General features: G+C 34.2%; 4 protein-coding genes and 1 non-coding gene across 10 annotated transcripts; 3 read left to right on the top strand and 2 right to left on the bottom strand.

Moving 5' to 3' along the window:
- The first annotated feature begins 3038 nt into the window (after positions 1 to 3038).
- On the top strand, positions 3039 to 13557 carry LOC108205583 (probable uridine nucleosidase 2). The gene is made up of 9 exons (XM_017375537.2): positions 3039 to 3182; positions 3506 to 3621; positions 4588 to 4647; positions 5044 to 5229; positions 5340 to 5444; positions 6503 to 6599; positions 7828 to 7935; positions 8010 to 8145; positions 13176 to 13557. Exons 1-9 carry the CDS (start codon positions 3137 to 3139, stop codon positions 13282 to 13284), a joined length of 963 nt encoding a protein of 320 aa, XP_017231026.1. The 5' UTR covers positions 3039 to 3136; the 3' UTR covers positions 13285 to 13557.
- Positions 13558 to 16767: 3210 nt separating this feature from the next.
- Positions 16768 to 21145, bottom strand: LOC108208782 (uncharacterized). Of its 3 annotated transcripts, XM_017379311.2 has the most exons (8): positions 21062 to 21145; positions 20893 to 20957; positions 19829 to 19978; positions 19633 to 19706; positions 19382 to 19500; positions 17335 to 17418; positions 17051 to 17163; positions 16768 to 16915 (listed from the first exon to the last, which is right to left on the bottom strand). In XM_017379311.2, the coding sequence occupies exons 2-7, from the start codon at positions 20897 to 20899 to the stop codon at positions 17073 to 17075; spliced, it is 525 nt and encodes a 174-aa protein (XP_017234800.1). In that variant the 5' UTR covers positions 20900 to 20957; positions 21062 to 21145; the 3' UTR covers positions 16768 to 16915; positions 17051 to 17072. The 3 variants fall into 3 exon arrangements, with proteins under 3 accessions (XP_017234800.1, XP_017234808.1, XP_063948149.1); XM_017379319.2 differs by having other exon boundaries at positions 16792 to 17199; XM_064092079.1 differs by having other exon boundaries at positions 16792 to 17163.
- A 56-nt stretch (positions 21146 to 21201) lies between these two features.
- On the top strand, positions 21202 to 30043 carry LOC108205118 (tubulin-folding cofactor B). 3 transcript variants are annotated; one of them, XM_017374917.2, is made up of 9 exons: positions 21202 to 21349; positions 21808 to 21947; positions 22796 to 22947; positions 25986 to 26104; positions 26490 to 26551; positions 27437 to 27478; positions 28482 to 28615; positions 28807 to 28876; positions 29680 to 29875. In XM_017374917.2, the coding sequence occupies exons 2-9, from the start codon at positions 21849 to 21851 to the stop codon at positions 29725 to 29727; spliced, it is 726 nt and encodes a 241-aa protein (XP_017230406.1). In that variant the 5' UTR covers positions 21202 to 21349; positions 21808 to 21848; the 3' UTR covers positions 29728 to 29875. The 3 variants fall into 3 exon arrangements, 2 of the variants coding, with proteins under 2 accessions (XP_017230406.1, XP_017230405.1); XM_017374916.2 differs by having other exon boundaries at positions 21213 to 21345; positions 29680 to 30043; XR_010291326.1 differs by having other exon boundaries at positions 21219 to 21349; positions 28482 to 28693; positions 29680 to 29726.
- A 1812-nt stretch (positions 30044 to 31855) lies between these two features.
- TRNAW-CCA (transfer RNA tryptophan (anticodon CCA)) lies at positions 31856 to 31927 on the top strand. The gene has a single exon. It is a non-coding gene; the product is annotated as a tRNA-Trp (tRNA).
- Positions 31928 to 34312: 2385 nt separating this feature from the next.
- Positions 34313 to 39328, bottom strand: LOC108203999 (probable methyltransferase PMT24). 2 transcript variants are annotated; one of them, XM_017373240.2, is made up of 9 exons: positions 39117 to 39328; positions 37002 to 37989; positions 36775 to 36924; positions 36306 to 36576; positions 36118 to 36228; positions 35767 to 35941; positions 35215 to 35487; positions 34904 to 35098; positions 34313 to 34796 (listed from the first exon to the last, which is right to left on the bottom strand). In XM_017373240.2, exons 2-9 carry the CDS (start codon positions 37956 to 37958, stop codon positions 34568 to 34570), a joined length of 2361 nt encoding a protein of 786 aa, XP_017228729.1. In that variant the 5' UTR covers positions 37959 to 37989; positions 39117 to 39328; the 3' UTR covers positions 34313 to 34567. The 2 variants fall into 2 exon arrangements, with proteins under 2 accessions (XP_017228729.1, XP_017228735.1); XM_017373246.2 differs by having other exon boundaries at positions 37002 to 37976; positions 39117 to 39255.
- Positions 39329 to 60119: the final 20791 nt, after the last annotated feature.

Here is a 60119-nt window from a genome sequence, read left to right as displayed (position 1 = left end):
CAACAAGAAGACTGTCACGCCAAACACAGCCTTTCATTGTAAAGTATGAATACATGTTAATTATGGCTCGTTGAGGAGATTTCTGAACTTTATTGCTGTAGTTGCAGTTGTAGAGGGCTCCTTTTTACATATAGTGTGCATCTAAGTGTAAAGCATAGATGAGGTGTATGGTAACAATATCAAGATAAGTTAGTTTAATCGCCGAAGAGTATACATCGTTGAATGAGTTGTTACAATATAAATTAAGAAAAAGTGGGAATGTATATAAATTTTTTGATCAAGAATCAGTTGTATTGTCATTAACAGTTTTTCTTTAAATAATTTGTCTACAATGCATGTTTTCCAAGATGATATATGTTGTGTTTAGTAGGTATCACTTTGGTTTTATCTACAATCAGAGCTCTGAACAGGTAATTAAATCACCAAATTTACATAAGCTAAAAATAAAATACAAAGCATTATAATATATATACAAAGCACCAAAACATATACACACAAAACACTAAATAATGTACACAAATAACTAAAATAAAAAATATCTGCTGAATTAAAAACAACGACGAAATCTTGGCATCATCATCAAAATATTATCTTTACATAGTCTTAGAAAACCACACTATAATTTCTTAATGATATTACAGAGTTTTCTTTTAAAAAATTGAGAAAAGTAATAAAGTATTTCAACTTAATCTTCATCACTTCCATTACTTTGATAATCCTCTCCGGCAGATGATTTTTTTTGTTACTCCTGCTCTTGTGAGCCTCCGTGGCCTTGTTGTCATTGGCCCTCCTGAAAGCCACCACGGTCTTGTTGTCATTGGCCCTGCTGCTCCCGTGCCAAGTGCGGACATGCCATCTCAAGTTGTACAGCTCCATTCGTCACCACAAAGATCTTAATTGTCTTGGAATCGAAGAAGATAGTTGACATGCCTCCCTGAACAAACACATCGATCAAGATCAACCAAATGTGTGATGTTAGCAAAGGAAACAATAACACCTAAAGTCACTAGTTTTAACCTCACAGAGCTCACCAACCTCATTTAAGATATTAATCTTGTTATCTGATTCACCACCATTGAAAGGCAAAGGCCACCAAAAAGACACAAAGCCCTAAATAAGTACACAAAGCATTTATTCTATTGTTATGTTGAATTAAAGCCTTTATTAAATGCACAAAGCACTCACTAGTACACACAAAGCACTTAAGTATATCTGGAGCTTGGGTGCGTGCTGCGTTGAAGTTGGATCGATGATGGGGAACAACATCGGATCGTCGACGATGGCAGCGGGACATCGGCGGTTCTGAGTGTGTTTGTGGCAGAGCCACTGCCACAGTGGCGGCGGCGACAATAAAACGGGAGAGAGAGCGGGGCTGGAGATGTGAGAGAGAGAGAGATAGAGAGGATACATGTGATGTGTTGCTGCAGTGGTAGCCGGGGGACTGCCGGTGCAGAGACGTCGGCCGCAGTCGCGACATGGCAGAGAGGTCGGCGGCAGTCGTGAAGTGTCAGAGGTCGGCGGCAGATCGCGCTACTGTAGTGCTAGAGAGAGATGAGTAGATCTGATGTTCGGAGTGGAGCTGGTGCGTGGCGTTGGTGCGTCGGGGTGGTGATGGTGGTGGTGGTGGTGGGTGGGGGTGTGGTGGGTAGAGAGATGGATGAAAGACATGAAGGATAAAATGGAAATTTAAAATATGTGGCTGAGATTTAATTTAGGGGGATAAAAATATGTTGCTGAGATTAGATTTCACATCTCACATTAGTTGGAGTTCTCATTTGAGCAACAGGCTATATATATATATATATATATTGAATAAAATAATTAAATCATTTGAATTCAGTTTTTTCACGTAATCTCAAACTCAATTTTGAGTACAAAATTTAATATTATGACTAATATTAATACTCAAAATAAATATTTTTTTCGTGAACTATTTCATTTTCATGTATTTAAAAAAAATACAAGAATTGAATTCTCATATCCTCAATATAGAATACTATCTACAAATATTAATTTGGAGAGTTTATAATTGCTCTGGTCAATTATTTATACACGAATTACTTATAAGTGAAAAACTATTTATAAGTAAAAGTAACTTTTAAATTATGTTTTTAGATAATTCTTCTGATTTTTACAACTTTTCGGATATAAAAAATGATTAATTATTATAAGGTATCATAAATTATCTTTTAAAATGATCCTATACATATCATTAAGAAATAAGGTGTTCCCAAGTGTTTGCTTATGGGATTGGACAAAAAAAATTTGATAACTCATTAAGAAAAGTCAAGGTTTTCAAAATTTAAGATTCTGACTTATAAATCAGAAATTAATTTTTAAGTGTTTCACATAATATGAATAAGGTGTTCCCAAGTGTTTACTTATGGGATTGGACAAAAAAAATTTGATAAACCCTAAGTGGTGCAGGTTTTTTTAAAGAAATTATAAGAACTATATTGCCACCATCTCTTTTTACATGTCTATTTTGAAAAAATTACACATTTTAAAAAAAAATTAGTTGAATATTTGATTTTCTTGTCTATCCTTAATAAATGTACCACATTAAATTGATTTATGTATGGTAATCAAACATTAAAAAGAGTATTCTTTGGGGAGACATTCGAAAACTTGCTTTGAAAAGAGAAATGAGACAAGTATTTTAAGACAATTTTTTTTTTCAAAAATGACATGTAAATGAGATTGGAAGGAGTACAATATAACCTTACAAAACAATATTTGGGATCATATTTTCTAAATTTGATATTTGAGATAATATTATTTTTTAATCCGATATTTAAAATATTATTATTTGTAATTATGACATCCAATATTTTTTTGTTATAAAATAACATAATTTTATTAACGGTTTTTCCGGTGTGTGCCCATGGGCACACAATAAGCACAAAATTTGATAGTATTTTTATGTTTTGATTGGCTTACACTCGTTTTAAGTTTTAATGATGGCGCTCTGCATTCACACCAAACACGTCAATAAACACACCAAATTTATGAGTTTCCCTGCTCATGTGCACGTGGACACGGTAGACAAACCCTTTTATGAGATGTACTTATAACCAACTAAAAGATTGTTGTTAACAGCAGTGGTGGGTCAACAAGATCTTGTAAAGGCAAGACAATGGCTGGACCCAAGAAGATGATCATCGATACAGATCCAGGCATCGGTAATATACAACTCTCTACGCTATTTTAATACTGTATCATCATATATATATACTTACATGTTTGTGTCTTTCAGCTTTTATTTTACTACTTGTAATAGGAGTTTCCAAGAAAGGTGCCACTTCACAAGAAATTGCTATAAAATCTGCAGCGGGTTTTTTGTTTTGATCAGTTTAATTAGAACCCCATGTTAAAGATCAAAATCTTTAGCTGGAGAAATGCAACCCTTTTGTGATTTTTTGTTTTAGACTCAAGTTGAATGAAGTAGAAGGATATGGTAATGTTAGTTATATAGCTTCTGCAACATTTTGTTTTAATTATGCAGATGATGCTATGGCAATCTTTGTGGCGTTGAATTCACCCGAAGTGACAGTGATTGGACTCACAACTATATATGGGAATGTGTACACTACTCTTGCCACTCGAAATGCTTTGCATTTGGTAATGACCTTAGGTGTATACTGTGTGCTTGAATTTTTTGCATAGCTCCTTGTACGTGCATAATTAAGTCGGATTGGTTATATATACATATGAGATAAAAGTGCCGAGTTATAAAAATATATGATCCAATTTAGGCGCTTATAAGTTCTAACGGTTGCTGGTCGTGGGGGAGTTAGTGGCTTATTGTAGTGATGATGCCAGGGGTCTCAATTTAATCCCACTACCCCCAAAATATTAAAAATAAAAATTCATTTCTGACTTAGGCTAATTATTGTCCTGAAAAGATGAGTACCTAGTAATCCGCTCCTTAATCTTGAAAGATAAATTGTTAAGAGAGAGTAAAGTGCAGAGTAAAGGAGGTTCCATGTACTTGCACTTTGACCAAAATACCACTTGCAAATACTACGATTTCAGAACTATCATTCTTATTACCAAAGTTCCCAATTTGTTTTCATTTTTTTTGTTCTATTTATGCACATTTTGTCTATTTTAGCTAAGTGTGGTTTCTTCGGGTCTCATTTAAAAACCTATATTACTGGCTCTAGGCAAACATATGCAATATACATTTAGTTGTTGGAATGTGAATTAGATGAAAAAGTCCTTACAAAATTAGCTGAAATAGACAATATGTGAACTTCGATATTGCTAGTGGTAGTGCCAGACATGCAGTATTGCAAGTGGTATGCTGGCAAAGTGCATGTATAAATCCTGCACTTTTGCTGTTAAATTACCATTATGCACTTTTCTATCGAAGACAAATATGATCAAATAATGTATCGACATCCTAGAGTTTTGGGAGAGTTGGTAGTTCATCACAACGACATCTATTCAGATCTGGTGCTCATTTGTGAGGAAATGTGAGACATCCATGTTAATGCTATGTTGGTCTAACTTTATTTTTTACTAATGTGAAATTGTGATGGATATTCTTTTGTTAATCATAGTTTTTCTCATTCTGCTATATAGTTGGAGGTTGCAGGAAGGTCTGATATCCCAGTGGCTGAAGGATCTCATGTCACGATCACAGTATAACACTCTTTAACTTGACCTGAATTGATATACATTATTTTATTCGATACTATGTATCTACTTCTCTTATATTATATTTCTATTAAGCTTATTGTATACTCCCTCCGTCCCACCAGATTCTTTACGTTACTTTTTGGCACGCATTTTAAGGCTCCTATAAAATATACTTACATCATATATATATATATATATATATATATATATATATTTTTTAAAAATTCTTGAAAAAAAGTTTGACGTTTAAACTTTTATTCGAAAAAAACAAAAATTAAAAATATGTCATAGAACTATACTTTACGAAAGCCTCAAAATGCGTGCAAACAGTGTACGTAAACAATCTGGCGGCACGGAGGGAGTATATCATTTCTTTTAACGATTTATTTTCATATTTAGCAAGGTACAAAACTGCGTATTGCTGATTTTGTGCATGGCACGGATGGACTTGGAAACCAAAACTTTCCTCCACCAAAAGGAAAGCCAATCAAACAGTCAGCTGCCGAATTTCTTGTTGAGCAAGCTAATTTATACCCCGGAGAAGTCAGTGTTGTTGCCTTAGGCCCCCTTACAAATATTGCATTGGTCAGACTCTCTGAGTTTTTCCGTCTTTTTGATAAGCTAACCATATACATGTTACCTGGCTATAAACCAAGTTGAATTTTATTATTGTGTAAAATTTCAATATTTAACAGGCTATTCAGTTGGATTCCAATTTCACCAAAAATGTCGGGGAGATAGTTATTCTTGGTGGTGCCTTTTCAGTGAATGGAAATGTTAATCCAGCAGCTGAAGCAAATGTAAGTTGTTCATTCTGCACACTTGGTGTATCTTTTCATGTAACTAACATGGAATGAACCTACAATTTAATCAAGTGTGTAATTAACTAATTATTTGTGTAGGGTATAGTAATTAACTAAACTTTCTTTTCTGCATTTCTCAATGAAATAACCACAAAATTGGTACCTGTTTTCATACTTATTTTTGGATACGAGCACTTATAGTTTTCATATATGCGGAACCAAACTGGCTTTATGCCTCAAAGTTAAAATCTTACACTAAATATTGGTGTACGACATGGGTCTATTGCTATTTTCAATATATATATGTGTGCAGTTACTATTACTTGGCAGGTAAATGTGTGAGATATGTCTTATCTTGGAAGCTGGGGACTTTTTTTGTGCTACTGATCTACTAAATGTTTGTTACCTTTGACAAGTTAATTGAGTCATTTGTTAACAAAATGTATTTGGTACACAAATTTAAATCATGAACTAGTTGTAAAATGATTCATTTTCCGCTTAGATATTTTAATTGTTCAGAGATTTTGTTTGTCTTATTACTAACCACCTCCTTTAATGAACGACTATCCTGTTGATTAAAGATTTTAATTAATACTATTTGAGTCAAACATAATTAGTGCTCTTGATTAAAGATTTAAATGAAGAATATGCTGAATTAGAATCTCTGGGAGGATATGGAGTTAATTCTGCATTGTGTTAGTTACAAATCTCAAAGAAACTATTTGTAGGGAAAAATTATATCTTAGTACGAGTATAGATAGAAAATTGTTTGCAGGATGTGGTAGGCATGAATTGGATATCAATGTGTGTGGGGAGTTTGTGATCTCTCAAATATTACCTAGTGATGTGTGCATGAGTTTATTAGTATAAATACCATTACCCATTCTGATTGCACAATCTCGTGGAAGCTTACATAACAACTATATTTATATTATATAAAGAGGAGGCTCTAACAGGTCCCTACATATACATCCTGCCTGGTTTGATATACTTGATTCACTTATTCCGTTGGGCATGATTATTCATTTCTTTTTGGTTATGCATTGGACTGGCAGATTTTTGGTGATCCAGATGCTGCAGATATTGTTTTCACAAGTGGAGCTAACATCTTAGCTGTCGGGATAAATGTGACCCACCAAGTTGTTATGACAGGTAATGCTTTATTATATCTAGTCACTTACCAATTACAAGTCTTCTTCAATAACATCCCCAACTTTAGTATGGTCGATTTTTTTATCTAGCCAATAATAAAGGTCCAAGTCAATGTATGTGTTTTTAAGATTAAAGATACATCATACATATTTCTTTGTTACAAAGTTAGAGATACATTTATTGTTTAGGCTATAAAATAACATGATGGAGTAGACTAAGTAGTGTCATTGCACAGTATTCTGTTCAAGAACGCGAATTATTTTAAATCTATATCGAATTTTGAAGTAGTAGGGTTGCAGTATTTTTCTGCTCATCCTGTTGCACTTCTGGATCCATCATCTATTGTGCACATTATTAGCTGATAGCCATACTTCTTCATTATACAACTAACAGTTTGTACCTTAATGATTTCATCATGAGAAAGAGATTACATTTTAGATTCTGAGAGCTGGTTTTAAAAAATAGGTTCCTCTTCCTGGATGGCATATGTCATATGCATTCCAGTTCAACCCCAAAGCAAAAGAGCTAAAGAATAACATCAGATGGACCGGATATCTCCAACAGTTTGTTTGAATAATGATACATGAAAGGTTGATGATTTTTGGAACATTAATACCAAAATTAGGATATAACAGAGCAGTGTCCAGATAACCCCCTAGGCTTTTAGGAAGAGATAGATAAAAAGTGCTAGTGCCAAAGAGGTTCTATCAAGAATTTGTTAAATTCCCTTGTAATAGAACCCACCATTTTTCCTTTCCGCCAGCCTCTAGGTGTGGAAGGATCACTTGCTATTTAAACAGCCATGGGATTTAGCCTCTTCTGGAAGCAATTTCCTCTACCTCTCAATTTGAACCGACCTGCCAGATTAGTAGGGATAGGTCAAGTAGCATTATCAAATTCATCTTCGTCACTTGTTGCAGCCTTGCGGGAGCAGCAAAATTATTAGAACAAATAGGTTATCTGGTAGAAGCCAGCAGTCTTACTGATCTCATTATTGGTACCCTTTTCTGCACCCTTAATAGCAGTCGATTTAAAATTGAGTTGACCAACACAGAGGTCTGAACAAACTTTTGCCGCGTAAGTCTTATTTTTAATGTGGAGAGACTCATTTCTGTTACTTTGGCCAGAGACGCGTATACAAATAAAATGCATATTATAATTAAACTATGTAAAAGTTTTCCGGTGATGCTCTCATCATTGGTTTATTGTTTTCTTTGGTGTATTATAGATGGGGATCGAGATAAACTGGCCAAGGCCAGCGGGAAATTTGCTGAGTACCTCTGCAAAATTTTAGAAGTCTATTTTTCTTATCATCGTGAAGCGTACTGCACAAAAGGTCTGTCAATTGGAATATTTAGAAAGTTGCATATTTAAATATCTGATTCCCATGCTGATTTGCGATTGTCGCAGGTGTTTACCTTCATGATCCAACTGCCCTTCTCGCAGCGGTGCATCCTTCATTACTAACGTACACAGAAGGTGCTGTCAGAGTTCAGACGAATGGCATAACAAGAGGCCTGACTTTATTTGACAACAAACAAAAGAGGTAAAAGTGTTTTTCAGGACCATTATATAATTTATATCTAGACTCTAGAGGTAACACGAGTCAACTGATATGGTCTTATCATGGTATTGCTTCATTCACTATATTCTAATCCAAGGCCTAGACCCTAGTATGTATTATTCTTTTAATTACCCACCGATGTACCTCCATCCAAAAAGATAGACTTGTTAGAATGTACGTTACGGGAACATCATACATATAATTAAAACAAAAAACAGCTTGTTGATGTGTCAAGCTCTCATTCAATTTCTTGCATCATTAATGATGATGTGTCGTGCTCTCATGTTATTGCTGACATCACCTGCCACCAACTTAATTTATCACTTTATTTTATTTATTCTCTCACTCTCTTTAAATATTACCTCCACTGATTTCCTCCCATCATAACTTTCACTTTTTATTATAATTCCCACCAATTCTCTCTCACCTCCAATTCTAACTAAAAATTTATTTATTTTAAATATTATTCATTATTACTTTTTATTATATCCGCAAGTATTATTATATACATAAATATATATTAACTACTTACATATTTTCATATATAGTAAATAATTATGACAAAAATATATGAGATATTTATAATACTATTTTTAAAAAAGTAATAATAATTTGGGTTTTTTTCAAAAATACCAAAGTTGCAATAATTTATTTCAAAAATGCAGTGCAACCTCATTTGCAACGCCACTAACCTGAAAATCAACCGTAAATCACTGTGTTGCAACCTCAGTTGCAACTTCGACCATGTTTTTGAAAATAAGTTTGAAAACATGAGTATTTTTGCAAACTATCCTAATAATTTTTAATATACTTATCATAATTATATATGATATATATTAGTAAAATAATATTAAATAATTTTATATGATATATATATAGTTAATATTATGGGGCCGTTTGGATGAGTTTAAAATAAGTGCTTCTTGCTTAAAGTAAAGAAGTGAAGTAGAAGTTAGAAGCAAGTTAAGACTTATAAGTGATTAAAGTGTTTGGGAAATAAGTAGAAGCCATGAAACAAAAGCTAGTATTCTCAGCTTCTTATAAGTACTTGACTTTTTACACAAACGGTACGAATAAGTGCTTCTAACTTATAAACCCAGAAGCCGGGCTTTTAAATCCGGCCAAACACCCACTATATATCTAAAACAATATTTTTTAATGAATTAAATATATTTTGACTAGGCATCCGCCCGGGTACTAATCTAGTTGCCTATGTATTTGTAATATGCATACTAAGTTTATAATTATAAAAAGTTTAATTTACTAGCATAGTTTTCCTATTTTTTGTACTTCTGCTAATTTGAATATGCGGATGACTATAAGACCCATCTACGATAAAAAATTGTACAAGCAAATCTTTTTTTCCAAAAGCTGGATGTTCTTATGCTACCCAAGTCCACAAAAATACATTTATTTAAAATTGTTTTATAGCTAGCAAAATAACTTAGTTTAATCGATTAATCTTAATTCTCTCTGGGTGTAGAATCAACAATCTATCATAGCATTAGTGAATTGAAACTAAATGTTTGATTAGCAAACGGTCGGGAGCATCAAATGTTTTTCCACATTTACATTTTTTTTGTGTTATTGAGCTTTTAGGTGGTCTAGTACTGGAATGAAGTATATGTGATACTAAAGTATAGATGCTTTTTTAAAGAATTCGCTTTATGAAATGAAAATTATTGCATATATCTCTAACGACTAACATAATGTAAGCTATTGATAATTTTTAAAGATATTTTGCGTCGAAAGATAGAAAAGAATTTAAAAAGCACTTAAAATATGACTAATGAGATGTAAATCTCAAAATCAACATCATCAAATCAAGTGTATTAAACAATCATAAATAAAATAAGTTTCAAACAGACAGAGATGCAAATCACAATATTTATTAAACATAAAAGAGCTTTTCAAAGATCTCCCACAAAAAAACTTACTTAAATTTGAATTACTTATACAAACCTCAAGGACCTACAAAGATTTAAAATAGTGAGAATGTCGAGCAGCTTACTAACTACTAGTTGGGACATGTACATTTATAGCTTATAAATTAAAAGCAATATATTTACAAAATAAATATAATTTCTATGTCAAAACTTAAATAAATTTCAAGTGCCCACAATGATCATATATAAAAAACAACTAGCTTAGAAGCCCGTGCGAGGCATGGGCCCGTCATTTATAAATTATTTTTTATATTATTTATTTTGATTAATAGTTTGATTTGGATTTTTTATAATATATTAATTTTTATTAAATTTTTAAATATAATTTTCTTCTGAAATAAACTAATAATCTATACTATACTATAATAAGCCAACATGGGTATAATTTGTAGTTGTACAAAATTTTGGTATGGTCATGTCTTAGTTATGTTTTTTTCGTTTGGTACTCTTCCTCGAGAACTAGAATTCGATAACATGTGCAACTCTATTCTTATATTGTTAAACAATTTCAAATACTAAAAACACTCACGATAATACACCATCATATAATATTTTATAAAAAAAAATTAATGATCTTAAAAATAAAGTTATAAATATATAATTTTATATTTTGGTTTGGTACTCTCCCTCCAGAACTAGAATTCTATAACATGTGCAACTCTATTACTCTTATATTGTTAAACAGTTTCAAATACTAAAAACACTCACGATAATACACCACCATATAATATTTTATAATAAAAAAATTAATGATCTTAAAAATAAAGTTATAAATATTATTTTGGTTTGGTACTCTCCCTCCAGAACTAGAATTCTATAACATGTGCAACTCTATTACTCTTATATTGTTAAACAGTTTCAAATACTAAAAACACTCATGATAATTACATCATCATATAATATTTTATAAAAAATTATAATGATCTTAAAAATAAAGTTATAAATATACAATTTTGAATATCTTTTTTTAAACAAGATCCTTCGTATAACTCTTTTTAACTCTAATTCGTTACACGACAAATATCAACATATTAATAACAACAAAAAATTTATAAATAGATAATAAATTATAAAAGTTGAACTTTTGTGAGAAAATATAATTAGTTAGTTAATATAATTCAATTAAAATTCAATTTATTAATACTAAAATACTAATAAAATGATATTAAGATTTCAATTATAAATAATAAGTTACAAATTATATATGCGCCCGTGCTTCGCACGGGTTAAAGGCTATATCCATAATAAGTGGACAAATTTTCATATAACTCAATTTGACACAGTAGAATTCGCAATACAACTAGTAATTTGCATGCAAGCCATAACTTAAACCCAAATCACTAAAACCAGTAACATAGTCTGGTTTTCTAGGTGCTGCTATAAATCAGTGATGCGATCCAAATGTTAATATCGTGTCCCTCACCAAGGTATCAGAAATTGCCCATTGGTGCATTTTCGGGAGGTATTTGATACCTTCCTAGGGAGCGCTGAAGTGCATTTTGCATTTTGAGATATGTTAGTGAGGGAAGATATTAACTTTTGGACCGTGTTATCGTTTGTAGCATCTTCTAGATTTCTGGACTGTGTCACATGCAATGACCTTAGATAGGCTAAGCTTTTGGGTTAAAAAATTGGATATTAAAATTATTGTTTTAAACTATGTTACTAGGGCTGGGGTACAGAGTGTCGGAAACGACACATATCTGAGTGTTGGACTTGAGAACTTTGAATGTTGGGGCATGGGGACACTGTTCTATTTTTGGACACGGGTACGGGAAATATTGTAGTATACTGATAAACAAGTATGGTGAGTTAGACATCTTTACATAAAGTAATAATGAAACTCAAATTAGACGTGATTTTGCAAATTAGGCGTCTTCTGTACTTAAATCCCATTCTTGCTTCTTTCTTTTTCTCATATATTTCTTTTGAATTGTAAGTTCTACTTATATTTGATATTTGAATTGGTCCAAGTGTCCACATTTTAGTCAAAGGATCCGACGAAATAAGCGTCGTGTCCGACACAGGTACGGCAACCTAAATAGAAGAGTCGGAGTAACATAGGTTTTAAACATGATTGTACGGTTGACACTGAAAATTTCGGTACCCTTCGATGTAGCATTTATATTTTGTAAAAATATACTGCTTTTAATTTACAAGATTGTATGACCAGACTAGCTAGTAAGGTAAGTAGCTTGATGGGCTTTGCGTCTCACCATTCTAAAATTTTCAGATGCTCAAGGTTCGTATAAGTTACTTGGATCAGATATTTGAAATGCACTTTATATTTAAATAAATTTGGAAGCCGTGTCTTTGTTTATTTGAATCCTATTTTATTCATGATTCTGAGTTTTGTTTGAGAAACTTGATTTGTTAATGTTGATTTATTGATTTACAGCCCAAATATTCGTATTTTGATTGGTGTGCTTATTGTCCCAAATTGTAACAGTTATACTATTGTTGTAAAATTTTGAGATAAAAATGTAATTGTATTTTGGATGCTCAAAGTAACAGTCGGTAAAGGTGCTTACTCTTTCTGTATAGGAGGGGACAGGGTTGTCCTGCCTAAAGGCTAAAGTATAAGGAAAAGAAAGTGAAAATTACCTGGTGCTCTAAAATCCGTGAGTAGGCTTTAACCTGCACCAAAATTTGGTGCTGCAGTTCCGAATCGTCTGAAACCGTTGTTCATGAGCTCTTAAATTTTATTTCTGAATGCATTATAAAAATGCTCAAAAACAGAACAAGGAATTCATTCCAAAGATGAGTAGGTGCAGTTGTGATTGCTCAAGGAATAAGTTCCCCACTTAAAATCATATTACGTCCTGTGACCTGGGAAGCCCACTGTATTCAGCCGGGGGGGGGGGGGGGGGGGGGGGGGGGGGGGGGGGGCTTGTAGCTATGAATGGGAAAGAGTTGGAAATTTTATGTTGCATTGCTCCTTGTCCGGATTCTTATTTTCAAATATCATATTATTATTTGTAATTAGGCTTATTATAGATTAAATGTCTTACACATGTCATCACTATGACTAACTTATTTGTTTCCTTCTTTTTCTCGTCAAACAAGGTTTGGTGAAGTGACTGAGTGGTCTGGTAAACCCTCTGTAAAGGTAGCTGTTACTGTTGATGCACCCAAGATTGTCAAATTGGTAATGGATCGACTAATGTTTTCGTAGAAGATTCTCACTAGACTCTGATTCATATACACTGTTAGCGTTCATCTGCCGGTTACTCTTGTAATCAAATGAACGTACATGAATGGAAGTGGTTGCAGCCATGTTTACAGCCAACTTAGAAGATGAGATGCCACAGTCTTTGGGGAAGTGATAATTGAGATCCATCTGTTGTACTAATTGTTAACTCTGCTATTTCCTCTTTTCCTTCTGTTGTATCAATAAAAGTTATATTAATTATTGGTTCATGCTATGCATCTCGAACTAAATGCGGAATTAAGGTTGGGTTCACATTGATGGAATGGGACGAAAAAGAATGGAATGAAACTTTATTCTAAATTGGGGTGATTAGAGAAATGTATATAATTTTCATTCCTTTCTGAACTATTTGAACTAAAAATTTAAGCAGATACTCCATTGTAAGCTCATTCCATTTTTTCATTATACTTTTTTATGGTTCGTCAGAATATTTGGACTAACTAATATTTACTTATTTAGTTACTATTTTTTCATACATTCTTCTTTCATAAAATTTCTTTATAATTTTTTTTTATTTTATAAATCTGTATTCCATTTCATCAAAATAAACACAAACAGTATTTGTAGTTGAATATTTCGCAGAAGGCTAGAATCCGAGAACGTGTTTAGCCATTTCAAACCCTTACTTAAAATTCTAGTCGTTTTATTAAGAATAAGATTTACTTAAAATAAAATTTGTTGCTTGCTTCTAAATCTGTAACCACTCTCACAGCATACTGTGATAGTGATTGGGCTGGGTGTTTGGCTACATGCAAATCAACCTCAGGATATTGCATCTTTCTTGGAGAGGCACCGGATTCGTGGAAGACCAAGAAGCAAACGGTTGTTGCTCGCTCATCTACAGAAGCAGAATATCGAGCAATGGCCCTGACTGCCCGCGAGGTGACTTGGTTACACTCCTTGTTGAAGGATCTCGGCCAAAAACATGCCTCCATCTCTGCTTAAGTGTGACAACCAAGCTGCTCTAGCCATAGCAACCAATTCTGTTATGCATGAAAGAACTAAACATTTTGACATTAACTGTCATTGTTAAAGATCAACTCAAGTCTGGGAGTATTATCTCTGAACATGTGTCCTCTGCTAATCAGGTTGCTGATATTATGGCTAAGATTCTCCCAGTCAAGCTGCACCAATCCCATGTTTGACAAGCTGGGAACGTCACAAAAGCCATGCTGGCTCACCAGCTTGAAGGGGAATATTATCAGCTTTAATATCTATGTTTATCCATTATCAAATAATCTGGTACTCCCTCCGTCCCAGTCAATAGTATACATTGGGGGACGGGGGCGCGGCACGGACTTTAATGCTTCAATATAGTATAGTTCTGTAAATTATTTTTAAGATTTTCTTTTTTTGTATAAAAGTATAACATTTATATTTTTATACAAAAAAAGAAAATCTTAAAAATAAGTTGTGGAACTATGTTTTATAAGAGCCTTAAAAAGCGTGTCGAGCAGTGAAAAAGAAACGTATACAATTGACTGGGACAGAGGGAGTAGTTAGTTATGCAGTATACAGTATATTTTGTTTTATTCCCTCGTACATTGAGGTGATAGCTGGTTTGTTATTTTGTCTGTTAGTATCACTTATATGGCCCTTTCTTAGGTGAAGGAAGGCAGACTGGAATAGTATTGTCTCAATTTTATTTGAATTTACATCGTGTTGCTCTCAAGTCCATCTGCAGTGTGATCTTTGTAACTAATTATTCATTAGTCTTCACTTATTTGTGTCGATGGAATAAAATTTTTGTTTATAATTTTGGTCCAACTCTCTGGTTATGCTGAACCTTTAGAGAGTAAAATTTCATGTCATTTATTATTGTATTATCATAGCAGTTTTATTTGTAATAATTTGAAATAATGATAAATTATTAATATTAAAATATATTTAATGATTAATCAGTTATTTGAAAACATCTTATAAGAATAGAAATTCATTTCAATATAACTAATCAATTTAGGCGGTTGCTTCTATTTTTTAGAGTAATTTAGACTTTAGCAAATCCATCGCTAATAAATAGAAGTTCTCAGGAATTGCTTTCCGATTCTCATTAAGACATTTGCATAGGATCAAGACGCACAAAAAGAGGGCACAGTGTTTTGCATTCTTTGATAAATGAAAAAAAGGCCAAGAAGTTAAATTTTGCTTCATTTAAAATACTATTTTTTAAAAATCATTTTTTTTTGGACTAGATATAAATAGGCTTAGTATAATAATATTCGATCACTCGAGGTTTAAAAGGATAGGATCCTTTCTGTCCTAGAAACAAAGATGAAGATGCACTTCGACATGAAGTTCCATATCTTAGTGCAATTAGAGTTCTTATGTATCTTGCAAATAATATAACACCTTATATTGCATTTGGTGTGAATCTGTTGGCGACATTCTATTTTGACCCAACTAAAAGACAATGGATGAGATCAAACATATATTGATCCTCAACTATTTTTCCCAAACAATTCAAAATGACAGCTAGTTGAATATGCAGCTGCGGGATACAAGTCAGATCCTCACTTTGCATTATCACAAACAGATTACCTAGTTACATATGTGGTACTGCTATCTCTTGAAAGTATACAAAACAGCGTATGGCCGCAGCTTCATGAAGTAAGCGTATCGTCTATAATCCAACATGTTCGAGAATCATGTCGATTATCAAGTATTTCAGAGAATCATACAGTTTTATTTGAGGATAACTCGGCCCGCATCAGACAAATTAAGGAAGGATATATCAAAGGAGATCGAACAAAATACATATTATCAAAATTCTTCAACACCCATGAACTGCAAGAAAATGGTGACATTGATGTACAATAAATCCGTTCATGTGATAATCTTACAGATTTACTTACAAAGCCACTGCATATATAAATATTTGAAAAGCTGCAAAATAATATTGGAATGCGGAGACTGAAATCACTGGGACAACTAGATGTCAATTTGTAAGACATTTTATTCTGGAGGAGGCTGTACTCTTTTTTTCAAGATTTTTATTAAAATTGAATTTTTTTTCTTGTAATGTTTTTAACGAGGTAATTAATCTTTGTAATAACTCGCATTTGACAATCAAAGATGAGTGTTATGTGATATATATGATTATAAAAAAAGTTATGCAGATACTTCAAGAATACTTAAATATTAAATTATACACGTACTATGAAAATACTTAAATATTAAGTTTTGTACTTACTTCGAAAAAACTTAGAGACTTCTTGCAATTTTACTTGATGCTTAAACGGTAAAACTACAGCTTTGCAAATAGAGGAGTTGTACTAATTATCAAAATTACTATCAATAGAACAATTCACTTTCTCTATTCTCTCTCTTACTCTTTTATCTAATATCTTTTACTCTTTTACGTAAAGTACAATCAAGATTTACATCGATCTTTTTATATCAATTTATTGTCATTAATTTACTAAAATCTAAATTCATCGCACTTCTGGATTTGAAACATAAAAACCCGGAAAATTGAAGAATAAAACAATATCATCCAAACACAAACGGTGTGGATGATAAGAGTATTCATAGCTTCCAGTAATATAGCTTCCGCGTTCCAGTAATATGAAAAGTGAGCTCTCTTGTATCAAATTCCCTGAAATTTTAAGTCGGTTGAGAGAATTGAAATATGTATCTGAATTATTTCTCTACCCAGATAATCAGGTCGAAATGTCATGACTAAAAATAGTCCACAAGTCGATACATCTAGACATTGTACTCTCAAACTAACCTATATTAAACGAAGGGCTCATTCACCAAAAGGACCACTTCTTCGGGGTTTCAGATTTAACAGGCTCTTCCTTCCTCTTCTCTATTCCCTGCTTCAAGCCCTCAAGCCTTCTCCTGCAATGTGCTCGATTCAGTACAAGTCATGACCCCCTTCAAATCGCAAAAGTGGTATTCCCAAAATCCCAACGATGGTTGGAAGAGTAAGAGAGTAAAGAGAAGACAGATATTATAGAGTTGCTGAAGGAAATAATTTATTACAATTGAAGGGCTGAGAGCAAACATTACTTGATATCTATTGAGCGGGATTGTAGGCTCCATCTTAAACGATGAGCTATAAAGCTTTTATCGGCACTTAACAGAATCAGGCGTCTACAATGTACAAATCAACAAGTTAGCTACAAGTGTTAATAGTAATCTGTGCAAATCTAATCTACGAACAAGAACAAAAAAGTACACACTTACATGAACTACTCTAAGATTAAAGTGAATAGATAAGCTTGTATTCAAACAAAAAACACTTCATATGTATCACAAATGGTCCAACCTCCGAAATTTTCTTTCTTTTTTTTTAAGATATCAAGCCAATAGTGTACGTAAAAAAATTCTATTTTTACTTGCACATAAGCCAACACAATAAAACAAACCGACAAAATTTTAAACTACTTTAACAAAACAGAAAGGACTGACAGTGCATATGCGAACAAGAAAAATCTCAAAAGGAAAATGAAACTGTTTTCTAAGAGGCAGCACTGCAACAGACAAAACAAAGTGCACTGCTCTCTGTTTTGGCTATGTCAGGGATAAAATTGTATAATGTAGTATTACCGACTCTTTAGGATACATATCCTCGTTCCACAGGTGGGTGTAAGTGATAATAGTAAACCAGCAACATTAGTATGTAATGATATTTTTTGACCATGCAAGACCTTATGCTGTGGTTTTAAATGGCATATAAGAATATCAGGTCATGGCTTCACCTCCTCAAGTGACTAGCAAACTAAAACAAATTTTAATGTACCAATATGCGTAAAGTGAAAATTTTAAAATCGAAGACAAAGCGTAAACAATGTTATAACTTGTACCTACGGCAATACTGATACTGTATTTGCATTAATTTTTTAATCCAAAAGCTATAAGTTGCCAGAATTCTAAGATTCACCTAAAGATGAATAAATGTTATAAAAGCAAGATACAACCCATAAAACAAAAATTGCAAAATGACAAGTAATAGAAAATCATAATGTACTGGACCATCGACAGCAACTTGCCAAGTTCAGGAATTACAGCCCAAACCCAAAAAGATGAGTAGTTTGTTTGTCAAAATTTGACTGAAAATATGTTGATACTATGTAAAATGCAGCAATGAAAGTGTTTATCCAACAGAACATGGCTTATCATTTAAGTCGTCTAAGCTAAAAGAGAATTTGGAGTGTGTTGGACAATGTGGTATCAGCCAATTCAATATACATGTTAAAGAGGAAATTTAAATAGCTACAGTAGAAGTAATATGAAGACTCTACAAGTTTACGTCAGAGATGATTAGTGATCACAACTCTAAAAAGAAACGATCTCGACAGGAATTGGGGATAATTCTTATTCAATACAATTAAAAAAAAAGAGTTAAAAGGGCAGGGTGAACAGCGTGATCATTTCATGTGATGTCGCCTTCCTAAGATAATTTAGTATTCAATATTTCAAATTAAGAGAAACTGATAGTTCTTGGCTAATTATTTCTATTTACTTCATAAAGGAAGCTTCTTAAAATAAGAATAAATAAATTAATCCGAGTATATTCAAACAGATCACAGGAACACAGACTTCATGAACTTCATAGGAAACAAAAATAAAATATAAAATAAAACGAGATGTAATACGAATAGGCTACTTGTGATGGTGCCGAAATTCCCTAGTCATTGTCACTATTGTTTCATTTATAAAAACCCAAATCTTATCTTTGCACTAGTAAAAGAACAAGCATTCCGATTCTTTCATGACCTATGCTTAAATTGTATCTTTAGGCTATACCTAAGATGTCTCCAAGAGTAAATAGTGATATGTATTTGGCATATGGAGAGCATGTATAGGACAATGTAACCAAAGCTCTAGTTTATGGGACAATACGAATCTTTCATTATTTGGGAATCAAGTAAAGTATTATGCCATCACTTTCAGTAAGATTACACACATTAACCCATAAAAAGTGGGAAATAAACAGTAGAATCCACTTTTTAGTGAACAAATACGAAAGTCACAGTTAAATGTCTGATATCATTTTTTTAAACAAGTATTCTTTGAACAAATTTCACATTAAACAAGTTGAAGTACCACATACCTATCTAATAATGTCGCTTCAGATTCTAGTTGAGAGGCTCGCTCTCTTGCTTCATCAATGGGCATTGACATTCCTAATTTATGCTCACTATCTCGGAGCCTTTGTCTTAGTTCCATATCCTAGAACATAACATGCAAATTAAGTAAGCTTAACCAATTAGAAAAAGAACTTCATAGTTTCAAGTTCCCATTCTGTCTGTAATCAATCTCCAGGTTCTCTATCGTCTAATACTTAGCACTAAATTAGCTCACCCTTTTCTGTGAACACTGCTTGTAAAGAGCAATTTCATCTTGACAAAATGGCTCTATATCATTAATTTGCAAGCCTGAAAAATCATAAAATTTGAAGAGGGCGATACATCTCATGCAAATTGGAGCAACCATGAAAAATGAAAGACAAAATTAGCTAAAAAAGAACAGCAAAAATTTAGGGCCAAAAGATCTTTACATAGAAACAAATTCCTCAATTTTCCATCGCATATATCAACACCTTCAAGCACATGCGATGCAATTTCTGGTGGAATGACTGGCGATGCTGGACCAGTCATCAGATCATCACCAACTAATATAGTTTCCTCCATCGTAGGTTGTGAATCAACTAAAACCAAAAAAAGATATAATCTCAGCAGAATCATAAAAAGAAAAGCATTCATTAGCTTTCCTGTCATTGTTGCTTTTTGTTTAGTGTAAATTAAACTTAGTCGAGCAAAAAATGTACCCTAATTTTTCTTGTAATCATGGATTAGTGAACCATGTGATAAATGTTATCTTAGTTAATAATTAATCTGACAAATAACTATCAGACATATTGCGGATATATTATTATATTTTGAGAGAAGAACCAAACATTTTTAAAACAAAGCAAGGCGACAAAGGCTGAAATCTCCATTGTCAATCAACTTCATTTTAAAACAATTGACACTCCAGAGTCAAAGCAAACAACACTCAGTCAGCCTATTGCATAAGACATTTTCTTGTAATTCAACTATCAACGTACACCAAAAAAGCAGATACCTATACCTAATCTCAACATGACACTGAGACCTTGGATGGGAGACGAGCATAATGAATTAATTCCAGAGTTAAAAAAAATTCAGTTAAGATTCAACACATTGCTCTGCATCCTCAATAACACCAAAGGGAACAACAAAACCGTGCCCTTGTGCTTTAGCTCATGACATTTAAAAAGGCAGTAAATTTTAGTAGCAATGGCAATACCACCCACTGAAAGCTATCGAACAATGTGAGATCACAAGATACACCCTAATTTATTTTCCTCATAAAGGAACCAGCGATTTGCTTGAAAATAACAAACTACAAGCAAACTAAATGCCCAGAATTGACAAGATTGATTTATTAAAAAAACTTCAAATTACATAACAAAAAACAATTAAACAGTAAACACACACACAACAGACATTTATCAGTTAGTTTCGAGTAAAATTCTGAACCAAACACCAAAAAAGCAAGAAATGAAGGAACAACTGAGATAAATACAAGCGATAAACATACCATCCATGATTATATATTAATATACACTTCCGCAGAGACTTTTTCAGTTCTTGATGTAATATTATCTGTAAAAACAAAATATAATAAATCTTTGATTAACACAGAGAGAGAGAGAGAGAGAGAGAGAGAGAGAGAGAGAGAGAGAGAGAGAGAGAGAGAGAGAGACTACCTGAAACGCAAAACACTGATTTTTTTAGGTTTTTGGATTTGGGTTTAGCGAAGAAGTGATATAAATCACAAAGGTATATATGTACTATATGTTTACATATTTTTTACTGTAATGCCCTTTATTTGAGTCCCTCTGTACAGAAACAATGTGGGCTTTATAGACTTTTCATATCCAGACTCAAACACTTGTTGAACCTTAATTACTCTCCTTCATCTCTTTGCAATCTTTTTCAAATCTGTATCTATTGTAATACATATATACAAGCAGCATTACTCAGTGATTTTGTAAGTGAATTCCCGGCTTGAACTAGAGATATTTATTACAAAGCTATGATCTTTATTACATGTAATACTCTTTTGCATCTATCAGTTGACACTCATTATGTTACAGTGATTAGGGTTTTTCAATTTTTCAAGATTTGTGAATACCCTTTTGTATTTTGCTTACATTTTAATGGTTTTGATCATTACCCTTTTGTACAATTAGATTAATTTTGAGAACTGATCATTTATTGGTGTATAGGAGATCATAATGTTTATATAGTGTACTCTTGTACATCTTTGGGTTTCGATTTATGTCATCTGTTCACCTATAAAGCTGTAAACTTTACTAATTTGTAACAAAATGAAAGTTGAATTTGAGGTGTTTTACGTCTAAATGTAGCACAACTTGGTTTGCTATTTTTATGGGCCACGTGATTCAAGACTTTTATTCTCACTTGTGATTTTTGTTTATCTGCTATATAGAACCATTAGAATACGATACAATATTAGTTGACTTGCCGTCCATGGCTAGCTTACAAGTTCATGGAGATGAATCGGTTCTTTTGCTCATTTCGCACTCTAACATGAAGAGCTTTGCTCCAGAAGTTCGTTTCTCACTTCAGGTATTTGTACTATAACCTTGATGTGATATTTTTAACCGGGATTCTTAAGCTTAAACTTGGGGTGTTATCTTTTCACTTAATTCAAAGACGGCGCCTTGATACAAAACTAAGTTCTTTTATACTAAAATCCCCATCCATTTGTTGTGTATTTAAAGAAGTTGGATTTGCAACAAACACAGTGCAACAACAGTTATTTTAGTTTTCATGTGCTTCTAACTTAATTAGCTGTAATTATAATTGTTATGTATTAATAGATGAAAATGCTGAAAATGCTTTTTTATCTTTAGTATAGGTAGATAAAAGTTCAATAATTATCTTTTGCTCTGGAAATATTCTTCAGTTTGTACTTTCAGACCATTGGTAGAAAGTGTTAAGAAATGTGATGGATTCAGTTTAAAGCATATAAATCTCAAATCAGTTGTGCTATCCAAATGTTTATTTTCTTGTTTATTGTTGGAACTATAAGGATCTTTGTCAATGAAGATGCCCATGTTTAGTGACTCATAAAAACATTTTTTCAATATATTATAGGCCTCTGTATTGTGTTCTTCCACTTCACTGAATGCTTCCCAAAATGTTCTTGTAGATTTTAATTGAAATCATGAGTAGTAAAAGATAAAAACACTTTTTCAATATATTATAGACCTCAATATTGTGTTCTTCCACTCCACTGAACGCTTCCCAAAATGCTCTTGTAGATTTTAATTGATATCATGAGTAGCAAAAGATAACCACATACATCTGGGTATTCCTAGTTTTTAGAATTGTTGATACACGAAGCACTAGTTCTTGACCGATAAGGTCAGAGGGTTATGCTTTGACCAAAACTTTCTTCATCATGTTTTCAGATGACAATAGAAGCTGTAAAAGACAAGCTATGGAGAAAATGTGGTACCTCTGTGGATTCAATGTGCCTTGAACTAAATGATCATAATGGCACTAAAATTTCGAATCTAAGTGAAAACATGAGACCCCTTGGCTTCTATTCTCCACAAGACGGGTAATTGATATATGTTTCCTGTCTTTGTAACATTATTACCTCTATCAGAATTTCTTAAATGTACTATCTTATATAATATAAGATATATTTTTTTGGAAGAAATTTAACATGCATGATTGTTCAACAAATTATTTACTTCTTCTGATTAATAAGCTGTTCACTGAAAAACATGGATCCAGTTACACAGAATTAATTAAGTAAAAACAACGTCACTGACAAATGACCATGGCGCCGAGGAAATCTTATAGGTGCTAGGTAGGACTCTACCGCCTAAGTTTCAATGTAATCCTGTTTTCTATCAACCATCATATTAAATATTAAAGAATCCAATAGAGGTTTACTGTAATTTTTCCATCAAATATTAAAAGATTCTGTAGAAGTTCACCAAAGTTGGCTAATACATTTGTAGGCAACTTGCGTGAAATTTGAGTACCTCTGAGTGATCCGCCAACATAACATGATAACAGAACACAGGAACATGGGTATCCTCCGTTACCAGACAATTAAGAGTGTGTAGGACATAAAAAATTAATTCTGCATCCGGCATCTTCTTGGAACAAATCAAACACACAAGCTGACACGCACGCACACACACATACACATACACTCACACACACTAGATTTATTATTTTGAAATTTAATATACAATATACCTCTGAAGCTACTATATGTGATACTACTAAAAAAAACTAGTGTGACCAAGGCGATTATACTGAGAAAAAGATGTTCATTCGTCATTGTGCCCACATATCCAAAAGCTAGATCTAATTAATATCAGTAATAGCTTATATAATACGAAGATACAAACATGAAGGCAAAGCAAAGGCTTTACCCTCTCTCAACATCACCACCCATTTAACGCCAACTAATCTCAGAAGAGCCTCACAGGCATCTACTTCTATCACCAGCTCTTCCATTACACTATAGGCATTTAGCATTTGTTGGATGACAAAAGCAGGGGCAGATGCCCTCAAGACCCCTCACTGGATCCAGTATCCACCCTCTGGGAGTTCTAATGATAGACAAGACATGCACCCACTTTGGCCCTATTTGGAAGTTAGAGGGTTGTGAAAAATTAGGGGTTTGGCCCATATTAGAGGTCTGACATTTGAATCATCTAATATTGGTGTTTGGTAGTTTGCGGATTAAAATAGTGGTTTAGACTTAAAAAGCTAATTTTGGAAAAACTACTTAGAGGAGCTTTTTCAATTAGATGTTTGCTATGTGTGTACACAAAATACAAGAAGCTAATCAAACTGCTATTTACCAAACAATTTTGTACAAAATAGCTTATTCAATCCGTTAGTCAAAGCAACTAGTTCAATCAGCTAGTCAAATCAACTAATTATCCGCTACAGCCAACCATTAATGGCTAATTGCCAAACAGGGCCTTTGTGAGAACTTCATCCTTGCTAGTTGTCATGGCTTCTATTCTAGTATCACAAGCTGACATGTGTGTTTCAAATTCCAAAGTTCTTGGAAATAGTTGGCTAAATGTCATGAAAAGATATGTAGCATTTTTCTTTCTTCCTTTGGTGCAACTAGAGGTAATATCATTTGAGATGGACCTTGGGTGTCTAAAACTTGTTTACCTATTTATTAAAATTATTACGGAAATATCATTTAGGAAAATGAATATCCTTGAAAAAAAAATGTTTATATATCGAAATTCTACGACAAGAATAAATGGAAACATGTATCTAATGAGTTTCCTTCTCTACTAGTCATTGTCCTCTGAGTGTAGTCAGATAAACTGTCCAATCTTATTGACCTGTGGCATAGGCAAATCTTCTTGCAGAAATCATGTTTGCTTAGTATTAACATCTTTAAAAATGTCAGCTATATACTGGAACTTCTGATTGATTGTGTCTCAGACATGACACACATTTGTTATAGATGTAGGCTAATTATTAATGAAGACTTCCAAAGTTGACAGACCATGTCAACATGAATGTGATTGTGTGATGTCACAGAATAATTACATTTCTGCTTACAATTGTAAGACAAAACCAAAAGATATCCATTGCTTTGTCGAGAATCTGGAAAAAAGTTCTGTTCAACATAGACTTGTAAAATGAGTAGGATTGGCGGTCGTAACTGTTGAGATTGAGAGAAGGGAGAGTAGTCCAGATAAATTTCCATCGTATGGAGAGAAGGCTGGTGTGAATGGCTGTTTCATCTGGTGAAAATGAGAGAATGTGATGGATTAGGTCGTCTGATAAACTACTGAACCTGTCTTCACCGCTAGCTTTCTTGATCGTCTATTGCCCTGGAGAACTTTCTTCTTCAGTGTTACTCTGCTAAAACTCTAACAGTTTTCAGTCTTTTACAACTCCACAAGTAACCGTTAATCAATTTTTTTAATTTTTTCTAATAAATTAAACTTTCTGTCTTCCCTCCTTTAAACTACAGTTGATATGATTATAAAAATTTCAGCAGCATTCATTTTGGTTTATCTGTTTTTCAGATGTTGTTTACATAGTGAATTTTTTTGTTCTTAATAAAATGTGGACTTTTATTTGAACTTGTGAGTTTGTCTATTAATTACTACGGTATATTATAAGTTCCTCCTAAAGTGGAAGAAAATGTTTAAAACAAGTGCAAATTTTGAAATTACAGTGACTATGCATAACAAAATAGATAATGAAACTTGTTGTCTTCCTATGATTGTGTGTATGCGTTTGTGAATTAGAATTTAGTCACTGGTTTCCCGATTAAGCTCTTGAGCAACTGAAGCCACACTTTTGATTACTAACCATTCATATGTTGTGATCTAGACTAAGTGGCCCCAGGTCCCAGTTCTATTCATTCACTTAATGTTTGTTCATATTCACAACTAGGATAACTTTTCCTCTTTACTCTCTTAGTTTAGCATTAGGATCATTGGTTCTTAAAGTTAAAACACTATTTGTGTACATCGAATTTAAGATCATTATCATTTTTTGAAATTGACAATTTGCTTTCCACTTGTTTGGAGCTTGTGTTCTATAATTTTTCTGTTTGGTGTTCAATGTTTCATATCATGTTTTCCGTTCTAGACATCGGCTGCATATTATAGATCTTGATCCATCATCTGTGACCTCTGGAGGTTGGCTGGATGACACTTCACAGGTCGAAAAATACACAATATCAGAAGAAGCTTATGATAAACTTGATGGTATGCGCTGTTGTGATATCATTTATATGCAGAGGCTGTACTTGCATACAATGTAATCTATCAGCTTATTGGGAAGTTGTTTATCTTGCTTTCTGCATATTTTTCAATTTTTCTATAGCTTGCTCAGCTTGTTGTGGCTGTTATTTGGGGTTGGTAATATTGAAACTAAAAGTTCGAGCTTTGGAATATATGTTTTGGGACCGAACTTTTATTTTATTTTTTTAAAAACCATATACTAATTTACATGCTTAGAATTCATCACTTTTTTGATGCACCCTAGAGTTACTAATGTAATGGTAACATTTCTTTCTCAAAAATGAGCCAACTTTAGCTCTGGGCCTGTGGCAGATGACAAATATGTTTTATTTGTCTTATCCTTTCCCAGGCACATATAGGAAATACAAGGAAAAATTTGCTCACCAAAAGCCTACAACTCAAGTTCCCAAGGTAAATTTTTCTCTCGAATATTGTCCATAAGAGCTTCCAGTTTTGAATGCCCTCCCTTGTCTGAAAATTATTGTGACTTGTTAGGCTTTCCGTGAGTCACAAATCCAAGTGCTTATAATGCAAAGGTTAGTGATTTGATAAGGGATTGAGTAAAAGGCTTAATAGCAAAGACGATAAACTCAAAACCGTAACTGTGAGGTGTCCATCATGTTACATATGGCAAATGCACTTGGTAATTATCAAGGGATGGTGGTAGAGGGTTCTGGTTTGCATTCCAGATTGGAAGGTTATGGAGTGACACTTTGTATTCTGAGTTGTGCAGTGATAAGAATATGAAATGATCGATGAACTTTTGCTTATTATACGCAGTTCCCTGTCGATGCATAATTAACTTGGTTGCAACTATTGTTTCAGTGTGTGCATAGAGTGTACATATATGAGCCATCTGTATGCTACAGTATTAGGGGTTTTTGAAGCAACCAAACTTGATTCTGTAGCATTGTTGCCTAACAAAAATTTAGGTCATTATAATCGAGATTAGTTACACGTATATATGGTATTATACGAGGTACACGTATATATGGTATTATACGAGGTACACGTATATATGGTATTACTCTAGATGAGGTGCACATGTATATGGTGCTAATCTGAATGACGTATTTGTATGGGCTCTTAACCCAGCTTAGCTGTCTAACAAATTAAGATTAGAACCCTAGATAAAGTTAATGTATGGGATCATTTATTTTGTTGACCACCCAGCTATTCTTCTTCGCTAAAATATATAGAATTCATTAACAACATTAGCTATATTGAAGTAGGTTTGCTTATAGTGAAGTTGTGATTCCCGTGAGTTTTGACATTCTTTTATATATTCCATTACAGATTCCAGAAAATTATATGGAAGATCTTTGTACAAATATGAAGGTTTGTTTCCTTTCTCCTTTTTTTGATTTTTCCATATATTTAAGTTTGCTTCCTGAACTTGTGACAAAAAAAATAAAAAGTTTGCTTCCTGAACTCTGAAAAAAAAATCAGCCCACTTTAGTGTTATAATATCGATTTGACTCACTTCCAAGTTTATAATTATATATGTAATATGTTAATTAATACATAAGCAAGGATGACACTACTAATTTGTACTTGTGTTATTTCAGAAATCAAGAATTGCATCAATCGAATTTAGAATCTGATTTGTTAATTTATTGGCTCAAAGACCAATTAGCTGTTTCTGGAATTGTTTAATAGTGGACGCAAATATATTCTTACCAAGTTGAATTGTAGACGAAACTTTAGGAATCTTGCTTAATAAAATTTTATGAAGTTTGTTGAATTGTTGTGCATTTGATGCAGGATATCAATTCAGCATGTAAAATTTGAAAATAATTGGTGCAAGTAGTGGAATTGGAACTCAAGATAAAACTAGGACAAGGGTAGTAGGCTTAACACCTGGATCTCTAGGCCATTGCACGCGCACATGATAGACTTGCTCTCAATATAATAATTTTTAAAAATAAGCATTATGTTCCCAAAGATAATACCTATATTTATATTACTGGATGAAATGTCGATACATTATACTGATTAAGACAGTTAAATTCTAAGGAACTGCTGATATATCATCAAACTTCTTGACTTATTTAAGATGATACTGATACTAGAATCATCCTAAAGCTGCTGAAAAATTATTATAAATTACTAATAATCCTCAGTCTTCCAAAATCTGAAATACTCTGGAACTTGCAGCCAAATCTGGAATTTATTAGTTAAGTCATTTATATTTTCCTTATCCCTTCTTGCAATTATTTTCTCTTTCGAGTTTATGTGTGTATTAAAATTTGTGTCAATCCAATTGATAGACTTGTTAACTTTTATTTCAGCAGTGTATAAATATTATTTAGTAACGACCTTGTTCAATTTGACATTATAGATAGGAGATAGGTGTCAAGTTGAACCTGGGGACAAAAGAGGGGTCATCAAATTTGTTGGCCAAGCAGAAGCACTTGGACCAGGATTCTGGGTTGGAATTCAATATGATGAGCCCCTGGGAAAACACGATGGCGTGTGAGTGTGCTCTATTTTATCTTCACGCATCCCTTGGAGAAATTGAAATCTTTTTCTGATTTGCACTTGCAAATTAATGTGTGTAAGCTAGAAGAAGTTTTCTCCGATCTCTGCTGTTGCTAGTGATACTCAAGTTAAATGTTTATCTGTTTACTGTATGTGTGTTTAAACAAGGAATTTCATATTTTCAGGGTGAAAGGAAAACGCTACTTCAGCTGTCCTCCACGTCATGGAGCTATAATGAGGCCTGACAAAGTCAAGGTCTGTATGTAATTAAATGTTCTGACATGAAAGGATCGTCTCTTTTTTTTTCATTTCTTCTTTGTTTCCTTGACATAAAGCTTGCTTGTTCCTTGTCAAACAATGTTTGCACTATATGAAGTTTATAAGTACAATGGGAGTTGAGTTCTACAATTTAGAAGTAGAATAATTTCTAGATGGCAGATAAGAAATCAACAAATATTTTGGAGAGAGAACTTAAAATATTTCAATCTGGGGGGGGGGCATAATAGGACTTATTTGCTTGACCATCTGAGCAATTAATAGAGGCAAGAACACTTACTATCCAAGTCCCATTGGTGGGCATTTCGATTCCAATTCTTCGAGGACGTTAGCTTTTAAAAATTGGGAAAGAAACTTATCGGTATCTTAGAGATGAGCCAAGACACAGATGATGATATCTAAGATGGTAAGCTCGTTATAGTTGACATTGAACAGGGCATTTCATATTTATGTTCTGTCTTGAGAAAGCAATTTTGTGGTGAACAGTGATCACTTTCAGCTTTTATATTCTCAACAACGCCTGTCAAGATTAGATGTTTCAACTCTTGAGCATATATTTCTTTATTGCTGATATTACGTAAGTGTCTGTATTATTGTGTCTTCTCCTTTACAGTTGGCACTAAACATGGTGTTTCACAGGCTTCCATCTTAATTAAGAAACTTCATGGCTAATAATAACTGCCTTTAAGCTTAATTTTTTTCTTTGAACCACATTCCCCAATTGTTTTACATTATTGTCAGTATATATGTGTATATGACAATGATTTTGTGTCGTCTGTTAGGTTGGTGACTACCCAGAGCAGGACCCGTTCGATGAAGATGAAATATAACCAAGGGACGTTGTGCAACTTGTTCTTCACTCAAGTCCTGCAAAAAGTTTGAACATGTTTTATCAGCAACTTAAAAGTATGACGTGTGGGTACCTAGTTCTAAGTTTTCATATATAGCGAAGTCCAGAACAGTTCCAAGTAGCAACTGTGTGACCCCTATGTCACCCTTGAATTTAAGGGTTAGTATTTCGCAATTTGTGTATTTACCATCTTGTTTTATGCAAGCTAGGGAATTGTTTTCCCTTGACTAATTTTGTGAATGAATAATATGATGAACAATGAACATGAAAGTAATCCTAAGCTATTATTTTCAGAAGATATACATTTGTACTCTTTTCGGTGTAAGTTATCGGTGGTTATCGCATGATACTAGCTTTCTATCTCACTGCAAATTGAAGTTACTTGATCGAAATTAATCAGCGCTTAATGTTTTAGGCTGGTGTACTTTATGGTTGTAAAAATATCTGCATAGCTTTGATGGTGATAAATTTAGCGATCCCAAAAGTGCAGTTAAACAACAAAAAACTTAAATGCGACAACTCTGAATTGAGTTTTAAAACTTACATATGACGAGGTTATGTGATAATATGATGTTATATGTGATAAATTGGCACTTAGATCATAGAGTGTTTTTGATAGACTTGTGAGTTATTAAAAATATAATAACAAAAATATATGACAGTATTTATTTGACTAATGAAATTAAATTTTATTAAAAAAATTATAATATAAATTTGAAGTTAGTTTCTGAGTTACTATACAAAGATATTTTTAGTTGAAATTGACTTAAACCCCTAATTTTAAAATGATACCAAACAAGCTCTTAGAAATGATTCAAGCTAGGTGGAGGCCAATAGTGGGTAGGGCTGAACAAAATCAACCCAAACCGCATTCCCGACCCAAACTAACCCTTTTTTAGGCCGATTAAACCGAACCGTTCGAAACCGAAAATTAAACGAGTTAATTTTCAAAAAACCCGAATAAGTTGGGTTGGGTCAGGGTTTAACATATTATAACCCTGAACCAACCCAATCCAACCCGTTTATATACATTATTGTTTGTGGCTGTTGTATTGGACCCTCGATACAAAATGAGATATTTGAAGTATTGCTTTGAAGCTGTGTATCTCTGGAAACTCTTTAGGACATTATTCAATCTCCAGAACACTAAAACTAATTATTTTGATTCTTCTGGCAAAAAAAAAAAAAAAATTATTTTGATTCTTGTTCAGAGAAATTGATGAGGAATTGAGTTTGATACGGCAAACATGCACAATAAGAGAAAGTATGGCCAAACTAGCTCACACTCTCACAGGATTATCCAGTGCCATAACACAGTAGTCATGAGTGTCTTTAATTTTGGCCGTAATGTTATCATTGTCTTGTACAATTTGTCTTTTGTGGAAGTTATATTTCATTTCCTGACTTCCTGTCTTCCTGATGCTTTACTTTAACAAACTGATATACAAGTTTATCTCCTTTCTTTTAATCTCAGCAGATGTAACTAGCAAATTAAGCGCACTGAGGACATGCATATTGATTTGAACATTAGCTTCTGCATGTTAGTTACAGTTTCAGAACAGGGCAGATTGGCAATGACAGTTTATTTTACCACCTTTTTTTATTTTTGCTTTTGAAACTCGACCCAAACCGAACCAACCCAACCCAAATTTTAATTAGCAAGGTTGGGTTGTGTATATTCTTTTATAATTAATGGGTTGATTTTTTACAAACCGAACTAATTGGGTTGGGTATTTTTTTTTCCCCTAACCCGACCAACCCAACCCGTGTTCACCCTAATAGTGGGTCAATATTCACAAGGAAACGAAACTTTGCATGATCATCAGAGAGATGAATTGGCATGATCATCAGAGAGATGAAGAAGCTAATGACTAAGATGCCATAATTTTTAATTTTTTTAATAATTAGACTTGTACGCCTTCTAAATGAGGATCCTCCTATATACTAATATTTCTTGGGGTGAGCAAAAGTCGAACATAATTTAGACATATGAATGTTCAGTATAAGGTAAACTCATGATTACACTTCATCTTGCATAACATGGGTATACATTTCTCTTGATATATATCTTGACGTTGTGGCTCTAATTTTTCACAAGCTTCAGACATGGATCTGTGGCGCAATGGTAGCGCGTCTGACTCCAGATCAGAAGGTTGCGTGTTCGATTCACGTCAGGTTCAAGTGCACATCTTTTTCATTTAAGCCACGGAGGGGATTAATTACAGAATTGTTGATTTCCTCATAAACTGTCCTCCACCTAGATAATATAGATGGATGTCACCAAGATTCGCATTGTGCGAACAACTAACTGCTACTTCATTTGTTCATTCTACAGCAGGAACAGACTTGTCTCGGATTGTCTTTACACATAACATCTAAGCATATACTCCTATACAACAATAATGGTTATTCAACTTGCTCAAATTCCTAACCACGTCCAAATCTATACTATAATATAATAAGCCAACATAGGTTTAATTTGTAGTCGTACACAATTTTGGTTTGGTCATCTTCTTTATAACTACAAGTCGATCACATGTAGACTTCTCTTGCTCTTACAATATTAAAGAGTTTTATACTGTTCAAATTACAAACACTTGTGATGTAATACAAGATAAAAAAAAACTCCTCCATTATTCGTTTAAATATAATTTATATATTATTTATATACTATATTATAATAAACTGATATTGGTATAATTTGTAATGTAATCAGTTGGTAAATATAATCTGGTTAAAATCTAATTCATTAATACTAAAATATTAATAAAATGATGTTAAAATTTAAATTATAATTAATAAATTACGAATTCTATACCCGCCCGTGCTTCGCACGGGTTAAAGGCTAGTATATGATAATAAGTGTCTTCGAGAATCTAAAATTCAACAGTAATGGTTTTACTTATATAAAAGAGAAGCGAGGGGCGTGTAGGTGGCGCCTCTCACATCGCTCCGTTCTATTTTTCTAATTTTCTGGAATTTTTGGATGAAAATTGTCAAAAATTAGAACTACCTTTTTTAGTTTCGGGTATATTAGAAGCAAGTTTCAGATTCTGATTTTGTTTCAGATTATTTATGGAATATAGTAGTTTGAAAGTTTTAATCTGATTTTGTTTCGGATTATTTAATTATGGGAAAAAGTAGCACACAAGTCTCTCTGCACTATAAATACCCATATAGATGGTACGGTTTTGGATCATCTAAACACAACCTCCTCTCTCTCAATACCATAACCCTACCCCTCTCTCGTGATAGTCTTCTTGCTCGATTTCTAACTCGGTGGTGCCGTTTTTCTGCAACGATAAGTGAAAGCTGTTAATACAGTATAAAAAAAATAAAGGTTGTTGCAAGCAAAGGTAATTATAGACAGCTATGTTGGATTCGACAAATCCAAACACATGAAAAGAATATAGTCTTGACATGATATTGATGGATGATATCAATAAATTAACTGTTGGTGATATATGTTTGTTGGTTATTATTTTGTAATATTTGTTTTGTTCTTCGGACATGTTTGTTGTTGTTAATTTTTATATGATTTAATCTGTATAGATGAAAAAAAATTATTCATGCATTATCTGTTTGCTCCGTTCAAGCAACTTTTAAGTGAAGGCTGTTTATACAGTATTATGTTGTTACAAGCAAGAGTAGTTATAGACCGCCATCTCACGGATTTAAGTTAGATGTTTTTGTGCACAATCAATCCAAAAAAATTGGAGTAAGGTGGCAATGTAAGAACATGATTACTTTTTTAAAAAAACACAAATAAAATTAAGATTCGTCGTGCTTTAAAATGTTAATTTCGTGTATAAATTTATTTTCATTTTTTCACCATGAATTATAGTCCAATTTTAGAGTTTTATATATTAGTATTGGTATTACATCAAGATTTTTATAATATAAAATTTATTTTATCCTACATATATTAATTTTGAAACATTAATATATTTTTCATAGACAACTACAAAATTATTTTATTTTAAAAATATTAATATTGAATCATTAATATAAATTTTATAGATCGCCGTAACGCGCTGCTTCTCAACTAGTTCCTAACAATGTCCAAATATATGCTACTCCCTCTGGTCCATTATATAGGGCGTGTCAGGTATTTTTAGGAGGCTTGACTACATGTTTAAAATTAGTATTTTAAAAAAAAAAATTTTGAATAAAAATATTTTTATTAATAATGAAAATTACAAAAATATTAATATTTGCTATATAGTCAAAGTGCTTAGAGTTATGCGTAAAAAATCAAACGTTCGTATAATGGATAAGTGTGTTCGAGAATCTAAAATTCCAAACCACATCGAAATATACAACAAGAAAAATGGTCATGCAACTTAGGTCCACAAAAGGTTCTCCTTTTCATAATAGAATTGCGTTCTCCTTTTCATAATAGAATTGCTCTTTTAGGTTCGAGATGATTGCACAACTTAGTCTGCAAAAGCAACCCATTCCTAGTAAAAGAGTTGCTTTTTTAGGTTCGAACTAGTGAATTCTGTATAAACAACCGGATGTGTCAAAATTGAAAAAATAAATTTGGCAAATTAAAAGTGATCATATATGTAAATACTATGTAGATTTTGCCATTGATGCCTTGAGTAACAAAATGTAATTTTACAACAAAAACAAGGAGTCGAATCCTCTAACTTTGAGGGATCCGACTCAGAGGAACGTTACACAAACAAATTATGTATAACAAAGTACATTATGGGTATTTAAACTATTTCTATAGCATTTGAATGAGAATGCTGGAAAAACAAAACAATATTCTATTTCAGCCATGTTCAACTTAACATGACCGTTTTTGGTTGCGCCTACTCAATTGCTGATGCGATGGTCTCCACCTCTGTTGGACGCCAAAATGATTTCTGTACACACAGCAATCCTTCATTGTCCTTTGAGTAAGTGAACTGGACCTTCCATTGAAGTGACTTTGCCATGTTCTCTATCTCGGTTATTGTCTCCACATTGTCGCGCACGATTAATGTTCCTTTCGGCCTTAAGATTCTATCAACTTCTGCCATTAGACCTTGTAACTTGCACCTGTTCAGTAGTGCAGATAACTTAGTAAAAATTTATATATTCATTCAATGAAAAATCAATTAGTTATTTTTTATTTGTTACCAGGACACATTTGTATTATGACAAACCTTTTCTTGATATCAGAGAAGAGATGATCTGCATGAACCAGATCATAAGTTCTAGGATACGTGCTGAATGATTCACACCAATCATGATACATGCCAAATAAGCCACGCTCATAGATTATTGGAAGTGTGTCCGCTGAAGTTATTGGCACAATGTTCATAACCCACAATTTCAGGTCTTTCAGGGCTGCAGCAAATCTACAGGCGTACAAATAAGCATTGACAACGATTAGTACTCAACATAGAAGCTTCGAGACATTTTGCTAACATCATCTGAAAAATAAAAAATACTAACGATAAATCTAAATTCATACCCTCCATAGACAGCCTTCATGTCCATGACATTTCTTACTGATGACCAATCAATCCCCAAACCAGTCAGATATGATGCAGTGACGACACGTTTCCAGTGGTCATAGTCAGCAGTGAAGTCCTCTGGGGCTGATTTGCCATATACTCCAACCGCAGAACTACTTAACCATGCAGGCGCTTTCTCCAATCTTTTTGGCCATTGTTCTGGCCACTGGCTACCATGTTCTGACACTTTTTCTGGTACTTTGTGTATGCATGCTTGAAGCTGCACATTCCTGATGATGCACACAACAGCATTAGAAAAAAGAATCCAAACACGTTTGATTGCTTACAGCTAGTAAACATAGGCCAGGGAGAGAAAAAAGAAGCAACTTGAGTATATAGATAGCATATAAAGTTTTTAAAAAATGGTTTTTAATGACTAGAGCGCACACAGATGCAATAGTTTCTGCAATGTCTAAATAAACAGTAGTAATGATGTTATCAACAATGCAATGAAATATCCTGTGACAGCATGAAATAAAACTAAATCACAAGCATGCAAAATGATATACCAGACTGCATCTGGCTCGTCAGCTTTGTTGCAGAGTGGGGGTTCATTTTGTGATCTTTTCTCATAGCACTCATTCGATGATGGTTTTCGGTATATTGCTGCTCCTACTTCATTCAAGTCATCACGGCTAATTTTTACTAGTTCCCAGCACATGGACTTCGTTAGTTCAGACATAGCTGCCAGATATTTGAGCAAAGAATGAGATACAAAAAACTCACATGATAACACGCAAGACTTCTTGGTGCGAGAAAAATTAACACTCACAAGTGTACAAGCTCAAAGACGAGCAATTTAAAAAACTTTGCAGAGATCCTCCTATAAAATGAGATGAACTAAAAAATGGAAGACATACCTTTCCATATGTCGGCATTTTCAGTATCATTTCTATAAACTGGAGTAGCAGACCACACGAAGAAACCACCAGGCCGCAGAACACGGTTAAGCTCTAAGAGCAGTTTACCACCTACAACAAACCATAATGTGCATGTTAGACTTTGAAGTAGTAGCAACACAAATATCAAAGTCAGATATAAACATTACCTTCAATGTGCCAAGGGACTCTACAACGAGCACAGTGGACCATATCAAACACCTTACTTGGGAAGGGGAGCCTCTTGGTACCCATTACAGCTGATATGGCAGGAATTCCTCTTTCAAGAGCAAACTGCACTTGAGCTTCATGCTCATCCTTCGGAGCAAATGACAAAGCAACTACGTCTCTCTCAAAAAGGTATCCACCAAAGCTGGCCACTCCACAACCAACATCCAATAACACACGAGTCCTTTTTCCCCAAGCAATATCAGAAAGAGTCTGCATGACATAATTTTGATTTTAATCACTGAAGTAATATTAAACTGTTCCAAGAAAAGTTTTAGACTATGTACCGGATGTCCACGGTCTAACCTTAGGACACCTTCAGTTATTAATTTTTCATATACAACAAAAGGACAATAAGAAAGGAAAGACAAAAATGATAAGATAGGCTGAATCAAATATGAGATAACTTACTTGTTGAATGAAATCAATGTAATGTAGAGCACCATGAATGAATTGAGTTCCTCCACCAGGAAATGTAAGGTGATCGCCAGTAACTTTAACCCAGTTTTGATGTCCTTTAACCTCTGCCAGCTTAGTGTGAGGTACATTATAATACCATATCTGAAAGGGAGTGGTCAATTTTAGATAAGAGTAACATCAACAGAGGACTAGATATGAACTAGAATCAAAAGTTATACCTGCTCGCGGCTAGTAGGCCACTTTACTGATTGTCTGTAACCTTCAGGAAGAGAGACGAGACAGGTCGGGGCTTCATCTGGGCAATGTCTTTCACGATGCTGATAGTGGTCCCTGTGTGGAAGCTTGCTGATAGCTTGCAAATTGTCAAGACATGGGATATAATCTGGACCAGCAGTAACATTACAAACTTTCCACTTATAATCACTGGCATCCTTGGTCGATTTAGACGTTTGTGAATTTTTTTCACTTTCTGACTCAGCGGCTTGAGTTGACCAAGACCCACTCTCAGTGGTAGTTTCCTTTAGAATCTCAGACTGGGCCCCAGCAGGAAACTCCTCCTTTGACTTTTCATCCTCTTTCTTTTTGGGTTCCTCTACACTTTCCTCAGTCTCTTGCTTATCACCACCCTCATTCGAATTTGATTCAGTCTCAGTCTTTTCATTTTCTGAATCTGATTGGGTATTTTCGTTTGTTTCAGTACTGGGATTCGATTCTTTTCCGCCTGAATTTGATTCTTCATTATCTGAACCTTCGCCATCTTTTTTAGAATCCTCTTCACCATTAGAATTTCCTCCAGAACTCTCCTCTGCAGTCTTTTCTTCCTGAGTTTCCTGAGTTTCTGTCTCATTGACTTCAGAATTGCTCTCTTCCTCAGATTTTGTAGGTTTGCTCTCTTCTTTTGTTGCATCTTCTGCTTGTTCACCTGAGCTATCTTCAAATTGGTTAGAAAATTTATCTGTCACCTTCTCTTTGAGCTCTGCTTTGGAATCCTGGGAAGAGAAATCTGTGTTGGAATCTTGGGAAGACAAATCAGACTTTTGAACAGGATCGACAGATGATGACATCAACATCCAAACCCCAACCAAACAAAGAGCAACAAACACCACGATTGTGGCTGTTGAACAATAATTTGTAGACTTCCTCCCATCAACTCGGGAGTATTTTCCAGTAGCCATGTCTCACAGAAAATATACCTGTATTATATACCTGTAAATGACAAATAGTAATATCTAAATAAAATGAAAAAAATTACTAAAAAAATCCAAAAAGTTAATAAGTTGTACTTTATGAGAAAAACAGAATGACGGCTAAATGCCATAAAAGCTGTTAGAATATAGGAAACAATTTATAAAGAATGCCACCAAGATATATAATCATAAAAATAAGTCAATAAAAGTAGATGCAAAAAATCTGATTTAGGACAAATCTTATAAAACAAGGATTTGCACATACAGATCATGATATGAATATGCATTTTTTTAGATCTAAACTAGAATCTTCCATGAATCATGGCTCATTTCAACTTGTATGTATCTACTGTATTGTAATAGAGATAAAAAAAAATTATAATTACATAATTACATCCATTCAACTGAAAGATAAAACCCATCGACTTGCAGTCAACTGATGTAAAGTTGAATACGGACTTCAAATTATTAGATCTGTACTTGAATCACGGGTGGTGATTTTCATTAAGCCAAATTCAAAGGAAACACTTGGTAGATTGAAAATGTTGGAGTAATAAATTTAATAAAGTCACAAAATGTTGATCATCACATTTTTCCCTCGATCTAATTCAACAGATCAGTGAACACTCCTCCTGATCTTTACTTTGTGTCTTGATTTAACTTTAAACTAATCACTTCTTGGTATCTTGATCTTACTGTTCTGTACATATGTTACTCCCTTGAGTCATGATCTAACTCAACAAATAACTCTCCCCTATTAATCAACTCAAATTCAATCCCACCACAACCCAAATAACAAATCAAAGCATTCAAGTAAATAAAAAAAATCACTTAAGACCATTTTCCACAACAAGAATTTCGAACTAAAATCGACATCTGATTAAATTCACAGGCTTATGAAAATCATGTCATAGTAGTGCCAAGTAACTTAAAATGTGCTTTAATCTAACAAACACACTCTAATCAAGACCACATTCATAGCAGCAAGCAAAACATCCTATGCAATCACAACACAAAAATCAAGAAAACACTTACCAAAATTCAAGAAAACACCAAAATCAACTAAAAATCAGCCAAATGACTACATTAGCAAGATTTCAGCAAAAAACCAACAAATTATGATCTGGGTATTGAAAAAGCTTGTACCTTTCAAGTGGGTTTAGTGGATCTAAGTGCAAGAACTAGCTGCAAAAGCACATATCTGAGTGGAAACCAGAGAGAATGTGAAAAGGGGTGTCTGTGATTCAGATCTTGAATTAAATGATGGGAAAGAAAGAGATATTTATACAGAGAAAGAGATGCACAAGAGGCGGATGATGAGTTGTTTTGAGTGGGGGTAGTCAAGTGTGTTTGAGATCGAACACAAACATACAGTTGCCGTTGAAAGTGAGGTGGGAACAAGGGGTGGAGTTGTAATTTGACTTGTTTTGACTTTTTTAATTATTATTTTTGTCGGTGCATTATGGGGTGAAATTTTGTAAATGAAGATTTATATATGGGGTTTTGTTTTTATCTGGTAAATTTGCATGAACATCGTAGTTGAGAGCACGATGTTTGGATTTATGCATTTGAAACAACCCACTTGTTAGGCAGATTTTAAGGGCTGCAAAGTGAGTCATGACGGTGGTAGAAATGATTTGAGCCGGCAATTTATCAAACAAATGGAAGCATGGGATGGGAAAACATCATCTTGGAAAGTGACTTATTTTATAAATAATATATTAAATATTGGATATTTAATTCTAAAATTATATAGACGTAGAATACCAAATATGCACTAAAACTCTCGACATAGAAATATCTAACATATTATAACTGAAATTTTATAATTATGTAAAACACCCCGACATTACTTTTAAACAAAATTTAAATTAATTTTATTATATTTTTTATATTCTTATTAAAGTTAAATATTTAGTTATAATTATTTAAAATAATAATTAAATATTTTTAAAATGTAAATCATTTTATTTGAATATAGAAAAAAATATATAATTATTATTTTATATTATTTTAACAAACATACTCGCATTTCAAGCTTACAAATACCAATATTAAAAACTTCTCTTCATTTTGCGAGTCGACCCGTGACTAGAGTTCTAACTGTCACTTCTCCGATTTATAAATCTTTATTTTTCATATCCTTAGTGATTAAGTTTTTTTGCTCTCTCATCCAGATTTCTATTCATTAGTTTTTTAATAAAATCTATTCAAAAAAATACTAGCGAAATCATGAGGGAGAGCAAAAGGCGCACGCTCAACAGTAAGATTTTCAAATTTCTCGACTTCAACGGCGGCTAAACGGACGGCGATCAAGACAGCAGACAAGCAGAGAGGTGCTACCTGGAGGGAGATTATACATATTTCAGAGGAAGATTTTGAAGATATCAAAAGAGAAGCAATGAAGATCAAGGACATTATGGATGTGGATGTGATATCAGCGCTCGAGAAGAACGGCATGAGTATTAATAGATATGCTAAAAACAGGGTTGAACGAATCAAGAGATGTGTAGAAGAGGAGCTCCTCACAAAAGCAGCAGCTGGGGATTTAAAGGCTCAAGAGGAGGCCCTAAAGAAGCAAATGCTATGCAACTGGGATGGTCCGATAATAAGGTTCTCAGATAGGAAGCTTCAGAAAAGACTTGAAGAAGGAGAATCTATCCATAAGAGGTTTATTCTACAGTGTGATGAATGGGTAGATAAAAACGTTCTGAAAATGGTGAAAGATGGTTGTGAGGAAGGCTTAAGAATGGCGACAAACCAGGCTCACTACAAAAGTCTGAGGAATATGAAGGCACAGAAAAACTACAAGGAGGCAGTGGTGGGCATTAATCGGATAGATTAGATTAGATCCGATAAAGCTACACATGAACATGAAGAGGAGGATGATTGGATACTGGTCAAGAAGAAGGTTAAAAAATCCAATTCCAAACTGAGACACAATAATACTATTTTTGTTAGTGGTATCCCTGAGAAAGCTAGGGCTAGAGAGTTGTGGTCATTTTTTGGTAATGCTGGGAAGGTTACAGACATAATACTCCCCAAGAAAAGAGATAAAAACAATAGGAGATTTGGGTTTGTGAAAGTTCAGAGCCCAAAGGAAATTAATAGAATGATGGATAAGCTTCAATATGAAGTCTTCTACTCCCAACCCCTAAAGATGAGTTTAGCCAGAGCTAATTTTCAAGCAGTTAGAGGGAGCCCTGCAAAAATTGCTACCCCAAAACTGCCCAGTAGAGTAGAGAAAAAAGAAGTTCCTAAAGGAGTAGGTGGTAAGGGGAAGGATAAGATAGACAGTCCTATCAATATGAGAAAAGGTGGAGAGGCTGGGAATGCCAACAACAAGACTCACACAGAAAAGTGCTAGAATAAACCAGACGATGCAGGGGTCATTCCTTTAAAGGTGAACAAGGAAGTTGAGTCCATAGCTAATAAAAGCATAATTTGTTACTCGGAATTTCCCCCGAAAGGAGAGATACTACAAGAAGTCCTAGGTGAATTAGGGTATAAAGATATTGTTGTTAAGGAGATTAGTTGTTCCAAATTCATCCTGTCCCTCAAGACAAAAGCTCAGAAAGATAGTTTTTATTTTGAAAATTTATCGGACTGGGTTATACTTCCTAGGAAAATGGTGGAGGAGGTTTTCAGGATTAAAAGGAAAACTCTAATTGAAATCCGAGGACTCCCGTGTAATGCATGGTCTGAGGAAAATCTACAAGTAATCACTAGAGAATTTGGTTTTTTGGGGATGGTGGGAAAATAATCCAATGTATCACTCAAGCTTGGAAAATCCAAGGATCTGGTTGTATATTGAGAAACTGGATCGCATAATGGAAGAAGTTAGAGTGCAGTTGGCAGATGTCCAAATTAAGGTTAAGCTTTATGAGTTTGAAAATGCAGTACGGTTAGAGGATAATGACCAGTCAAGTTTCCCAGAAGCAAAGCTCAATACAGAAGAGTTGGCAAGGACCAATCAGAATATGGCTATAGTAACAAGTTCAAACAAACATAATGAAAAGAAGTTAGATACCTCTAGCCCGCAGTCTAATTCTGAGCAACATGTAGCTAAGGAGAAGAAGGCACTAGAGAAAGATCAAAGTTGTGCAAATGGGAATTAAGACACTATAGAGGAAGAGAATGAAAGTTTGGAAGGATGTGAAAAAGAATTTCTTATTAAAGACCAGTCTATTAATACAGGGGACCTTCAAACACTGGATGAAAGTTCCCAGAGTTCCATTTGCAATATCATCCGCAAGATGAAAATTTACAGAAGAAATAAGCAGAAAAGGAAATCATTCAGAGGGAATCCTTTCGATATTGGTAGGTGCGAATTCAGCAAGGCAAATAAAGGTAATAGAAGAAACAATTCGAGGGTTCCCCCTCCTAAATCTCTAGTGAAATCAAACTCTCTAAAAGTCCAACGGAACATTGATAAGGAAGCACTGGAGATTGTTCAAATGGCAGAGGACATGGGACTGAAATTAAAAAAATCTAGGATGGAGGCTCTGAAGGAGATCAAAGAACAGATGGAAAAAGCCTTAATATAGTAAGTGCAAGCTTTACTCAGTCTCTATTTCGTTTATGGATCAATTGAGAGTTTTTAGCTGGAATTTAAGGGGTTTAGGAGGTAAGGAAACCAGAAAGCACCTAAGAGAATAGATTTTTGCTACAAAACCTGTGATAGTGTGCTTACAAGAAACCAAGATGAATTTTGTATCAGAAGAGGACTTAAGAGAAGTATGGTTGAACACAGAACTAGGGTGGGAAATGCAAGCCTCTATAGAAAATTCAGGAGGAATGGTGACAGTTTGGGACTCAAAGATTATAACATGTTTAGGAGTTCTTAAGTGGAGGTACTCTTTATGTTGCAAACTAAAATGGGTTTCAAGTGGGGAAGAATTCATATTATGTAACATCTATGGTCCACAGACTCTGGAAGGGAAACAATCTTTGTTAGAAAACCTGGAGAATACCATGAGAGGAAGGGAAGATGAGAAAATTCTTCTCATTGGTGACTTTGATATGACTAAGAATATGGGGGAGACTCTAAACTGCAGCTAGACCAGAGATGATTGTGAGATTTTTTCCAGATGGTTGAAGGACTTTAATTTTGTATATTTGGATGTTGTGAATGCTACATTTACCTGGATTGGTAGATTAAACAAGAGAAGCAGAATTGACAGAGCAGTAATAAATTCAGCATTTGCAGGAGTTTGCAGATGGATCATCTCAGCCACAGCTAGGAAAAACTCAGATCATAGGGGTTTAGTGCTATATAAGGAAGACACTAATTGGGGTCCTAAGCCCTATAGATTCTTCAATGTTTGGCTGAAGGATAAGACCCTGATGGATAAAATTAAGGACAGCTTGGAGAAGAGTAAATGTTTCAAATTAGATTTAAAAGATCTTCTGAGAGAGGTCAAGGGGATTGCCAAAGAGGGGAATTCTGAGTTCAATGTGAATATTTACAGCAAATTCAAGGACACAGAAGAGGAATTGGCAAAGGAGGAGGAGAGGGTTAATGAAAGTTCAATCATCACAGCTCTCAAGCAAAGGCTAGAAGATATGTATCTTATCAGGGACTGCATGGTTAGGCAGAAAGCAAGAATCACATGGCTTAAGGCTAGGGATAGGAACACCAAATTCTTTCACCAAGCCTTGCAAGGGAGGAGAGCCAAAAATTCCATCAACAAATTGTTATGGAATGGTAGAATGGTGGTATCACCATCAGAAATAAAGAAAGCAGCAACATGTCACTTCCAGAATCTCTTCAGTTGCAAATTCAATCATATTACTTTCAAAAATAGATCTCTAATCTCAAGGAAGCTTACTGATGAGGAAAGCACTCATTGAGAAAGAGATTTATGTGAGGAAGAGCTGGATTTGGCAATTGCAAGCTCAGGTGTAGACAAAGCTCCTGGACCTGATGGGATTAATAATGGTGTCATTAAAAAGTTGTGGAGATGGATCAACAAGGATGTGTTCAATTTTATCAAAGACTTCATGGATAAGGGACATCTGCCTAAAGGAGTTAATTCCTCCTTCATCACTCTGGTCCCCAAGAAAGATAATCCAATCCAATTGTTTGATTTTAGACCTATTAGTTTGATCAGTTGTTCATTTAAGCTGATCACAAAGATTTTAGCTAGCAGAATGGATGGCATAATGGGGAAAATCATTATTGATTCTCAGTCTGGATTTATGAGAGGAAGGCAGATTTCCGAAAGTATCTTAATTGCAAATGAGGTTGAGCACTCTATGAAAATAGGGAAAACTCAAGGCATCATCCTGAAGCTAGATTTTGAGAAGGCCTTTGACTCAGTGGATTGGAATTTCTAGCTCAACACTTTATCAGACTTTGGATTTGGGCAAAAATGGATAGGATGGATTAGGAAAATCCTTCATTTTATGAAAGCTTCAGTTCTAATTAATGGATCCTGTTAGGTCCTGAATGAGGCGTAAATTAAGCTAGAAGGGGGGTTGAATAGCTTAATGTCCAATTTAAAAATTATAAATGCCTTTTAAAAATATTTTCCAAGTTTTAAATATTTTTACCGAGTTGTTTAGCAATTATATGTGCGGAAGTAAAGAGCAAATATCACACGGTCGATTTTATCCTGGTTCGCGATGGAGCAACCTCTAATAGATTCTCACACCCCTAGTCCAGTCCCCGAGCTCCTCTCCGGACTCGAGATTTTTCACTATAAGAAAGATGTACTCCTTATAGCCGGCGGAGAAGCCTTTACAATCTAAACTTACAAATATTTATCTTGGTTCGTAACTACCCGTTACAACCTCACAATAAATGTAAAAACTCTACTTGACTTATCTTAGAACGTAACTCCCCGTTACTTCTTCAAAGTCGGTGTAGAACCTTGGTGTAGTCTTTGTATTCCTAAGCTTTTGCGGGTCTTGGATCTTAGGTCTTAGATCTTGGGTCTTTTCTTTTCTTCACGGTGCGAAGACGACTAACTCCCCGTTAGTTCGTCTAAGACTTGGGTCTTAGAACAAGAATCACCTCACTTCACTTCACCTCACTGCAAAAGTTAGAACACAATATCTACGAAACAAACAAGTTATAAAAGATGAGTTTTGAACTAGTATGTTACTGTACTAGTTCGGAAATGAGAATAATATTCAAGTTATAAATATTATAGTCAAGTCTAGTATACTTTCTTTGGATCTATAGTGTAAGATCAAGTATACGTTTAATTACTCCAAGTAGTTAAGTGGGAGCAATTAACAAGCCTTTACAGTTAAGCAAAATATGCTTAAGGCTCCACAAGTATTTCTTCCTTTGATTCAAATGTTTAATCAGGAAATACTTGGATTACAAAACTCCGTTTAGAGATATAAATGAGATCTCGGAGATTGTAAGTCTTTCTTATCTTTAGGTTCTTCCAAGTTTAGCCAAGTTAACAACAATGGTGTTGCTAAACTTTATCTTTTGAAGCTTTAATGAGTAAAAGATCTTATAGTCGTTAATAAACCTCCCACACAACACGAAGGTGATAGATGGGAGAACGACGATTCTTTTCTCACAAATCTCTTGAAGAAATAGAGTACTCTTTGAATCTTCGTTCAAATCTTTCGTCTCTAAATAGAGATCGAGTACTTTCACGGATGTTCGTTTCTATGTTCTCTTTTAAAGAGAAAGATATATCGTAGATATCTTGAACAAATCCGGATCTTTCGTTCTTGCTCGAAGAACCTTGTAGACGAACTTAATAAAAGATCAAGAGAGTTTAAGCACAAAGTTCTAAAACAATTATGGTCGGTAAGACACAAATAAGAAGCTAAAAACAACCACTTTAAGATAATACCCGGAAAAGTTCGTCGGAAAAATTCGCCGGAGGTTCGGCCGGATTTTGGCACTCGGAAGAACTTTGGGCAGCCCTTACGAAGGCTTGCAAGTGGTGGTGGATGAGCTTGGTTGGCGTGTGAGAGCTAGTGTATCAAAACCTTGTGTATATGGCTATATATCTTAAGTAAGAAGGTTTTGGAGTAGAAGTATATTAGAGAGAGTATAAACTTGAATACTTGAACACTTCTTGAAAATTCTCAGCACTTAGATGGCTCTTAGCTTAGTGGAAATGGGTTGGGGAAGGGTTGTATTTATAGGCAAAGTTGGTGTGTGGAAGTATTAACAAAATAAAGGAAAATTTGAATAAAATTCAATTTAAAGTAAAACCTTACACCTTTGTCCCCTTGTCCCCTACAAGCATAAAGTAGCTTTGTGTAAGAGTTGACCACCAACATGTGACAAAAATCTCAGCATCCAAATGTTCTAGAAGAGTGGCACGCATTACGAGATTACGGTTAAAAACCGTTACATTAAATAATACGATTTTTCGAACATGCTAAATAAATTCCAGAAAAATTATGATAAATCATAGAATATTGGAAATTGGTGATCTGGAAATTTTGGTCAATTTTGGTCAATGTTGACTTGGTCAAACGTCCAGTCAAAGATCCCAATCAGCCCCTAAAAATAGCGTCAGGTCCAAACTTCTCAGAAAATTACGAAAATTTTACTATGCACCAAAAACATTATTCAAATGATCCATCTCAAGTTTCAAGTCATTCTAGCAAGTAGAAGTATTTTATTTGGATTTAAAACGATAAAAACCAGTCTCGAGGTTTGAATAAAATACGATTAGCCATTTGCGAGTTTGAACAAAACTTTGGCTAATATTTTGACTTGAGTAAACACTTTGAAATATATTTCCTTGAATATAAAATATTTTGAATTTGAAGGAAATATTTTTGGGAGTTTAAAATAATTTATTCCGTAAGAAGATAAATTGAATAATTGGGAATAAATTACTTTAAAATAAAAGACTTGCATAATAGATTTTTGTCTTTTCAAATAAATGTCAAAAGAGTGTTCTAAAGAATATAATGGATGTATATTCCTTCTTCAAGCTTCTTTTGCATTTCGCTTTTGCAATTGTAAAACAAGAAGATACCATTTATCGATATTTCTCGTCCGATAAATTGCGGTGTAAAAACTTTGAATACTCCTTGGAAAAATATTGAAAATCCTTTTTGTAAACAAGGAGTATCATTTATATTTAAATGATATAAATATAATTTTGGAAATTCTTTTTGAGCTAGTTTGACCATTTGACTTTTGACGGAATCAATTAAATAAAGATGTCTTATTGGAGAGGATTCTACGTGAATTTAAATTTTATGTAAGTTATGCAAATATCAAAATAATCTTTTTATCGAAGATGTCTTTTCAATCTTCCCCTTTTTGGTATTTGCCAAACAAACATAAAATTTAAATTTTTTTTTTTTTTTAGATGTGTGCTTCCCCTATTTGTATGCATGGATTTTTAGAAAAATATTTTTGCACATAAAATTTGGGAGCACATGATCTAAATCCTCTTGATTAATTCCTGCACAAGGCAATTTAATTTGTCAGTATGGGTTCAAAAAGAATACAATTATTGAAGAAATTTAAAATTTTAAAACTTGGATTTCAATTTCTTCTTCCCCTTTTGTTTGGAAAAATGCCAAAAAAAAATCACAAATTTTGAAAAATTTGCTATCACAAGAAATGTTATGGAATATTTATTCATAAATCATGGCAAGTCATGGCATTAACAAAAATTATCATTTATCATGAGGAAAAATTCTTTCTTTTTAGAAGACGGCACAAGAACTTTTAAGCATGACATTTTGATAAAGAAAATAGTCCTTGTGAATTGGAGAGCTAATACGTGGCCACAAGCATGCATGAATTTTAACAAAAGGAATTATTTACCTACAACCACTACGATAAACCAAATTTGTCAAGAAACCTTGTTTAATCTTAATATGCGCATGGTATACACAGTAGATTGCTATACTGATAAAAAATGGATAAAGCATGGCAAGGGTTACACAACTCATCAGCACTGATTTAGGCAAACAATTATAAGAAATTACAAATACATAGATGCCATGTGCTGCAAATTCAGAATCAGTTTTATGTGGAATAAATGCTTCAACTGTTTAACAACTTACACATGCCTGGATGAAGATTTAGAATAATTGAAACGGATAATCTAATCTCATAACAGTTTTCAATGCATGGTATTGACTAGGCAATGGAGAATGGGATTGACTAGTTTCTAGAGTCATAACCAGATAATACACACGCAGATAATCATATGTAATTAAGACTCGAGCAATGTATAGAAAATGATGCTCAATTTATCAGATCTCAGAATTTGGTCAAGCATACTTATACTATAGCAAGTCACTGCATCCAGATTTTTTAAAAAATTTGCAATAATAGATATCAAGTATACTGAACAAGATTTTAACAAATTCTCTGTGATAAAACCACAAAATAATAGAGTTAGAAAGATAAAATCTATAATCAATCTTCTAACTACAATGAGATTTCTGCATTATTTACACAAGTCCTGATGAAATTAAGTTAATATGAAGTACAGATCCTGTGATAGCATGTAGTACAGACCATATAGATATTGTATCTAGATTTAAGAATATACCACATCCCTAGAACCATTTAGGACAAACAGCCAAGAAGCAGGAGAGTATCACCAGGATTTTCTTTTATGCTCAGGAGTGGAATGTTTAGGCCTTTAATTTCAGAGGATTCCTTGCTTATCCTACACTGATGTTTAGACAGCAGAGAGATACTATGCAGTTGTGTGTGTGTGTGCTATAATTAAGAAGATACAAAGATTATATAGCATAACAGGCAGGAGATATATTACAAATTCAAAATTAGTTCATTACAATCAGTGTGGTTCACTGATTGCATAGAACTAGTTCCTGCACCTGTGGGGGCATGTTTCAAGAGTGCAAGCACCACAAGAAACTACAGCAGTTATAGTAGAGTACATATTACAGTCTTCCAGCAGAGTAGTAAAACAACATACATTCCATGAATTAAACATTCATGAAAGAAATCACAGAGTTTCAGCAAACTTCCATCAGCCAACGGGATTAAGCAGATCAGACACAAAATCCATATCTTGCACGCTAGCAGACCCCTGACCTCCTATCCCAACTCCTACAGCCTCTATTGCATGGAAAATATCAATGTCTTCAATCATGTTACCCTCAGTTAGTTGCACTTGATAGTTAGTGAATAAATCCACATCCATTTGTCCATTGTTACTCATAGTATTAACTGCCAAAGTCTCTAGATAAGCTACCCTCGCCACAAGATGATCGTGTTCAGTTCTAAGTTTCCTAATCTCAATCTGTTGTTCATTAAACAATGCCTTAACAGATTCCTTCTCAGCTAGGTACACATCTTCTTCACTTAGCACCGGGGGAAACACTACAGGCCTGAATATCTGAGGCTCACACAGGGATAATGAGACTTGAGACCTAGTGTGTTCTATAGTGATCTGTGAGTCTCCTATAGTTGCTAATGCTAGAGGCAGAGGAGTGTGATACACTTTGAGCACAGAGGTTATTATCAGTCCATAAGGCATGTAGTTGACCAATCTAGCATTAATCATATTCAACAAGATAACATAACCAATGCTAAAGTTAATCTGATTGGTCAGGATAGCAAACATAACTTTCATGTCAAAGAAATCAAAATACTTGCTTTGATTAGGCTTGGGCAGAATATTGGCTCTTACAATTAAAGCAAGCAATTGCACCTTGGGGTTAAAATGCTTAAAATGGATTCCACAATTAGTGTCACAAATACCAGGAGGCACATCAGCATCACAGAAGTTACTAACCATTAGTTGAAACTCATTTTTGTTAAAAGTGAAGTAGGAATAGATATCTAGACATGGCATAGTGGTAAGCTTAAGTGACAAGTCTAGAGCCCTGTTTATAGTTTTGTGATCAACCAACATCAGCCTACCATCAACAACAGTAGTAAAGTGCAATACACCATCCAAACTCTTACCAATTCTCATATTACAGTAAAACTCACCCATTAAATGTGTGTAGTAGTGATTTCCCAGATTGAAGACTATATTTTCAAGTCTTGCAGCATATACCAGCCTCTCAATCTCTCCCTTTAGAATCACAGACATTCCAGGTTGAATGTTTTTGAATAGTTCCATAAGCTTTTTGGATTCAGAGGGGTTTATTAGTCTAGGAGGTGGCATGGCTCTTGTGTTTGCTCTAGGGAGGTGGTGAAGGTATGAGAATCTTGAGGAGTTTCTATGAGAGAATGATTTTCTGGGCCTAGGATTCTGAGTGTTTGGTGACTGATATTTGGAGCTTTGGTAAAAAGGGATGGAAGAGTTTGAGTAGGATCTTTTGTATTTCTTGAAGTGGGGCTTGTGGAGTTTTGAACTAGAGGTATGGTCTTTGAAAGGCAGTGGGGAGTGGTGTGTAGCTTGGGTTCTTTCCATGTTGGAAAGGAGGTTTGGAATTTCTTGGGAGGATCTGGAAGGAGAGTATCTGATGGGAGAGTATCTAGAGGAATGGTGCTTTTCCATTTTGGGAGAGACAGACTGAATGGGATATGCTGTGTAGACAAGAAATATTCACATGCATTCTATTTATAGTCAAGTAATCCAAACACAGCAAGTATACATGACAAAAACAAATAGGCATTACACTGTTGAAGGTACATGCATGGTGTATGAGATGGCTGGAGTATGTACACAAAATCAGTAGACAAAATATTTATAGGCATACCTCACACAGGACATGCTAGCAGAGTACATATTATAGTGTAAAGTAGAACAGGAATAGTGAGTTCTATTAGATTTTATCCAAAAAGGCTATTTGCTTTAATAGTAAACTAAGTCAAGAACTGGTCAAAAAGGACAGGCAATTAATGAAGTAGCAGGTACTGTGGTAGAAAAGAGAGACAATTTATTGTCAAGACTATCAATGATTGATTTGAAAGTGATAGCAAGTACATATACCAGCAAGCAATTGTCAACACAGCTCATCAATTCAATTACTTTGCATTAAATGAGTGCCATATTTTAAACATATTGGATTAATAAATCAGTAGCCATACTTGAAGAACTGATTTGAAAAAAATTATCCTCAATTATGCACTGTGCTTTTACTAATAAATATTAAAAGCACTAAAGAGATAATTATTTACAAGCTTTGCAGGAAACATACACATGTAGTTCTTGATAAGCTTATACAGACTAGTAGAAAAAAAAAATGGGTTAAAATATTATCAGGTTATTCTACAAGTAATATGTATGCACACCACTGAATACTCAGCATCTCAGTTATGCAGATAAAGCAAATTAGCAGATTCACAGCTTAGTGAAGTTACTTTAACAAAAAAAACATCAACTTGTCATATAAAGATTGTACTTAAAAAATATTTATAATACAGAGAAATTGCCAAAAACTAGTAATCCAAAGGTAGAGATTGAAAGTGAGTGACTAGCCATTATAGCTATGACTTTTAGAGACTTAACAGGTCATATTATTCATCAGATACAAACAAGCTTTCAGCAGATTACACCTCTTAATATAAGTAACACAGATACTGAACAATATTAATCTTAAGTATTAGTGCAGTGGCCTAGAGAGTTAGTGTAGTGCTGTGCTTGAGTAGCCAGGTATAGGTCATAGACTTGGGAAGAGTACATCCTATTTGTCTAATTAAAAAATAGTGATACAAAGTGACAAAATAAGCACAGACTCAAGTTGATTTAGCTGATTTGCACATTAAGTCATACATTCAAAACTCACACTGGAATGTAGATATTTATACAGACAATTAACTAGACTTTACAAGTCACTTAGGTCATACCAGAGGTGAATTTACCAATCAATTAATCAGCTTGTCATATAGTTCAATTTAAACTAAAAGCAAGTTCCCTATGGTGCAATGTCCACAGAATCACACATAAATCCCTTATTTACTCAACATTACATGGCACAAAAACAGAGTTGACATATCAGACAAATTTCAGGTCAAACCAATTTTAAACACAATTTCCACAGAGTCATTTAATCAACAATAAACCTTATGTAAACCATATTAAGATTGAAAATGAACTATTTTGATAACTCTATAATTTAATTACAGATCACAGTATATCATAACTCAATCAATTTAATTCAAATCAAAATATTTATATAAAATATTTTATCACAATTTAAATACTCAAGCATTCAAACAGAGCAAGTAGTCAGATTATCAAGGGCATCAACATTCTTACCTTGACTCGTGGTGTCAATACACACGAGTTACTTACTGACTCATTGTTGAGTTCGCACTATATAAATTCACCGAAACTCGCATCAGCCTTCATTGCGACCGCATAGCTCTAGTTTGTTTTCAATCCAATCTTGTATCCATCAATCCATTGCTTCGAGCTGACTTGTCTCCAATTGAGAATCGATGAGTTTCTGTGAAGTATTGATTTCCGTGTTCGAACAATCAGCCATATCTTCGTCAAACCATCTGCAAGAGATTCTCAAACAATCTAGTTAAAAAAAATATACAGCTAGAGATAAAATACTAATCTAATTGATAAGCCCTCCGATGTCAGATTCGATCATAAGCCCACTAATCCATTGGCGAATTAGGGTACCGGTGACTCGAAATCTTATTGTTTTTACCAATCCAGCTGAGAAATTGCTTTGATTAATACTGAATACAAGCAATTATAAGGGAATTTCATCCATAGATTCATCGATAATACCCATTTGAATGGGTTTTCGGTCGGTGAGGACCTCGATGAGTCGAGAAAGACAGGGATGAAGAAGATGAGCCCAGACAAAATGTGAAAGATAAAAAAAATATATATATATATTTTCATGAATAGATGGCCAGGATTAAATTTTAATTAGAAAGGATGGCTGGGATTTATTTAAAAATAAAACTGATTTGGGTATCTTGCTGGACTGGATAATGCACACAAAAATAATATGTATATATATATTATCAATATCTTATAAAAATAATTAATTAAATAATTATCACTAAAAATATAATTAATACATATAAAATATATTATTAAATAGGTTAAACACATAATCTCAAATTATCGAGTAGTTTAATAAAATCCGATTGATAAAATTACTTTATCAATAAATCTGAATTTTAGAATTTCCTCAGGAATTAGTGAATATATATATATATATATATATATATATATATATATATATGTTGGATAAAAATAAAACATTAAGATATATTTAATCAATATTTGGAAAAATAAGGTGCATAATTTCAGTATCTTAGAAGTATTGAATGATACTCGCTCGAACAAACAATTTGATCGATTACTTCGAATTTCTCGAATACCTCATAAAATCCGATTGACAAATTTCTTTGTCAATGAATCTGAATTTTTGAGATATAGAGACGTTCGATCGAAAAGTTTATTTGCTCGTAAGACAACTCAAAATTATGTAAATTATCTTTACCCAAAATATATACAAAATATATGTATATATATAAATATATGCAAACCTGTATACTAAATTATTTAGTATATTCCAGCATTCCGAGATCTAACCGAAGCTTTGCGAATCTTTCGGAATGTAGTGGCTTGGTGAATATGTCCGCAACATTATTTTCAGTATCAATGTGGGTCATTTTGATATCTCCTTTGTTGACATGATCCCGTAGAAAATGATGTCTCACATCAATGTGTTTTGATCTTGAGTGCAACACGGGGTTTTTGCTCAAATCAATAGCACTCGTGTTGTCACATAAGATTGAGACCACATCGAACTTTTTATTATAGTCAGCCAACGTTTGCTTCATCCACAGAATTTGAGCGCAACACTTTGCAGCTGCTATATATTCAGCTTCCGTAGTAGATATGGATACAGAGTTTTGTTTCTTTGAAAACCATGAAACCAGACATCCACCCAGAAACTGACAAGTGCCACTAGTGCTTTTTCTGTCAACTAGGTGCCCGGCATAGTCAGAATCAGAGAAACACACCATGTCAAAAGATAGTCCTTTCGGATACCATAGACCAAGTTCAGTGGTACCCTTCAAATATCTCAATATTCTTTTAACAGCGGATAAGTGAGATTCCTTTGGTGCCACTTGAAATCGTGCGCACTTACAAACACTGTATTGAATATCGGGCCTACTTGCAGTGATGTACAACAGGCTTCCAATCATTCCCCGATATTTCTTTGTGTCTACAGGAATTCCCTTTGGATCTTCTGTCAATTTGTCAGATGTAGACATAGGAGTAGAAATGGGTCTGGCATCATCCATTTCGAATTTCTTTAACATCTCTTTACAGTACTTGGCTTGAGGGATGTGAATGCCTTCGTTAGATTGCCTTATTTGCAATCCCAAGAAGAAATTTAATTCTCCCATCATACTCATCTCGAATTCTTTGCTCATGCTATCCGAGAATTCTTTACACAAAGTACCATTTGTAGAGCCGAATATGATATCGTCTACGTATATTTGGACAAGCAGGATATCATCTTTTTCTTGTCGTGTAAACAAGGTTTTATCAGCAGTTCCCATTTTGAAGTTGTTGTCGAACAGGAACTTGCTCAACCTTTCATACCAAGCTCTTGGAGCTTGTTTCAATCCATATAGAGCTTTGTGCAGTTTATACACATACTCGGGATGTGTTGCATCTTCGAAACCAGGAGGTTGTTTCACATAAACTTCTTCTTCGAGTATCCCGTTCAAGAATGCAGATTTCACATCCATTTGGAATACTTTGAAATCTTTATGACACGCAAACGCTAATAGCATACGAATAGATTCAATTCGAGCTACGGGTGCATAAGTTTCATCAAAGTCAATACCTTCCATTTGAGTATATCCCTGAGCAACTAACCTCGCTTTGTTTCGAACCACCGTTCCATTTTCATCAAGTTTGTTGCGAAATACCCACTTTGTTCCAATAATCGAAGTGTTTTCTGGCATTGGAACAAGTTCCCAAACTTTGCTACGAGTGAATTGGAGTAGCTCATCTTGCATTGCAGAAATCCAATCCTCGTCTAGTAAAGCATCTTTAGCAGTTTTGGGCTCAATTTGAGATAGAAAACTGAGATGATTGACAACATTCTGAACTTGTGAACGCGTTTGAACTCCTTTGCTTAAGTCACCCAAAATATTGTCCAGGGGATGACTTCGAACAACAGGAATTTCTTTAGGGAGATCATCTTCAACATTAGCTAATTCCAATGGATTAATTGGCGTAGATGTACCAAAATCCATATTTTAAAATTGACGAATAACATCTTCCACATTATCTTGTCCAAGATCTTCTTTATCGACAAGATCAATGTATTTAGAAGATGGCTTTGACTCATCAAATGCCACATTCATTGACTCTTCCACCACAAGAGTCTTGAGATTGAATACCCGGTAGGATTTGCTATTCTTCGAGTAGCCAAGAAAAATGCCTTCACTTGACTTTGGATCAAACTTTGTGAGATAATCCTTGGTATTCAGAATATAGCATTTGCTTCCAAAAACTTTGAAATAACTCAGCTTCGGAGTCTTGCCAAAATAAAGCTCATATGGAGTTTGCAGCTTTATTGGTCGGAGTAACACCCGATTTAGAATATGGCAAGCAGTTGACATTGCTTCGGCCCAAAAGTACTTTGGCCTACGATATTCATTTAGCATCGTATTTGCCATTTCTTGCAATGTCCGATTCTTCCTTTCGACAACTCCATTTGATTGAGGAGTGTAGGGAGCCGAAAAGTTATGAGTGATTCCATTTTCATCACAGAATTTTGTGAAGCTAGAATTCTCAAATTCCTTACCATGGTCTGTCCTTATATAGACAATGGTATTGTTTTGTTGTCTTTTTGCATAAAGCGGAAAAAGATTCAAAAGCATCACTTTTAGCTTTGAGAAATTCCGTCCACGTATATCTTGAATAATCATCAACTATCACCAACGTATAAGAATTTCCTCCGAGACTTTGAACAGGGACAGGGCCAACTAAATCCATGTGTAGAAGCTCGAGAGGCCTTGATGTAGATATCATAGATTTTGCTTTGTGAGTCGCCCGAATTTGCTTTCCTATCTCACAAGCATCACATATGTGATCTTTTTGATAGTTCAGTTTTGGTATCCCTCGAACATGATCTTTTGTAGAGAGATTCTTGATAAGCTTCATGTTTGCATGCCCTAATCTCCGATGCCATAGCCACGGATCATCATTTGTAGTGATTAGGCACACATTCTTGATCTTGCCCATGTCACATGTATAGACATTTTTATTTCGAGGGCATGATAAAACCAATTTCCCATCTTTGTTCAATATAGAACAATGAGTAGGATGGAAGATCACTTTGTATTCATTGTCACATAGTTGACTAATTGAAAGAAGATTGTATTTTAATCCGGTGACTAGTTGAACATTTGAGATTTTGACTTGATCATTTCCAATGTCCCCAATTCCGATGATGCGGCCTTTGCTACTATCTCCAAATGTGACATCTCCAGCAGCAACCTTTTTGATGTTGTTTAAGAGCGACTTGTTTCCAGTCATATGCCTCGAACAACCACTATCAAGGTACCACATGTCTGTTTTAGCAGCAAGGCACACCTATAACCACAATCAATAAAACTTGTTGGTACCCTTTTGTCTTGAGGGTCCAGGGGTTAGTCCAACATAAGCAGTTCTAGAGTTTGCATAATAGAATTTAGGCATAGGATAAACACTTTGAGGCACATACAAAGATCTAGATGCATGATTCCTAGCATGGTAAGCATTTAGCCTTAAATTATTTCTAGGATGCACGTAGTTTCTATCATAACTATGATAAGGAGTTGGGTGATGATAGAAGCTCTGTTTAGGCACATACTGACTTCCAGGAATATTGCCTCTAGAGTTTGTATTCTTTCTTTCGTTTCTATTTCGAAACACAATTGGTTGTTGATGATAGCTAAACTTTGGTTGCCTTTGATTTTTATTGGCACCATTTTTCTTTGGTAAAGCTTTATCAACTCGAGTGTATGTTTTTGATTCTTTTGGAATCCATACATGCTTCCCCTTAATTTCACCACTCTTATATTTACAAAACGAGACTGAGTGTCCAATTTTGTTACAATATGAGCACTTTAGAGATGGTGGTTTAGGAGCAACTTTTGGTAGTTCCACACATGGTTTCACTCGTGTACGTTGAGTGTTTATATCATATCCTAAACCTTCACGGTTAAAGGAATTCTTTGAGTATACCATTTTATTTAGTATCTCATTGCCATGTGTGAATCTTTGAACCACAATCTCAAGATTTTCTTTTTCTTTAATCAAAGAATTAATCTTTTGATTTAAGGATATCTCTTGATCCTTAACTTGAGATAAGAGCTTGAAGTTTTCATCCTTTAGTCTTTGTGTTTCCGATTGAAACTTTTCATCTTTTTCTTTCATGACTAGGATCATCTCCTTTTCACTTTCAAGAGTGCTCTTTTGATGACTCTTAGTTGACTTTTCTTGAATCAGTGATTCATTTAGAATCTTCAAGTTCAACACATCAACATGAAGCTTACAATTATTATCATTTAATTGTAACTTCTCATTTTCCAATTCTTCAGCTTGTAGTAGCAAGGAAACATTCTCTATTTCAAGATTTGTGATGTTGTCCTTGTACTTGTTGTTTTCAAGCTTTAGGAAATCATTTTGATCGTTGAGGGAATTTATCTCGTCCTCACTTTTGATCATTGATTCCTTTATTCGAGTCAACTCCTTTTGTTGATCTTTACTCGAATTTTTGAGCTTTTCATGTTCCGACCATATTGATAGGAACCGTTGGTCAGCATCACAATATTTACTATTTATATGAACTAGCAAATCAATTAAATCACTTTTAGACATGTCAAGCAGATTTAAGCTAGAGTCAATAAATAGATGCATATTGTCTAATATTCGTGAGGGACCACTTACCTCTTGGTTCGTAGTTGAATCTTCCGTAGAAGTAGATGCATCATCCGAAGCCATTAAGCATAGATTAACCATTTCTTCGCTTGCTTCAGAGGCTTCTTCATCCTCACTTAGATCCCAACCGTTTTCTGCTACGAGAACACGTCCTTTGGCTAGCTTAGGACATTCCCTTTTGTAGTGACCCGGTTGTTTGCATTCAAAACAAACATCTTGTGTCTCCTCTGGAACATGTTCTTTAGGCTTAGGAGGAGTATAGTTGTTGTTGTTGTTGATGTTGTTGTTGTTTGCATTGTTGTAGGAATTCGAATTTGAATTTTGAATTCCTTTGCCTTTGTTGTAGCCCGAAGCAGGAAAATTACTCTTGTAGTTAGGAGCGTAGTTTTGAGAGTAATTAGGCCTTCCATTAGAGTTGAAAACTCTTTGTTGATTGTTTGATTTGAGGAAGCCTTTTCCATATCTTTGAGCTTTGCTTTGAAGCACACGACGAAGTTGTCTTGTCAATAAAGCGATTTCGCCTTCATCAAGATTTTTGAGTTCCTCGTTCAACTCTTCGTCGTTGTCATCATCATCGATTAATATGGCCTTGAGTGCCATATTTTTCTTCTTTTCTTCCACTTTAGGAACGACGATATCCGGAACATTATCTTCCTCGTAAGCACGAAGATTTCCAAAGAGGTTGTCGATGTGATAATCATTGAGATTGTGCATCTCTTTGATTGTTGTAACTTTGACTTTCCAACTCGGAGGAAGAGATTTAAGAACTCGTCGATTCTTTTCATTTTGCGTGTAGTTCTTCCCGAGTTGAGCAAGCTCATCGACAATACGAGTGAATCTCGTTTCCATGTCGATGATATTTTCTCCTTCTTGGAGTTTAAAGTTCTCGTACTCCATGATTAAAGTATCCATTCGAGAATCTTTAATATCGGTAGTTCCTTCGTAGGTGACCACAAGTTTGTTCCACATTTCTTGTGCAGACTTGCAATTATTCACACGCTTGTATTCTTTTTCAGCAAGTGCACTTGTGAGAACCATTTCAGCTTTGGCGGCGATGTTCATTCTATCCTCCTCTTCATGAGTATATTCACTCACTTTCTTCTCGTAGATGACATCATCAATAATTTTGGTTGGAATGATAATGCCATCCTCTATAGCCATCCAAACTTTGACGCCTTGAGATCTAGCATAGATGCGAAATCTCGTTTTCCATGTTGCAAAGTTGGTGCCATCGAATAGAGGTGGTCGAGAGCTAGATAGACCTTCACCGCAGCCAATGGTATTCAAATACGCCATTTAGGATCACTGCTTGTTGTGCCTGTAGATCTGAAAATCACTTGACAAACACGTTAAGCAGCACTGCTCTGATACCAATTGTTAGGTCCTGAATGAGGCGTAAATTAAGCTAGAAGGGGGGTTGAATAGCTTAATGTCCAATTTAAAAATTATAAATGCCTTTTAAAAATATTTTCCAAGTTTTAAATATTTTTACCGAGTTGTTTAGCAATTATATGTGCGGAAGTAAAGAGCAAATATCACACGGTCGATTTTATCCTGGTTCGCGATGGAGCAACCTCTAATAGATTCTCACACCCCTAGTCCAGTCCCCGAGCTCCTCTCCGGACTCGAGATTTTTCACTATAAGAAAGATGTACTCCTTATAGCCGGCGGAGAAGCCTTTACAATCTAAACTTACAAATATTTATCTTGGTTCGTAACTACCCGTTACAACCTCACAATAAATGTAAAAACTCTACTTGACTTATCTTAGAACGTAACTCCCCGTTACTTCTTCAAAGTCGGTGTAGAACCTTGGTGTAGTCTTTGTATTCCTAAGCTTTTGCGGGTCTTGGATCTTAGGTCTTAGATCTTGGGTCTTTTCTTTTCTTCACGGTGCGAAGACGACTAACTCCCCGTTAGTTCGTCTAAGACTTGGGTCTTAGAACAAGAATCACCTCACTTCACTTCACCTCACTGCAAAAGTTAGAACACAATATCTACGAAACAAACAAGTTATAAAAGATGAGTTTTGAACTAGTATGTTACTGTACTAGTTCGGAAATGAGAATAATATTCAAGTTATAAATATTATAGTCAAGTCTAGTATACTTTCTTTGGATCTATAGTGTAAGATCAAGTATACGTTTAATTACTCCAAGTAGTTAAGTGGGAGCAATTAACAAGCCTTTACAGTTAAGCAAAATATGCTTAAGGCTCCACAAGTATTTCTTCCTTTGATTCAAATGTTTAATCAGGAAATACTTGGATTACAAAACTCCGTTTAGAGATATAAATGAGATCTCGGAGATTGTAAGTCTTTCTTATCTTTAGCTTCTTCCAAGTT

Source organism: Daucus carota, chromosome 1 (genome assembly GCF_001625215.2).
Source record: "Daucus carota subsp. sativus chromosome 1, DH1 v3.0, whole genome shotgun sequence".
NCBI lineage: Eukaryota > Viridiplantae > Streptophyta > Magnoliopsida > Apiales > Apiaceae > Daucus > Daucus carota.
Note: the sequence above shows the minus strand (reverse complement) of the source record. Positions and strands in the feature narration are given on the sequence as shown.

Excerpts from the sequence above, each read along its gene's own strand:
- LOC108205583 (XM_017375537.2), top strand. The coding sequence starts at position 3,137 with ATGGCTGGACCCAAGAAGATGATCATCGATACAGATCCAGGCATCG. Across the intron at positions 3,622-4,587 it reads CTCGAAATGCTTTGCATTTG|TTGGAGGTTGCAGGAAGGTC; the intron begins GTAATGACCTTA and ends TCTGCTATATAG. Across the intron at positions 5,445-6,502 it reads ATCCAGCAGCTGAAGCAAAT|ATTTTTGGTGATCCAGATGC; the intron begins GTAAGTTGTTCA and ends TTGGACTGGCAG.
- LOC108208782 (XM_017379311.2), bottom strand. Across the intron at positions 19,707-19,828 it reads ATTGAGGAATTTGTTTCTAT|GCTTGCAAATTAATGATATA; the intron begins GTAAAGATCTTT and ends ATGATTTTTCAG. Across the intron at positions 17,164-17,334 it reads TCCCGCTCAATAGATATCAA|GAGAAGGCTTGAGGGCTTGA; the intron begins GTAATGTTTGCT and ends AGCACATTGCAG.
- LOC108205118 (XM_017374916.2), top strand. The coding sequence starts at position 21,849 with ATGGCTAGCTTACAAGTTCATGGAGATGAATCGGTTCTTTTGCTCATT. Across the intron at positions 22,948-25,985 it reads TTCTATTCTCCACAAGACGG|ACATCGGCTGCATATTATAG; the intron begins GTAATTGATATA and ends TTTCCGTTCTAG. Across the intron at positions 28,877-29,679 it reads TGAGGCCTGACAAAGTCAAG|GTTGGTGACTACCCAGAGCA; the intron begins GTCTGTATGTAA and ends GTCGTCTGTTAG.
- LOC108203999 (XM_017373240.2), bottom strand. The coding sequence starts at position 37,958 with ATGGCTACTGGAAAATACTCCCGAGTTGATGGGAGGAAGTCTACAAAT. Across the intron at positions 36,925-37,001 it reads GGCCTACTAGCCGCGAGCAG|ATATGGTATTATAATGTACC; the intron begins GTATAACTTTTG and ends ACTCCCTTTCAG. Across the intron at positions 34,797-34,903 it reads TTCTCTGATATCAAGAAAAG|GTGCAAGTTACAAGGTCTAA; the intron begins GTTTGTCATAAT and ends ACTACTGAACAG.